Genomic DNA, 72,089 nt, shown 5'->3' on the forward strand with positions numbered 1-72,089 from the left:
TCATAATAATAATAATAATAATAATAATAATAATAATAATAATAATAATGAGTAACAATAATAACAATCGTTTTGTTATTAGATACGGACTGCGAAAATAACATATATGCCTACTTGAAACTTATTATAATCCTGTTAATTACAAAGATAATCCATTGTGTAGGTGCAATTATATTCAAATTAACACAGATAAACTGAATGCTGAACAAACGACAATCGAAGCTCAGTCAACTGTATGTTCGATAGTTGCTTTACTACCAAGCAAGGCTCACTGATTTGTTCTAAGTTTCTAGGCATGTTTTATTATTCGTTGTCCATTTCTTGCCACAGTTCTGCAGCACTGCAGTCTCCAACAACTTCTGTCCTCCCTGTTTTCCTTTTCGTTTTCCTACCAGTGTATGAGGTGACCAAACCCTTGTTTGTTTATTTTATTTCATGTATTTAACAATCAAGAGATACAGCTCAGAGGCCATTTTATACTTGATATCTAACAACAACAACAACAACAACAACAACAATAAGAAGAGTTTGAGAAGGTATCGGCCAGAGCGTATTTAGTACGTACAATCCCGGAATTTGCCTGGTAGGAATGAGAGAAACCCTGGAACACCGCGGTCTGTATGGTCGCCAACAAGAATCAAACCCACGACATCCCGAATGCGAAGCCAACGTTGTACCATTTGAGCTACTTCGCTCGGTGTATACAAAAGACACCAGATAGGCATTTTCTCATATGTTTACTTTTATTCTCCAAGATCATCCTTTTTTCCTATCTTTCGAGTTAGAAACGCGCTGTTGCTCAAACTCAACGATAGAGAAGTTGTGAACCTGTGAACCGAATATTTCTTTTAAAAGTAAGTTTATGGATATTATTTTCCAGGTTAATCGACATCTCCAATCTCAAAGCCCTTCAATAGGTTTTCGGGATGATTTTCCACGAGATTGTGGAATATGATAGGGATTTAGTTGTGATGAACGACATTTTCAGAAAAGCACATAGGCCATTTAACTAAACAGCATTATGGTGAAAGAGATAGAAATTATAGTTTTCCGAAGTCACTTAAATATTGAATTCATTACGCTTTGCGACAGAAACAGAGAGAGAAAAGGGAGAAAGAGAACTAGAATGAGAATTAACCAGTTAAACGATTAGAGTGTTACTGATTGTGTTTTTGTTAACCGCACTGTTCACACAAAGGAACAAACACTATCTATAGTTAACGAATGGCGCAACTTCAAGACATGAGCTGTTGTTTAATGGAATGCAATACGGCATTTTAAATTAACGTTAACAAATCACATCACTGAGCACTGTGAACACCATTATAAATCTGATTTCTTTCCTGGCTAAGTGATTAATGGACGCGTCTTTGGCGTCAAAGACCCGTGTCCGACTCCGGTGGGAGCTCATGAGGTCCGAATTACAGATTAATCAGTAGGTCCATGTCTCATATAGCCTCGCTCCTGAACCGGACGTTAAAATGAAAATCATCAATCAATAAATCAATCAATCAAACGATTATAAATCTCTTACCGTCTGCTCATATGTTACATTTCATCTATTTTTGCTCTGCCAAATTATAGAGCATGGCATATAGTTAGTAGATATCTCAACTGGGGTCATTTCTATTGTGGGGTTTCATACTGTTACAATTTACATTTTAATAGCTGGTTTCTTAGAAGAAGGGTTCTGAATGACAATATTTCATGTTTTCTTCAACAATTCACTGGTTTACTAGTAGAGATGTGCGTCAAGGAGATATCTCTCTTTCATCCGAATTAGACACGGATATTTTCATCTGATTAGATTATTAACTGGACCTGAATGTAGATTATCTAAGTGAAAGACTGGTATCTGTTGTCAGTTTGGAGTATCCAGATTTATTATAACAAGTGTTACACTCATTTTTAGCAATTTTATTAGGAGCAGATTTGTTCACTCGGCCCCAAACAGCCACCTGGCTTAACACTAGGTCTTCCACATACAATTGTGTTCTTTCTGTGTTTTGCACCGGATTTTTCTATCCTTTTTGTAATACGAAACATATCCGCCTTTCCTGTGTTTTGGGGTACGTTATTGTGTAAATTATTTTCTTTATTTTCAGAATTTTATGGTTCATGTTGTGGCTTGCAGCACTTGCATTTTCTGTTTGCACGGCTATTGAGTTGGGAACATCTTATTATGGAAACTCAGTTACTTATGAAATTGATTCCCAGCCGTTCGTTGCAGACGACTTTAACGTAGTAATTTCACTGTGTGTTTGGGAGAAAATTAACTGGACCTCAATGTAAGTCTGCTATTAATTATAATTCAGAAGTATTATTTTTCTTAAAGTTTAACGGTTCTTTCTACACATTAGTTATCTGATGACATTGAATCTTCTTTGTGTACATAAGACAATTTGTTTGCAGACAGGAAGCAAAGAACTAAATGAGTTAATGGTTTTTGAAGAAAATTAAATTATCATAAACTAACACCGTGTGCGTGGGTTTTCTCGGGGTTCTCCCGTTTCCTCCAACTTCCTTCATTCCATTTCATCCATTACTCATGATCACTGTCTCCTTTAGCCTAACCGGCATAAGCGTGGGACGTAAAACTCAAAGATTTCATTTCATTTTCAATTATCATAAAATGGGCGCGGAATTACTTTATACACCTAGTAGACCGATAGATTCTGCTGAAAATAGTAGCATTAACAGGAATCTTAAAATTGTAGAGTATTGTAAAATCACTTACTTACGCAATGATGAGCAACTGTTATTGACATTTTTGCTTACTATCTTCCTATGAAAGTCGGTGTTTCTCAGGTGTATTATCCTGGAAACAATAATCCATTAAAATAGTAGTTGTGCATTTCAAACTTGGTTTCACGTTTTGAAGAGAGTGTAGAAATGTAGTCTTTAGAATAAAGAAAAGATGACACCAACAACCCTCGGAGTTAGAAAAAATATCTAAAGTTACTTTTATAAATGTTAGCTTGTTTATCCTAGCATGCAATCAGTTTACTTCCAAGTCTTAAGATAATAACATCCTAAAGGGAAAGAATAGGTAGAATTAATCTGTTCCGCCAAGAGTAAAAATTATCCGTGTCAGATACAACAATTTCGAGAACATTCCTTTAGTCTTGCCTCTAAGTTCCTTACTATATATCAAGAATGTAGGAAAATCTTTTGAGGAACTTTTGGAAATATTCTCATACTGGAGTGCGAAATTTCATTATAAGTCTTTACAAAAATATATCATGTATTCACATAATGATAGGCTTCATATTTTTGAAAAAAAAAATGCTTTTTGGTTTCAATTTCGCTCCTTCCAATGGTAATAAAGCTAGTGTAATGATTACAGGATAAAGACCGTGGATTAAATATCTATATGTATGAATTGGCTAGCTTTAAAATAATTATACTGAATTGATTCCAATTTCCAACTTACTACGAAATATGGAATTAAAATTCCATCTCATCTTTTCATTCAAACTCAATTCTCGTTTTAGAATTGTATTTGGGTGACCTATATTATTGTCTATCAGGTTAAATATAATATACTTGTAATGCTTTAGGTGTGGTTTCTGAGCCTAAGTGAAATGAATATTCTAATTGTAAGGTATTGTTAGAACACTCGAAAGTACATGGTGCCACTCAAAAGTGCAGATGATCAGTAGTTACTCAGCAATCGTCATGTTACATTGTTAAGTGTGTGCCAAGTACATGCGCGCATTATTTTATGATACATTCGCGTAAATTAATTCTGGTTTTCTTGATAAAATAATTTACGAGATAAGACTTCTAACTCTTCTTGTCCCTTCGTTACTTTAAGGAGAAAAAATGATACAAATCATGAGGGGAAACAATTTGTTTGCTAACACTTTTTCTTTTTTGTGCTATGTTCCTAATCAATAAATAAGTATGTATGGTGCTAGTCTTTTACCTATTTCATTCTCCCCAAGCAATAATGTATTTTTCGAAATAATCGAAAACTCTTATTTTGTTCTGAAAATTAACCTTAAACATAAAGAAAGAAGCTAAGTTAAGTTTGACATACTTTAACTTCTTATGTTAGAAGAAATTCATTTTTAATAACAAAATTAACAGAAATATTTCTTCGGTTTGCATACTTTAGTGAATGAATTTACACAGTGCAATGCCGTGGAAAGTGAAGTCCCGGGGCAAGAGTATAGGACCGCACCCCCGTACATGATTAAGGTCGATAGACCAGCCGCGAACCGCCACCATCGTTGGCACGAAGCGTCAAAAAATTTTCAAAAATAAGCCATGCCTTTTCTTGATTTTGAGCAACCTTTATTACATTTCCTTTCAGTTTATATAGGTGCACATGATATTTTTCTCCCAAGTTTTACGGCCCTCTTGCTTCGGCGCCCAGGGCAGTCGCCCCGCTTACCCCCTTACGATACGGCACAAAAAATGCAGAACCATCATTTATTTAACACAAAATATGATGGATAATGGTAAAATAATGACTGTCTTGTATCATAATTTAAAATTTCTCTTTCGGGCAACACAATTGGGCCTTATTTTGTGTACGCGTATTGCTTTCACCATTGTGCATATTTCTCAGCTATAGTAACAATTGTCTCAGTGACCTTTACAGTTAAAGTTGAAATATTTGTTATAATTACTTTTCCATGTCGCGCCAGAAAATTTTTCCTTCTTTACCCCCCATACATTTAACCTTTTCTCAGTGAATATGTATCCATTACGACAGTTCATATGAGTCTGCTTTGCTTTACGTAAAAAAATTGAATGCATTTTTGTCTCTGGTTTACTCGCAATGTTTAGATGCATCGTTGAACAATTTTCTTGTGATTGATATTCAACAATTCGGAAAGAAATGTTTCATAGGACTTACAAATTTTGATTCCATGATTTCCAGCGTAAGATTTCCGACACCATATACTCTGTTTGCTGGGATTTCTGACTAGAAATACATAATTTTTCGATCGTCCTCAAATAAAACAAGACATTATTCTTTTTCAAAGGTTTCCGACTAATAAGTTGAAACCTGTAGTGTGTCCCCCTGAGGAAATTATATATATACGTGTTTTTTAAAAAAAAAAACATCATTTCCGCTTTTTAATCACTCTAATTAAAAATACTTTAATCTTACGTAAGTGTTTGTATACACTTTATAATAACTTACTATGAAGAGTCGAACAAGAACCTTATCTGATATTCTGAGTGTAAATAAATGAGTGAAACATTTGCAAAGACCATTTCATTAAGTAATTCTACTGAAATATTTATACAATTCTTTCTAGTTTGAATAGTTATTGGTCATCCGAGACATCTATGTTCCTCATTTTTTCTTCAAACATAAATTTAGCGTGAAATTCACAAATTATTAAATCCGCAAAATTCGCTAAAATTATAAGGAGGAATGCTATTTTAGTCTCTTTGTACACGTTTGATCATATAAAAAATTTCAATTAATGTTCTTTTTTATTTTCTCTTTCACATCTACATTGTAATTCATTAGCTTATGTTTTACGTTTTGAGAATTATATACCTCTATAGTCATAAACACAATTGTTTGTATACTTCCGCAAAACATACAAATACCAAAATTTGAATACTTGTTCGTCATGTGACGTGAGTAATGGGAAAATTCCGATATCATGAAAAAGGGGACATTTTCCATGTAAATGAAGTGTCGAAATTTTTCGTCGTTGCAAAATGCTGGTTTTTAGGGTAGTTTCGCACACCATAGAAACGTCATATTTTGTCAGACAGTGAGATAGGAACATAGTTTATGTTAGAAAAAAGAGCATTAAAAGTCGTTTTGGTTTGGCGGTGCAAATTGAAAAAATGTGAAATTTGTAATGGCTGTGTCTAGGACGTTGAAATTCCGAGGTGATGTATATTCTGATGCGTAGTTTGCGAATCCGCTCTTAAACTTAAAAAAAATAGTCATCGTTAGTGTAAGAAAGTGCTAGGAATGTTATAAGGGGGCGTCTAATTCTAGACAACTTGTAGATATGGTGGAATCACGAAATTGCGTTCAAGTGTGTAGATTACAGCATGAGAAAGGGGAGAAATCGTACATGTTGGAAAAGTGGTCATCTTCAATTCAAGATGGCGATTCAAAAGTCTGCAACCATGGAAATTGTAAGTTTTTCTCACGGTAGTACAGTCAGGTATTGCTATAATCTTAAGGATGAAGTGCAGCTTCAATGAAGAAACAAATCATTGGAGAAGTCGTCATTTTGAATGCAAAGATGCCATGTTGTTGAATTTTCTTGATCTGCCTTGTTATGAGCTATGTTAAGCATAATAGGACAAACACGAATAAACGTACGAGCCTAGCTCAGAGGTAACGTGTGGGCTTTCTATGTAGCAGGTTTGTGTTCTATTCACGACTAAACGGTTTTGTATTTTTTCTTATCTCCATTTCTTCGTATTTCTTCGTACCGTTAGTCACTCTAGACACAGGCCTAGGGGCGCAGCCTATGAGGGGCGGAAGCCGGCAGAATTTGTTTTACCAGTAAATTATAGTAACATTAATATTTATAGTTGGTCAATGTGACCCCCAATTTAATTTCGTTGGGAGGATTTATTTTTTAAAATACATTAATGAAATATTGCATTCCAGCCTTTAATATAATAGGTTATAGCATGGCCTTCTGATATGAAAGCAAGGCATAAATGTTTAATATAAGAAGATATTTTCATAATACCTTAACAGTTAGGTTTTGGTAGTATAAATATTAAACAATACTATATGTTCCACATACAAAGAATATTAGTGATAATTTTTACACTATTTTTATCATTATAAACTATTACATAAAAAAGGAAAAATATGAGATTAAGGTAATTTCTCCTGTGTGTGTTTTTTTTAAAAAAAGTATTACTTCTTATGTGCAATAGATAAAACTTACAAATCTTGTGAGCTGTCTTATTTTGAATCTTCTTCACCAACGAATGAGAAAGTGAAGGTATGAATATTTGCATAATATATTACGTTAAAATATACTAAATAATAGACTAAAAAATATTAATCGAATTTTGCCAAGAACGGTATTGCTTCCAACGATTAATTTATTCATATTCACTATCGCCTAAATGGGGAAACAATTTTCTCATCTCAAAACGTATTCATAAAAATTCAAAACAATTTATTTTACTATGCCTTTCTTGGACAAAGGCATGAATAAAAGCGTGCCAATGACGGAAAATTAAAAATCACCTATTACATTGAAACTTTCCTATATTCACGAAACATAAAGGGGCGGCCGAACGCATCGTGCGTAGGGGCAGTGCCATATGTAAATCCGCCCCTTACCAATTTAGTACGTACATATCATTGAAAGTACAATCCAAGCTAATGTTGGAAGCTACGTAGCCAATCGATAAATGTTTGTCAATTTATATCAGTATATTTAAGCAACCTTGGCTTCCTTATAAAACAACAGGCATTCAGACATGCAGAAATATACAATTTAGTTTCGTTTCGTATGTTCAGGCTTAACATCCTTACGCAATGCCGAGGTTATCAAGGAGAAGACTTTCGCTTAACGTTACATCCGAACCGCTACTTCGTTTACACATGAAATAAGGGTTGTGATTCGACCGAGAATTGAATATGGGACACCTTGATTAAAAAGTGAAAAGGAAATAAAACTAATGCAGATGGTTTGATGTATGGAAACGTCACAATGAAGTTCACACGATTCGCATTTTTCGTTCTTTTTATTTTCTTCGGTTTAAACCAGTTGTTTATTTAAAAAAAGAAACAGAAACAACTGCTGTAAACCTTAGAAGTAAATACTTCTTTTAAAAAAATACTCAAATAAGCAGCAAAATTCTATGTACTATTTTTACTTCAAAATATTCCATACCCTCTTTTTGGAACAAAATAAAATTAAAATAAAACATAAGAAAAATACTTAGATTTATATGATACACTTAAAGGCTGCACATCTAGAGCTTTTGGTTTTGTATATTCTTGAAATTCTACAGTTTTATATAAGCGCCATCACGGTTTACTCAGTCCTCAAGTTTTCTGTATTTTTAACAAGAGGGATTCAACATATGAAGGGTGTGAGGGAAGAACATGGCAACCCACAATTTTACTATTTTAAGAAATTAGAAATTTTCTGCTGCACAATCCATTTTGAAAGTCGGAAAGCGGATTTTTCATATAAGACTATACATGAGGGATTAAACGAAGCGGTATGCGTTGCTGTCTATCTGGTGCTGCATAACTCAGCAAATTAAAAATTTGTTAGTTACCATGTCCTTGGCTCCCACCCTTCATATCATTATGGAACTCTCCTCACCCCACCAACACACACAAAAAAGCCTACGGAATATATTTAAGTTAAGATAAATACAACTGCACAACAAACATGACTGAGTGGAGCTTTTGCGCTTCTATCGGGAAGTCCAGGATTCATCTCAGCATTCGACCATTCTGACAAAGCTTTTCTTCATTCCATCTGTGAAGTACAAATAGTGCGTGTACTGTGAGTTGGCCGACTTCATTTCTTATTGTTTTTAAATCGTTATTGTTACTAATTACCAGCAGTGACGGTTTTGCGAAGGTTAGTGGGGCGGTCTTTCGGACTGAAGCCTGTTCCCTAAAATTACGGAATGTCTAAAACAAACGAAACACCTATTAGTTATGCCTTTACTCATAAACTTTAAGCTCCCGTCAAATAAAAATTACGAATGTTTAGAAAAACTAAACATTAGTAAGAAAAAACCCTCCAAAAATACTTTTCTAAATCCTCCACTGATTCTCAGTATAAAATGATCTGGAAGATTGTATCCGGAAGATTATCGCTAAATATATAAAGAAAACGAAATACAGTATTAGTTATGCCTGTACTCATAAACTTAAAGCTCCTCCCAAACTTAAAGCTCCTCGATAAGGACATTTTAGAAAATGAAACAATCAGAGAAACCCGTCCCAAAGTACGTTTCCGCTATTGATTATTTGTATAAATTAGTATTAATGGTTGTATCCGGAAAATTATTGCTAAATCGTTGCACAGCTACAGTATAACATAAATGTGGAAGTAATGTTAGACGGATATATTGAAAAACGTACGTTTTGACGGATATATAGAAAAACGTTTAACTTTTGCGCTAGAAGCTAGAGTACTAAGCTCTTAGAAATGAAACACAGACGACAAACTGAAATGATTCCGAGAAGAAAAAAATGTCGATAACTCAAAAGTTAAAATAAAGTTAAATAGCCTCTAAAATTGCCCTCAAATACTACATTTTTCATGTTAGCTTTAATTCGTAAAACATGTGCTCCATACATCTTGAAGGTGAATTTTAGAGCGAAATATGGCATTTAGGTCATGAAATTCTTATCTAACTATAGAATATACTATAAGAAAGCTATTTAGATAGAAAAATCATAAAAATGAAAAAAGGCAAAATTTCCAAAATTGTCGTTTTTTTTCCAAAAAGCCGGCTTTTATGGTGAAAAAAACCATCGATTCAAAAAAGCCGACTTTTTTGCATCTCTACTCTAACTGGAAACTTAATCCACAGCTTCTGAAATCTGATGATATTAAAGAACTGTTTTGTGAGAAATGCGCTTACTGGTGTCAACAACAGAGATATTTCGGCAGTTTAAATAAGTGGTGGGTTCAATATGCTAAGCATAAAATTAAGTCATTTGTCCAATGGATGCATTCTGAATACCGTCAGAACAGCAAAAATACCGTTGAGTTACTTTACCGTTGAGTTACTTTACATAGTGTTACATGAGTTGTGGCAACAGCCTCCCTCTGCTCACACGTATATGCATATTAATAAAATAAGAGCAAAATTAATTCGATTAGAAAACGACTATTTACAGACTATCACTAAATCATTCGATTCCAAATTATTGTTGTCCAATGAACGAGTTACATTTTTCCACATGATGCGGCAACATAATAGAAGGAGAACTAATTATATGGAACATCTTGTATTAGAAAATGGTCAAGTAGTCACTGCATTACCCGATATTATGTCCAGTTTAACACAGCATTTGAACAACTGTTTGAATCGCATCCAGTTGCTACTCAGATATGCACACTTTCTTTTCAAATATATCTTGTAAATTAACAGTGGCTGACAATGCGCCATTGTTAGCCCCGATCACTAAACAAGAGATTTATGATGTGTTAAATATTACAAAGCATTGTAGCAGTCCTGGAAAGGATGGACTCATTTTTCTCTTCTATAAACAGTATTGGGATGTGGTAGGAGATACTTTCACTGCTGTACTTAATGATATGTTTCAATCTGGTAATGTTATGCAAAATGATGGTATCATTATTTTAGTTTCAAAAAAGGAGCCCAAGCTCATATTTCTAATTTTAGATCTATTACGCTGTTAAATACTGATGTAAAATTATTGTCTAAGGTATATAAAGTACGCATGGAAAAAGTTCTGGAGAAACTTTTAAGTGGTAAGCAGGCAGCGCTATCAAAAGAACGTAATATTTACTATGCTCTGTGTAGCCTACGAGACATCATGGGATATTTTCAAGTGCAACAGCTCCCTGCCTGTGTCACTTCTGTAGATTTCAAACATGCTTTTGATTTTGTCGAGCATAACAATCTTTACGCTGTATTACAATCATTTGGTTTTGATTCACGCTTTATTGATAATATTAAAAATTTATATCTTAATGCTAAATCCCAGCTTCACGTCAATGGTTACTTTAGCTCACCCATATCTATCAAGCGAGGTATTCACCAAGGATGTCCATTAACAATGTTGTTATTTGGCTTAGTTCTTGAACCTTTATTGCAAAATTTGTCCTGTTTTCCAGTCTCACATTTACATGATTTTCAAAATATTGTTTGTTTTGCTTTCGCTGATGATGTCTCAATCAGTTGTATCACTATTGATCAGGTCAGCTATGTGCACAAGTGCTTAAAAAGATATTGTAATGCTAGTGGAGCAAGTATTAATGTCAATAAAACGAAGAGTTAACATTTAATAATTGGGCGACGGTCAATAAAGGGTAAACTATCTGTCATTCAGAAATTGTGACGAAACTAAAAATTTTAGGTGTTAATTTTACGAGTAATCTTGATCCAGACTCTGAGACAGTCTGGACGCCAAAAATCAATAAAATCAGGATAGTTGTTCTCCAAAATCGTCATCGACAGCTGAATTTAATCCAGAGAGTATGGTATGTAAATACTGATATATGTTCTCAATTATGGTATACAGCACAGGTGTGGCCACTTCCGGACATCTGTGCCAAAAAAGTGCAATCGATCATTGGCTGGTTTATTTGCTGCGACTTTTTCTTCCGAGTTTCACAGTTAGTAATGGTGTTACCAGTAGACAATGGTGGCGTTGCTTTAATCAATGTACGACTCAAGCGTAAAATATTTTTATTACGTAGCAGTAAATTGTATCATTTGGACTATAGTCATACACAACAATGGATACAATTTTGGACGCCAACTTAACCTGCTCCAAATCCACCCAATGTTCCTTTCCTTCAACACGCACACTTATATGTATATGAATTCGTCCTAGCCTGGAGTTATCTATCTCAACATGATGATATAAGAGAAATCTGTTCTCGTGGTCTTTATCTGTATTTTTTTTTAAAAAATGAGCTCTACTACAGCTACGATACGAGTACAGCAGAACAATAATAGTTGTAACTGGAATCGCATATAGTTTAATATTCATAGAAAGTTTCTTCCGACATGTGTACGTAGTTTATGGTATAGTGTTGTGCATGATATTCATGCTACTAATCAACGTTTGTTCGACATCCATCGCCTACCACATAATGCGTGTTCCCATTGTGGCCACCCCGACACCATTCTCCACAGATACACCTCCTGCCAGATAGTAATATCTGTGTGGTTAAAACTATGTGCTCTCCTTGCTTTAGTATGTCGGACATCTCCACACCATTTTACACCTGATATTATTACCTTACCCGATTATCATTGGTACCCTCCAACCCGCAATAATGCTGTTACTTGGCTAATAGGACACACCTTATACTATATAGATTCCAGACGCAGTCACATAAGTGTCACGAACTATCATGAATTCTTAAAACGCACCAGGTGGAAAACTTTTGGTATGGTATCTTTCCACAAGAATTTCGCAAACTTTCTAACTGCCTCATTTTAACACGATATGACTAGTGTAATATTTGTAAGATCATATTTGTAGTACCTCTAATTTTCTTTATAATACTGCCTCTATTTTAAAAGTTCTTGTCTACTTTGATAAGCTTAATATGATGCTGTGTTTTGTATTGTTCTTAAAGCAATGTGTATGTGCCAACATTTGTACTTGAATTTACCGTCTATGTCTTATGTCTAAACGACCACTTTCTTTCAGGTATGTAAGTGACCTTGGGAAATAAAGATGTTTAAAAGAAAGAGGTAACCTTTGGGCTTTCTAAGTAGGAGGTTTGTGTTCTATTCCCGACTAAACGGTTTTGTATTTTTTGTTATCTCCATTTCTTCGTATTAGCAAAGTACTTTCTGTTCGTATTGCGGGAACGAAATATTTTCATTATTACATACGTAGAGGGAAAACTTGTATTTATACGGCAACTTTTGACATGGTCCCGAAACGAGGCTGTAAGTTCCTGTGAAGTTTCGAGACGATACTGAAGTATTTAAAATCAAACATATGTATCTTTGGAAATGGAGTATCACCAGTGTGTCTTTCGGAAGCAATGTTCCGGGGGGAATTATTAAGTCGGGCGCACTGCTGGTAATATTCTATTTGTTATTGTATTATAAACGTATTATTTTGATCTCCTTCAGGGGCGCTCTAAGGAGGCAGTGTCCCCCAAAAAGAGTCGGATAAAACATTGGGCATTATTTTCACAATATAGTGTCTAGGAACAACGGTTTGGAAAATAGCCATAATAGATGGTAAAAAATAAAAGCCTTTTGGCAGTTGTGTGGTCGGAAGCGTAAATAGCTATAATATATGAGATACGTGGAAAAGTGCTTCTTTCGATTCAATAGTTTCTCTGGCGGGCAAGGTGCGAATGAAATACCGTGTATAATTGACTCAACCTTATTGACAATCAACATATGTTAACGAAATATAAGTTTGAAGAAAGAAAAAATAAGAAAAATCGACGAGGATCGAACCCAGCTCTCGCCGGCAGTAGTCTGACAGGCTTTCACTGGACTATTAAGTTGCTTAGAAGTTTACATCTTCAAATTTCTACTTAGTACTCACATGGTATTATTTGTCAGGAAAGTAAATGTACACGTATTTTTGGAGTCTGGCATTCCTGCGCTCTATCCATGGAGAGTATGAGAATTAAATCAAGCAAATGTTTACTGTGGGGCAAGAAGAAAAGTTTAATCTGAATAAGACATTGCAGAGGGGCACGCGCTATGGATACGAATAGTGCATTGTGTAATAAATGACGACACTGAAAGCCAGAAACAGCTGCTAAACTTAGAAAAAAAGAGTAAAAATTGTCGACGTGGGAACATAAAACACAAATAGAACAAATGCGCCAACGACTAAACGTCCATCACACCGTGATTTTGGCGTAGTGGTTAAGGTGCTGGCTTACAAATGCAAAGGACGCCAGTTCGAATCCTCGGCAAGGACGTTTTTAAAAAATTTTTGTTAATAATACATACAGCTCATGAGAGATGGTAAAAGTGGTCGGATTTAGTTTTTCGTAGCAATTATTATTGGTACTGTTTAGTACTGATAATACTTTTTGTCTTTATGTATTGCTTTTATTCTTTTCTTCATTTCGAATAAAAATTGAACGTTCCTAAGTAGCTGCAAAAACTAAAAAGAAAAACATGGAAGTGGACCATACTCATGGTGATTAAAAATATAATTTTACAGGCCTTACACCTCCCGACCACGTTTCTACGTTAGCAAGTAAAAGGCTTGTGTTTAGGTTAGGCTGGTCAATAAGTTTTGCAAAGTGACCTGGTTTAGCTGAGACGCACCACAGGTGCGAGAAGAGAGCAAAACACTTTTTCTCTCTCCCTCTCTGTGTCTATTTATCTATATCTATCTATTTATCTATCTATCTATCTATCTATCTATCTATCTATCTATATATATATATATATATATATATATATATATATATATATATATATATATATATATATATATATAACGCTTTTTGTGAATGCCTTAACCACCCTACTTTTCAGCGGATTGAGGCGAAACTTGGCACAAACATTCAAAATGGCGGCCCTTCATATTCTTAAAATGTTCCAAGGGAACCAAATTTCGCCCATAAGTAGGTATTCAGAAAGTTTGAATAACTTTTCCTCTTTTACTGAAATATTTGTGTCCAGGGACCTATTGAAATATTGGACCCGATAAATCGCCTAAAGAAAGTTCACGCCCTTTCGCTACGGTCAGAGACTTCTTTTTTGCAGGAGGAGACTATTTTCATAACGGAGCAAGATGATTATTAGTGATGATATGGAATTGCACGTTGAGAGTGAAGCAAATTTTGAAACGTGTTATTTGAAAAATAATATTATAAATGTGCTTTCCCCTAACACAGAAAACTGTAAATCATGTATTTCGAATTCAGGAAAATGAATGACGAGGAGTGTTATTTGATTTGCGGGTGTTATTTTGGTAACACATTGCATTGCAAAGAAATGTAGGCAACATTAGTTGTAAGTAAAACAACAACAACAACAACAATAATAATAATAATAATAATAATAATAATAATAATAATAATAATAATAATAATAATAATAATAATAATAAATGTTGTTTGTGGCAAGGCAATATCTTCCTCAATTCTTCAAACGTAATGATTGTAACGCCATATCTCCCTTACAAACAAAATATTAGCAATTTATTTCGAGAGAACGGGAAATTGTAGAGTGGTGGGAGCAACGTTGGACAGTATGCACTCATAGTACTCAGAAAAATAAGCGATTTCAATGCAAAATGAACCAAGTGTCATTGTCATGGGTAGTCATGGGCCACGGCAGAGCCCTCTTTAAGCAAAATGTCGATAACTTATATCGAGAGAACAGGAGGTTATAGTGGGATGGGACCAACGTTAGACACCGTGGACCCATAAGGCGCATCGAAAAAAATTAAGGGGGCGCCAGCCAGCCTTACTTATTTCCACGTAATAATATAAAATTATATTGTCAAAATACAAACACGATTTAGCTAGTAATATTTAATATTATTACTATTATTATTATCGACATCGTTTTTCATTACGAGCGCATATTTGACAATGAAGCCAAAGAGAATATCCATCAATCGTAGAAAGAATAAGAATATCCAGTTACTTTAACTGTGAACGACGACGAAAAATACGAAAAGAGACTACTTGTAGCGAAAAGAAACAATACTTTCTCTCAAAGGATAAAAAATCAAGGCAAGATAGATTCGAACTCGCATGGACGGCGCGAAAAGCCAGTTCATTGCCCACTTTTTTTAACTAACTCACCGGACGTGTTTCAGTAACTTACTTATTGCTAATTTTACTTGCTTGACTCGTTTAGCTTGCTTTTTCTAATAACTTATAAAGACAGGGACACGAACACAGAAACATCGAGGACAGATGAAAATCATAGATGCTCTCCCGCCAGGAATCGAGCCCGGGAAACCCTACACAAATATTTATCTACGAGGCATGCGCAGTAGTATATTTCACAATTGTTACTGTTTGGTCAGTAAACGAAGAAAGGGGTATTAAAAAGCAAATTTGTCTCGTCAACAAGATTGACCAGAGTTGACGGAGGCGGAAGCAGATGTGTAGTAATACAACAACTTGGTTAAATTGATAATTGGTTCTTTATTCTGTAGTAGATCGTATCACAAATTTACGGGAGAGCAGAGGGAGACTTACTAACGCTATCATATAGACATAAATGGATGTAAATATGAGTACTAAAACTTGGATTTAACGAAAGCCCTTTAGATATTCAGTGGTTTGCAGGGTTGTACAAGACACAAAAAGATAAGCCACAAAACAATTCTTCATACCTCAGCTTCCAGTAGCTAGATACATGGAATTTCTGGTTAGATAATGAAAGTGCTATTGGATTTTAATACATGACGTATTGCAGGATACAGAATGCTTTGCATTACTTGTTTGTTTGTAGACAGCTACTAGCTTAGGTTCTGAAAGGTTGTGTATAAACTAGGGATAGGCATTTGCGGAATTATTACTTTTCGGACTCCCGAAAGTAAAACGGAATCAATTCTGAAATTTTGAAAATTCCAATTTTGAAATAATTCCGGAATCCGGAAAAATCCGGAATTTAGAAACTTTTCATTTCGTTAAGATTCCGGAAATCGGAAAAATCCGGATTTTTTTCGAAATTCGGAGTTTTTCTCAATTCCGGAATTTCCTAAATTCCGGATTCTTTCCCAGTTCCGAAATTTTTCTGAATTCCGGAGTTTAACTGAATTCCATAATTTTCCCAAATCCAGAAAATGGAAGTTCCGCTTCCGAAAAATTAATTTATTTTGTTTAATATGAATGGTGGCGGAAATAAGTCTTTGACCAGGTAATGGCGACTGCTTTGAAAGAAATGGGGAGTATGAGAATTCAATGTGTCATATTTGTAGTTTCCTGTGGAGAAAAAACAAACTTGTGACCCAGCGGTTAAAGAACAACTCAAGTTATTAATGTAAACTTTGCTGACTTCATAAAAGAAATAGGAAAGACATTTTGAATCGAAGAAATGTAACATACAAGTTTGCAAGCAGAGGCAAAGAAAACCTAACTTAACCAGACTAAAAACGAATCGTTTACCGTGTAGCGATCGCGGTTCAGTGGTCAAGGTGCTTCTGCGAATGCACGTTGCATTTTTCTTTTTTTTACTTTAGGATTTTTGATGGTGATTGATCGGCGATAACATACGTTTTATTGTATTCAGATATTTGAACACTCGGATGTTTCTATACTTGAACTATCATATCTTCAGGAAAATAATAGTAATAATAATAAAATAATAATAATTATTATTATCTCGTAGAAGATTAAAACCTAGGAGCTAATTATCGCTCAGGTCATACCATTACAAGCAGAAACGTTTCATTTGGAAATAATATTTCGGTTTGGTTTAATGTTGCTCACGAGAAGGCTAACTCATAATTTTCGTCTCTCTTTGGAGACGAGGATCGAGACGAGACGAAAAGTATCTTAAACATTTCCCGTCTTGTCTCGATTCTCGAAATAGTGTATGTCAATTGTTTAAGTAACAAGGGGGTCACGGTGGCTCAGTGGTAGAGCGTTCACCTCCTGTACTTGGGGTCCCGGGTTCAAACCCTGCTCCCGCCAAGTGAACTTTGTGTTGGACAAACACCGTGTGCGTGGGTTTTCTGGGGGTTCTCCCGTTTCCTCTCACTGTCTTCATTCCACCATTTCATTCATTTCTCATAATCATCGTCTCCTTTAGCCTAACCGGCATAACCGTGGGACGTAAAACTCAAAATGTTTAAGTAACAATTGCTCTTTAGACTGAATCTCGTAGGCTATTTCGTTACATTGTATTTCAGAGTTCATTGAATTATGATCATTACATGAATATGTTTGGAACGAACCAGTAATGTTCTTGTAATGATATTTCTACCAAAGTGCATGCCGTAGTTAATTTATTCGTTGATCTGGAGACAATTTAGTGCCCATTCATAAACTAAATAACATACAATGGAGTAAAATTACAGAAATGATATCGTATTATACAGTAATTTCGCTGTGCAAGTTCAATAGTATAATAATAGTAATAATAATAATAATAATAATAATAATAATAATAATAATAATAATAATAATAATAATTTTTCATCGGTCCTGCGCGGAAAGTGAGAATTAAATCACTCACATGTGTAGTCAATGTAAGGAGAAAAGCGTAAACTAAATAAGACATTGAAGCGGGTCAGAAGCTGGGATTAAAAGTAGCGCATGTTGTAAATAAAAGACGACTCCGAAAGAGAAATCCAGAAACAGCAGGTAGACGGAGAAAAAAGAGTAGAAATTGTTGAAGTGGAAACATAAAATACAAAATAAGAATAGGGATGAGCACGAGTCGAGTCAAAGATAATTTTCTTGACTTGAGTTTCGAGCCAAGTCGCTGTTTTCGAGGTCGAGTTTCGAGGTGAGTTGAGTTTGATAATGGCTCGCTCGCTGGTTCAACTCGTTTTAACTCGTTTTGAAATAATTGCCTGATTAGACTGTAAAGCGAAAGCCATGGGAAATGTAAGCAGTAATGTGGAATACTTTTAGTGTTGTTCACAACAGGTGTGCGTTTCGTCTCGTAATTTTAGTGCATCTCGTGCGGCAATTTTAGTGTATTTCGTCTCGTCTAGATAACGAGAACACAAGAGGTGTTTTTTTTATTACGAGACAGCCTCAAATGTTGTAATCACCAATATAAGTATATACTGTAGTTATTAAAATCAAGGCTGAGACCTGCACGGTCAAATTCTTGAGCCCAAGCAGAAGACCAACTCGGGTAGTGATATCAACCGGCTCGGCTCGTATCAACTGACTGAACAGCTCGATTCAGCTCTGTTCTGATGTGCCGTCGGCTCGGCCCAATAGAGCCGATGACCTGAGACGGCTCAGTTGGAACAAGCCATCGACTCTGCTCAATTGAGCCGATGGGTCGAGCTTTCTCGGTTGGGATGTGTCACCTACTCAGCTCATGTGAACCGGTTCGAACCAGCTAAGTTGAAACTAGTCCATCGGCACGTTTCGACTCAGCGCAACTTAGCCGATGGCTCAAATCAGCTCGGTTGGGTGAGCTGTTGGCTCGGCTCACTTCGCGGTTCGGTTTGGTAGTCAATGAGCTGAAGCCGAGCCGCTCGAGCCGTTGAGAGTCCTAGACCCGGTCCCAGCTGTTTTGAACATGTTTGGCATAAGACTATAACTTTTAACAATTTTTGGCTCGAGCCCGAATACTTGAAACTTCGGAACTCAAACTCAGCACGTGACCGATGTCCTTGCCTCGTGAAGACTTCTCAATTACCGAGATCAACAGTCAATTACCTTTTACTATCCAGATACAAACCGTATACTTTTAAAGGTTATAGACGGAGTTGATATAATAATAATAATAATAATAATAATAATAATAATAATAATAATAATAATAATAATAATAATAATAATAATAATAATAATAATAATAATAATAATAAATGTTGTTTGTGGCAAGGCAATATCTTCCTCAATTCTTCAAACGTAATGATTGTAACGCCATATCTCCCTTACAAACAAAATATTAGCAATTTATTTCGAGAGAACGGGAAATTGTAGAGTGGTGGGAGCAACGTTGGACAGTATGCACTCATAGTACTCAGAAAAATAAGCGATTTCAATGCAAAATGAACCAAGTGTCATTGTCATTGGTAGTCATGGGCCACGGCAGAGCCCTCTTTAAGCAAAATGTCGATAACTTATATCGAGAGAACAGGAGGTTATAGTGGGATGGGACCAACGTTAGACACCGTGGACCCATAAGGCGCATCGAAAAAAATTAAGGGGGCATCAGCCAGCTTTACTTATTTCCACGTAATAATATAAAATTATATTGTCAAAATACAAACACGATTTAGCTAGTAATATTTAATATTATTACTATTATTATTATCGACATCGTTTTTCATTACGAGCGCATATTTGACAATGAAGCCAAAGATAATATCCATCAATCGTAGAAAGAATAAGAATATCCAGTTACTTTAACTGTGAACGACGACGAAAAATACGAAAAGAGACTACTTGTAGCGAAAAGAAACAATACTTTCTCTCAAAGGATAAAAAATCAAGGCAAGATAGATTCGAACTCGCATGGACGGCGCGAAAAGCCAGTTCATTGCCCACTTTTTTAACTGACTCACCGGACGTGTTTCAGTAACTTACTTATTGCTAATTTTACTTGCTTGACTCGTTTAGCTTGCTTTTTCTAATAACTTATAAAGACAGGGACACGAACACAGAAACATCGAGGACAGATGAAAATCATAGATGCTCTCCCGCCAGGAATCGAGCCCGGGAAACCCTACACAAATATTTATCTACGAGGCATGCGCAGTAGTATATTTCACAATTGTTACTGTTTGGTCAGTAAACGAAGAAAGGGGTATTAAAAAGCAAATTTGTCTCGTCAACAAGATTGACCAGAGTTGACGGAGGCGGAAGCAGATGTGTAGTAATACAACAACTTGGTTAAATTGATAATTGGTTCTTTATTCTGTAGTAGATCGTATCACAAATTTACGGGAGAGCAGAAGGAGACTTACTAACGCTATCATATAGACATAAATGGATGTAAATATGAGTACTAAAACTTGGATTTAACGAAAGCCCTTTAGATATTCAGTGGTTTGCAGGGTTGTACAAGACACGAAAAGATAAGCCACAAAACAATTCTTCATACCTCAGCTTCCAGTAGCTAGATACATGGAATTTCTGGTTAGATAATGAAAGTGCTATTGGATTTTAATACATGACGTATTGCAGGATACAGAATGCTTTGCATTACTTGTTTGTTTGTAGACAGCTACTAGCTTAGGTTCTGAAAGGTTGTGTATAAACTAGGGATAGGCATTTGCGGAATTATTACTTTTCGGACTCCCGAAAGTAAAACGGAATCAATTCTGAAATTTTGAAAATTCCAATTTTGAAATAATTCCGGAATCCGGAAAAATCCGGAATTTAGAAACTTTTCATTTCGTTAAGATTCCGGAAATCGGAAAAATCCGGATTTTTTTCGAAATTCCGGATTCTTTCCCAGTTCCGAAATTTTTCTGAATTCCGGAGTTTAACTGAATTCCATAATTTTCCCAAATCCAGAAAATGGAAGTTCCGCTTCCGAAAAATTAATTTATTTTGTTTAATATGAATGGTGGCGGAAATAAGTCTTTGACCAGGTAATGGTGACTGCTTTGAAAGAAATGGGGAGTATGAGAATTCAATGTGTCATATTTGTAGTTTCCTGTGGAGAAAAAACAAACTTGTGACCCAGCGGTTAAAGAACAACTCAAGTTATTAATGTAAACTTTGCTGACTTCATAAAAGAAATACGAAAGACATTTTGAATCGAAGAAATGTAACATACAAGTTTGCAAGCAGAGACAAAGAAAACCTAACTTAACCAGACTAAAAACGAATCGTTTACCGTGTAACGATCGCGGTTCAGTGGTCAAGGTGCTTCTGCGAATGCACGTTGCATTTTTCTTTTTTTTTTACTTTAGGATTTTTGATGGTGATTGATCGGCGATAACATACGTTTTATTGTATTCAGATATTTGAATACTCGGATGTTTCTATACTTGAACTATCATATCTTCAGGAAAATAATAGTAATAATAATAAAATAATAATAATTATTATTATCTCGTAGAAGATTAAAACCTAGGAGCTAATTATCGCTCAGGTCATACCATTACAAGCAGAAACGTTTCATTTGGAAATAATATTTCGGTTTGGTTTAATGTTGCTCACGAGAAGGCTAACTCATAATTTTCGTCTCTCTTTGGAGATGAGGATCGAGACGAGACGAAAAGTATCTTAAACATTTCCCGTCTTGTCTCGATTCTCGAAATAGTGTATGTCAATTGTTTAAGTAACAAGGGGGTCACGGTGGCTCAGTGGTAGAGCGTTCACCTCCTGTACTTGGGGTCCCGGGTTCAAACCCTGCTCCCGCCAAGTGAACTTTGTGTTGGACAAACACCGTGTGCGTTGGTTTTCTGGGGGTTCTCCCGTTTCCTCTCACTGTCTTCATTCCACCATTTCATTCATTTCTCATAATCATCGTCTCCTTTAGCCTAACCGGCATAACCGTGGGACGTAAAACTCAAAATGTTTAAGTAACAATTGCTCTTTAGACTGAATCTCGTAGGCTATTTCGTTACATTGTATTTCAGAGTTCATTGAATTATGATCATTACATGAATATGTTTGGAACGAACCAGTAATGTTCTTGTAATGATATTTCTACCAAAATGCATGCCGTAGTTAATTTATTCGTTGATCTGGAGACAATTTAGTGCCCATTCATAAACTAAATAACATACAATGGAGTAAAATTACAGAAATGATATCGTATTATACAGTAATTTCGCTGTGCAAGTTCAATAGTATAATAATAGTAATCATAATAATAATAATAATAATAATAATAATAATAATAATAATAATAATAATAATAATAATAATTTTTCATCGGTCCTGCGCGGAAAGTGAGAATTAAATCACTCACATGTGTAGTCAATGTAAGGAGAAAAGCGTAAACTAAATAAGACATTGAAGCGGGTCAGAAGCTGGGATTAAAAGTAGCGCATGTTGTAAATAAAAGACGACTCCGAAAGAGAAATCCAGAAACAGCAGGTAGACGGAGAAAAAAGAGTAGAAATTGTTGAAGTGGAAACATAAAATTCAAAATAAGAATAGGGATGAGCACGAGTCGAGTCAAAGGTAATTTTCTTGACTTGAGTTTCGAACCAAGTCGCTGTTTTCGAGGTCGAGTTTCGAGGTGAGTTGAGTTTGATAATGGCTCGCTCGCTGGTTCAACTCGTTTTAACTCGTTTTGAAATAATTGCCTGATTAGACTGTAAAGCGAAAGCCATGGGAAATGTAAGCAGTAATGTGGAATACTTTTAGTGTTGTTCACAACAGGTGTGCGTTTCGTCTCGTAATTTTAGTGCATCTCGTGCGGCAATTTTAGTGTATTTCGTCTCGTCTAGATAACGAGAACACAAGAGGTGTTTTTTTTATTACGAGACAGCCTCAAATGTTGTAATCACCAATATAAGTATATACTGTAGTTATTAAAATCAAGGCTGAGAACTGCACGGTCAAATTCTTGAGCCCAAGCAGAAGACCAACTCGGGTAGTGATATCAACCGGCTCGGCTCGTATCAACTGACTGAACAGCTCGATTCAGCTCTGTTGGGATGTGCCGTCGGCTCGGCCCAATAGAGCCGATGACCTGAGACGTCTTAGTTGGAACAAGCCATCGACTCTGCTCAATTGAGCCGATGGGTCGAGCTTTCTCGGTTGGGATGTATCACCTACTCAGCTCATGTGAACCGGTTCGAACCAGCTAAGTTGAAACTAGTCCATCGGCACGTTTCGACTCAGCGCAACTTAGCCGATGGCTCAAATCAGCTCGGTTGGGTGAGCTGTTGGCTCGGCTCACTTCGCGGTTCGGTTTGGTAGTGAATGAGCTGTAAGCCGAGCCGCTCGAGCCGTTGAGAGTCCTAAACCCGGTCCCAGCTGTTTTGAACATGTTTGGCATAAGACTATAACTTTTAACAATTTTTGGCTCGAGCCCGAATACTTGAAACTTCGGAACTCAAACTCAGCACGTGACCGATGTCCTTGCCTCGTGAAGACTTCTCAATTACCGATATCAACAGTCAATTAGCTTTTACTATCCAGATACAAACCGTATATTTTTAAAGGTTATAGACGGAGTTGATATAATAATAATAATAATAATAATAATAATAATAATAATAATAATAATAATAATAATAATAATAATAATAATAATAATAGTAATAATAAAAGAAAAAGAAAAAGTTTTAAACTTGCCCTGAAATTTGAAAAAACTTACTTAAAAGATTTCGGGTAAATTGTTCCGTACCTTCAAGACACACCTCTGCAACTACCAAAATTTTAAACTAGAATGTTCCATTGAAGTTTCATGTAGAAAGTGTTCTAACTATTCTATCAGTCCTTGTTTCCATTTTGTACTAATATGCAATAACACACTGAGCAAGGCTATGTGATAGTATGTAAAAAACAGTATCACGTAACAGTTTCAACACAAACTGTGTCTTCATCAGACTTCCACTCCTTCCAAGAGAAGACACAGTTATTGTGTTGAAACTGTTACGTGATACTGTTTTTTTTACATATTATCACATAGGCTTGCTCAGTGTGTTATTGCGTATTAGAAAGTATTCTAATGTATGTTTTAAGGAAAATAGCTGTAATGAATATAACTGAATATCACGCAACAGTAAGGCATATAATAAACTAATTTTTAGGATATGCAGAGGTAAATATAAAAGCTTTGCTACAAAACTAGCCTATGAAATTCAGTCTACAGAGCAATTGTTACTTAAAGAATGGTCATACATTATTTCGAGAATCGATACAAGACGGGAAATGTTTACGATACTTTTCGTCTCGTCTCGATTCTCATCTCCGAAAAGAGACGAAAATTATGAGTTAGCCTTGACCTGTCTTGAATGTAAAATGTTAATTCTCATGTTATTTTGTTTGTTTTAGAAACAAGATGAGAAATTCCTCTTCTCGTGAGTAACATTAAAAAAATCGAAATATTTTTTCCAAATATCATGTTTATGCTTGTAATGGTATGACCTGAGCGATAATTAGCTTCTAGCTTTTAATCTTCTATGAGATAATATTAATTAATATTAGTTTATATTATTCCTGAAGATTTGATAGTTCAAGTATTGAAACATCTTAGTATTCAAATATCTGAATATAATAAAACGTATGTTATCGCTGATCAATCGCCATCAAAAATCCTAAAGTAAAAAAAATGCAACGTGCATTCGCACAAGCACTTTGACCACTGAACTGCGATCGCTACGCGGTAAACGATTCGTCTTTAGTCTGCTTACGTTAGGTTTCTTTGTCTCTCCTTGCAAACTTGTATATTATATTTCTTAGATTCAAAATGTCTTTCGTATTTATTTTTTGAAGTCAGCAAAGTTTACATTAATAACTTGAGTTTTTCTTAAACAGTTGGTTCACAACTTAGTTTTTTCTCCACACGAAACTACAAATATGACACATTGAATTCTCATACTCCCCATTTCTTTCAAAGCAGTCGCCATTACCTGCTCAAAGACCTGGACTATTCATAGTAACCAAAATAAATTAATTTTTCGGAAGCGGAACTTTCACTTTCCGGATTTGGGAAAATTATGGAATTCAGTTAAAATCCCTCATTCATAAGAATTCCGAAACTCGTGAAGAATCCGGAATTTTTTAAATTCCGGAATGTTAACGAAATCAAAAATTTCTAAATTCCGGATTTTTCCGAGTTCTGGAATTATTCAAAAAATTGGCATTTTTCCGAATTCCGGAATTTGTCCGGTTTTACTTTCGGGAGTCCGGAAAGTAATAATTCAGGAATTGGTTATACGGAGTTAATACACAACCTTTCAGAACCTAAGCTAGTAGCTGTCTACAAAATAACAAGTAATGCAAAGCATTTTGTTTCCTGTAATACGTCATTTATTAAAATCTAAGAGCAGTTTCATTATCTAACCAGAAATTCCATGTATCTAGCTACTGGAAGCTGAGGTATGAAGAATTATATTGTGTCTTATCTCTTTGTGTCTTATACAAACCTGCAAACTACTGAACATCTAAACGGCTTTCGTTAAATCCAAGTTGTAGTACTCACAATTACATCTATTTGTGTCTATATAATCAGGTTAGGAAAGCTTAATATATGATAGCGTTAGTAAGTCTTCCTCTGCTCTCGCGTAAAGTTGTGATACGATCTACTACAGAATAAAAACCAATTATCAATTTAAACAAGTTGTTGTATTACGACACATAGCTGCCGCCTCTGTCAACTTTGGTCGATCTTGTTGACGCGACATATTTGCTTTTTAATACCACTTTCCTCGTTTACTGAACTATTCTGAAATATACTACTGTGCATGCCTGGTAGATAAATATTTCTCATGCCAATAGTTTCCGTTTTGTCCAAGGAATGTTCTTTTTATTATTCCCAGCCTGATACTTTTATTACATTATATGAAGAGCATGTAGGTCTAAATACCTCATGTATCGCATAGAATGTAGGTTTAACTCTTCCAGCAAAGAAGAAACATGTGATAATAGTATACAACCCACAGATTATACCTGGCAATACAGTGGTCGTAATCCCTTACGACACAGGGAGTGAGCGGTGCCCTACCCGTTGGTCTAGTGGCTAGCACGTGCGCCTTATTGTATGGTGTCCCGGGTTCGATTCCCGGCGGGAGAGCATCTATGATCTTTAACTGTCCTCGATGTTTCTGTGTTGGTGTCCCTGTCGTTATAAGTTATTAGAAAAATCAAGTTAAACGAGTGATCAAGGAAAATTAGCAATAAGTAAGTTATTGAAACACGTTCGGTGAGTCAGTTAAAAATAGAGGAAAATGAACTGGCTTTTCGCGCTGTCCATGCGAGTTCGAATCTATCTCGGCTTGATATTTTATCGATTTGAGATAAAGTATTGCTCTTTTCGCTACAGATAGTCACTCTTTACGTGTTTTTGCCGTCGTTCACAGTTAAAGTAAATGGATATTCTTATTCTTTCTACGAATGATGGATCTTCCCTTTGGTTTCATGACAAACATACACACGTAATAAAAAGACGCTGCCGATAATAATAATAATAATAATAATAATAATAATAATAATAATAATAATAATAATAATATGAAATATTAGTAGCTAACTGGCGTTTGTATTTCGACAATATAATTTGATATTATTAGGTGGAAATAAGGAAGACTGGCTGGCGCCGGCCCCCCTATTTTTTTCGATGCGCCCTAAGGGTCCACGGTGTCCAATGTTGGTCCCATCCCACTATAATATCCTGTTCTCTCGATATGTTATCGACATTTTGCCTAAAGAGGGCTCTGCCGTGGCCCCATTATTACCCATGACAATGACTCTTCATTCATTTTGCATTGAAATCGCTTATTTTTCTGAGTACTGTGAGTGCATACTGTCCAACGTTGCTCCCATCACTCTACAGTTTCCCGTTCTCTGGATATAAGTTCCTAATATTTTGTTTGTAAGGGTTATTTTGCGTTACAATCATTACGTTTGAAGAATTGAGGAAGATAGTGCCTTGCCACAAACAACACCTATTATTATTATTATTATTATTATTATTATTATTATTATTATTATTATTATTATTATTATTATTATTATTAGTGTTTTACATACTACTAATGTTACCTACCTTTATTTGCAATCCAATGTGTTACCAAAAAGCAAATCAAATAACACTCCTCGCAATTCACGCCACAGAACTCGAAATACATGATTTACAGTTCTCTGTGTTAGAGGGAAGCACATTTATTATAGTATTCTTTCACATAACACGTTTCACGAGTTACTTCACTTTCAACGTGTAATTTCATATCATCACTAATAATCATCTTGTTCCGTTACGATAATAACCCCCCTCATGCAAAAAAAAGTCTGACCGTAGCGAAAGGGCGTGAACCTTCTTTAGGCGACTAATCGGCTCCAATATTTCAATACGTTCCTGCACACAAATATTTCAGTAAAAGAGGAAAAGTTATTCAAACTTTCTGAATACCTATTTATGGCCGAAATTTGGTTCCCTTGGAACTTTTTAAGAGTTTGAAGGGCCGCCATTTTGAACACTTTCATCTGATTATTCTGGTCAACGAACTCATCAGGATATTTCAACAATTAAATGTTTGTGTCAAGTTTTGTCTGAATCCACTGAACATTAAGGTGGTTATGGCATTCACAAATACCGTTATATATATATATATATATATATATATATATATATATATATATATATATATATATATATATATATATATATACAGATAGATAGATAAATAGAACATAGAGGGAGAGAGAAAAAGTGTTTTGCTCCCTTCTCGCACCTGTGGTGCGTCTCAGCTAAAACGGATCCCTTTGCAAAACGTATTGACCAGCCTAACCTAAACACAAGCCATTTACTTCCTAACGTAGAAACGTGGTCGGCAGGTGTGAGGCATGTCGTAATTGTATTTTAGTAACCATGAGTATGGTCCACTTCCATGTTTTTCTTTTTACTTTTTGCAGCTACTTCGGAACGGTCAACTTTTATTCTTCACTAATTGCAAATGGCTTTCACATTCAAAATAAGAGGAATTTCGGTGGCATTTGTTCAGATATTCTTTTCTTTCGAAATGAAGAAAAGAATAAAAGCAATACATAAAGACAAAAAGTATTATCAGTACTAAACATTACCAATAATAATTGCTACGAAAAACTAAATACGACCACTTTTACCATCTCTCATGAGCTGTATTTATTATTAACAAAAAATTTTTAAAAATGTCCATTGCGAGGATTCGAACTGGCGTCCGTTGCATTTGTAAGCCAGCACCTTAACCACTACACCAAAATCACGGTGTAGTGAAGATTTAGTTGTTTGCGTATTTGTTGTATTTGTGTTTTATGTTCCCACTTCGGCAATTTTTACTCTTTTCTCTAAGTTTAACAGCTGTTTCTGGCTTTTTCTTTCAGTGTCGTCCTTTATTTACACTATGCACTATTCGTATTCATAGCGCGTGCCCCTTTGCAATGTTTATTCAGATTAAACTTTTCTTTTTGCCCCTCAGTAAAAATTTGATTGATTTAATTCTCATACTCTACACGGATGGAGCAAAGAAATGCCAGACTCGAAAAATAGGTGTACATTTACTTTCCTGACAGATAATACGTAAGGGGTCAGCATCTATGAAATTATATACCTCTATATTTGGGGTCACACTTAATTGTTTGTATAATTCGGCAAAACATAGAAATTCTAAATTTTGTATACTTGCTCGTCATGTGATGTGAGTAATGGGAAAATTCCGATATCATGGAAAAGGGAACATTTTCCATGTAATGAAGTGACGGAATGTTTCGTCGTTTTGAAACGCTGGTTTTTAGAGTAATTTCGCACACCATAGAAACGTCATATTTTTTCAGGCCGTGAAGATAGGAACATAGTTTATGTTAGCAGAAAGAGCATTAAAATTCGTTTTGGTTTGGCGACGCAAATCGAAAAAAATGTGAAATTTGTAATAGCTGTGTCTAGGACGTTGAAATTCCGAGGAGATTTTTATTCTGATTCGTAGTTTGCGAATCCGCCCTTAAACTTGAAACAAATTGTCGTCTTCAGTGTAAGAAAGTGCTAGGAATGTTATAAGGGGGCGTCTAATTGTAGACAACTTGTAGATATGGTAAAATCACGAAATTGCGTTCAAGTGTGTAGATTACAGCATAAGTAAGGAGAAAAATCGGACATGTTGGAAAAGGCTTCATCTTCGATTCAAGATGGCGGTTCAAAAGTTGTAACCATGAAAATTGTAAGTTGTTCTCACGGTAGGACAGTAATGTTTTGCTATAATCTTAAGGATAAATTGCAGTTTCAATGAAGAAACAAATCATTGGAGAAGTCGCCATCTTGAATGCAAAGATACCATGTTGTTGAATTGGTTTGATCTGCCTTGTTATGGGTTATGTTAAGCATAATATTACATATATAAATTAACGTACGATCATAGCTCATTGATACGTGTGGGCTTTCTAAGTAGGAGGTCTGTGTTCTACTCCGGACTAAACGGTTTTGTATTTTTTGTTATCTCCATTTCTTCGTATTAGCAAAGTACTTTCTGTTGGTATTGCGGGAACGAAATATTTTCATTATTACATACGTAGAGGGAAAACATATATTTATACGGCAACTTTTGAGATGGTCCCGAAACGAGGCAGTAAATTCGTGTGAAGTTTCGAGACGATGCTGAAGTATTTAAAATCAAACGTATGTAACTTTGGATATGGAGCATCACCAGTGTGTCTTTCAGGAGCAATGTTCCGGGAAGGGAATTATTAAGCCCGGGGCACTGCTGGTAATATTCTATTTTTTATTGTATTACAAACGTATTATTTTGATCTCCTCCAGGGACGCTCTAAGGAGGTAGTGTCCCCCAAAAAGAGTAGGATAAAACATTGGGCATCATTTTCACAATATACTGTCTATGAACAACCGGTGTCTAGGAACAACGGTTTGGAAAATAGCCATAATAGATGTTAAAAAATAAAAGCCTTTTGGCAGTTGTGTGGTGGGCAGCGTAAATAGCTATAATATATGAGATACAAAGAAAAGTGCTTCTTTTGATTCAATAGTTTCTCTGGCGGGAAAGGTGCGAATGAAATACCGTGTGTAATGGAATCAGCCTTATCGACAATCAACAAATGTTAACAAAATACAAGTTTGAAGTAAGAAAAAATAAGAAAAAATCGACGAGGATCAAACCCAGGTCTCGCCGGCAATAGTCTGACAGGCTTTCACTGGACTACTTAGTTGCTTTGAAGTTCATATTTTCAAGTTTCTACTTAGTACTCACATGGTACATAAGGGGTCAGCATCTATGGAATTACACCTCTAAAATTGGAGTACTAATGGCATTATGTATGCGTTTCCTACATTACACAATTGTAATACATTGTAATATATTACACCGCAAATGGTAGTGTTTATGAAAATGCTATATATAAATGTTTAAAAATCCTGCAACAAAATTTATAGTGTAAGGTTTATTAAGTAGTAGATTGCAAGACTGTCTGCGCTATTATGTGGTAGAAAATAAGTACTGTTTTTGTCTCTAATACGTATAGATGTGCGCAAGGCGCGCATTAAGACATTTACATGATTGTCAGTGCACACGTAGGAATATAGTTCTTTTTAATAAATTATATATTTGCTGTTCAAAATGAAATTCAGGAAATAATACGCGTTGGATTGACGTATGTGTTGGTGATAAGTATATTCTTTAAAGAGAAGTAATTTCTCCAGAATAGTTTTCGAGAAGTTGAGAAAGTTCATTGCAAGGCGATGACCGGGGGTCTGGCGGCTGAGAATAGAATTCAAAATTTCTGTCTAAGTCTAACAAAAACAAACGTACATATATCAGGATGAATTAAATATATATTCTAGCAATAATTTCATTGTTGCACTTATACTGCAGAAATTATACCTAAAGAACTGCATAGAATATTTTATTGTATAGTTGATACAAGGAAACGGTGTTACATACTGTTTCAATTAATTAAATTTTGTTAAACTGTATGAAAAATTTCACATTTTGACATCTCTGACGGGTCTTTTACATTCAAGCTGTAGTAGCGGGTAGCAAAATGACCATATGCAAACCAATTATTAATTATCTGACGAAAAATAATATAGCCATATGAATAAAACGAGAAGTGTGGATCCCAAGAACTACTTGTTGTATCACAGAAATAGCTGAAATTATTGCTCTGTATAAGAATAAAGAACAATTATAACAATTATATAGGTTATGGAGTACTAATGATAAGACGTGACAGCTTCAGTAAAATGAGTGCTGAAAAGAGTCCTTATTGTTGCAAATGAAATAAATGAGATATGTGTATTCATATAATGATTTGAGAAGTTTTTCTTTGAAATGGATTAACAGATGAATTGTGTTCTCCATGAGCAAGACTTAGTCGGACCGATCGCGAACCGTGGAAAATTTGAAGGACGATGGCAGCTTAACGTACGATACCGTCACGAAATTACACGAATACCGCAATTCTACAACCATGGTGGTAATAAGGCTGCATCCGCCGGTTTTCTTGCTCTGAACGGCTAGCGCCGGTTTGAAACCACAAGTATCGCCATTAAACTAATACATGACTGCTTCTTAACCGCCATTGCAGACTTGAAACCACTACTACCGCCAATGCCGGCTTGAAATCACTACTACCGCCATTATCCCGCCACGTGAGTTCTTCTCTGCCGCCTTTAATCGACTACTCCCAATTTCACCAACAACGTATCGCATTGTATTTATACTCTGAAAGTTGTCTACTATTACATTGCTAATATACAATATAACTGCCGTTTCAGCGTATTTGTACGTTAATTTGACACCATAGATCTTCTTGCTAGTCACAGACGACTAGTTGCCTCCTAAAGTGTACACCCCTTTATATCGGTAAGTGGAGTGAAGGGATGATGGCTATTAGGTACTTGTGGGTCAGTACTCTTACATTAATTAAACTTTACTTCAATATTATATTGTACATAATCGTAAATATATTGGGAGGATATTAAACTTTATTTCAACATTATATTGCAGATAATCATATATGGTGTATATTGGGAGGACATTTACTGACCAACTGAGAATTAAATCATATAAAATGGGAAGCAGTGGACATTATGGCCTTTAACCATAATCACAGTTTGTGTTGAATGGAAGTGAATCGAAATGAGGTGCACTAGAAGCCACAAGAACGGATTTTGTTAGAAATACAGATGTGGGTTATTTTCTGATCCGGGGAACGCTCTGGATCTGATGGAGACAGGGAAAACCCAGTTAGGCAAGAGGACTTCTGTGCATAATTTGTAATAAAGCAAGGCTATGCCGTGTCAGTGATGCAGCCTGTGATGAAAAGATGAGCAGGGCTGTCAGGTCGGAAGAAGAAGTAGTAAAAAGTAAACAGACGCGAAAGAGGGGTAAGTCGGAGAAGGACATTTGAAAGATTTAAAACAAAATTGTGTATTGTATTGTGTGCTGTGCTAGGAAGATGGATACGGAAAGCTAATTTTAGGGCGTACCGTTCTGGAATTTGAAGCATTGTATAGAATGAGGAAGCAGCGGAAGTCGAGGCGATAAAACCGAAGATCGGAACTGGGCAGTTAAAAACTTTGTAAGTTGTTAAGAGTGTGTGTGCTCCACTCCAGGTAGTAGTTGTGATAAGGCGTAAATGGTTGAGGCGATTGTAGGCTTTGGTGCAGATATATTTGAACTGGGCAGCCCATTTAAGATGTAAGTAAAAGAATATATCTAAATAAGTGACCGTGTTTTAAGGCTGAAGGATAACCTTGCCGACATGATCATAGGAGTTGAAAGATTTGCGAGAAACGCGGAAGGGTTTATTCGGAGGAAGATATATGATAGGCTATCTTTTCGCAGCATTGAGTATTAGTCGCCAGCGTCTGTACCATGACAGAAATCTATCAATAGCAAGCTGCATTGTGCGATTTATCTCTTGAATAGTATTAGCTGTTGGAAGAAAGGGTTTGTATCGGCAAATTGGTATGCTTGTATTCCCTGGTAATCGTGGAAAATCGTCCACATATAAGAGGTATAATAATAGAGGTAACAAAGAACGTTGATGTACACCGGAATGAGGAAAAACGGGATTAAAAGGTGGTTGTTGAGAGCTATGCAACTATTAGGCGGCAACAGAGAAAGTGAAAGATTAAACGGATATAACATAAGAGAATGTCTAAAGAAAAGAATTAGTATATAAGACAAAGAAGCCATACTTTATCAAAAGCTTTTTCCAGATAGAATAAGACGAAGCACGAAAGATTAGATGGGGTATACTGTATTGTGATGTTGGTCGTTAGTGCGTAAGTTGGCCATTTATACTGTATGAAGGCCGAAATTCTCCTTGAGAAAGAGGAAGGGGATTATGAGCTGAAAGATGATGTAGACGTGTGGCGAGGATTCGTTCCAGAATTTTGCTGAATAGAAGAATGAACTGAAGAGGCCGGTACGAAGAAACAGCATGGGATGGCTTGTTTGGTTTGTAAAACATCAGAGTGAAGGATGATTTCCAATGAGTCGGTACGAAGGTTCTGCGCATAATAAACGTGTAGATAGCGGGAAGTAAATGAAGAGTTTACGGAAACTCTTTAATATGTCGATAGGAAATGTGGTTAGAACCTTGAGTGGAGTTGCGTTTGCTGTCGACTGTGCTGCGTATATCTTCCACCGTAATACGTGCTGTGAGAGGATTGTTACCAGGCGAATGGTGATTGAGATTGGGTTGGAGATCTGGTGATGAAAGATTTAAGTTATCTGCTGGATGACAGGAAAGTGACGAAAAAGGGTGGATTGAAGTGAAAATTTCTTGAAGGTAATAAGTGAAGGCGTTTGCTTTAGCTGTTCTGTCCGCAAGGGGTTTGTCTCCATCTGAGAGAGGATCAGGTGTGCGAGAAGAACGGCCAACGAGTTTTGTGGAATCTGTTCCAGTACTTTCTGCGATGAGTGGTGCTGGAAAGATCATTTCAGATGATGATCCAGGAAAGGCTTTATAAACAACAAGGTAGTTATGAAGAGTGAGGTGATAACGAGGGTGGACACAGAGAGACTCAAGGTTTCCAGTACGAGTGAGGTTTCGATAATATGCCTGGGAACGTATAATAGCGTAAGATACTGTGAAGGAAGATCTGGTTTGTAAGCTTGTACGGTGCGAAGCGGGATATTCTAGGTAGAGGTTGTGTGGTAGGAAACAGCAATAGTATCGATTGCAACAAAAAGGTTATCTTCTATTTCAGATTCCGGGACAAGTTCTAACTGATGTTGAAGTAACCGTTCCAGTTGGCTTTGTCGAACATGAGGTAAGAACGAGGGTAGGAAGAGTGAGGTGAGAAGCAGAACGTGGGTTTGTGATAGTCAGGAGTGGGGTCTGCATATGATCACTGCCGAGATGATCCAGGACATCTAGCCTACAGTGTATCTGTAGATTAAGAGAAGTGATAACGTCACTCGACGTTGTGTTAGTACAAGGTCGAGTAGGCTTGGATATTGGATGAAAGTAGAAGGTAGCTGCGGAAACCTTGTTGATTACGGAAACCTTGTTGCGACTGTGCAAATTTAGATAATCTACAATTTAGATAGTTATCTGAAATGTATTGAATAAACTGATATGGAAGAGGGTACCAGGAACGTATGTAGATTATCGCAACTGTGATGTTAACTATGAAGTAGTAAGTACATGCTCCGATAAAGGATGTATATGAAGATTAGTGCGGCGTAAAGGAAGACATGGAGAAAACCTATGGCAACCCCACAAGTTGCCCTCATCCTGGTGCCAGGTTATCGTATCGAAATATGCTACAGTGTGACAGATGTTGGTGGGTGCAGGCCGTAAGATGAGTATCGTTCATAACAAAACACGCCAAATGTTTTTCGAAAAGGAGCTGTTCAAATAAGATTTTTTGTTTTGGTAGAGAACGAATGTTAAGGAATAGATAAGAATTGTCCATAATGATCACAAGATATAAGATCTCGGAGAAAGTCCTAAAGTTCTGTTTGCAACGGATCGGAATATAAGTAAACATTCTGTCCAGAGTACGTGGCTGTGAACTTGATGTTAAGTATGGCTTTGGGAGCTGGTTGAACCTGGCAGAGAATATGGTTACGAAGCAACGGATGAATATTTTTTAGAGTAACGGTGGAAAATGATAAGAATCGGGTGATTGGCTGAGAGATTTCCTGAGGAACAGATGCTGTTTGGGTAATATGCTGTTTCTGTGGTACTGTCAATTACGGTTAGAATGGATCCTTCGGTACTGTCAATTACGGTAGGTTTAGCCTTGCGTATATATCCATAGGTAGCAGATCCAGTTTCGTTGCAGGTGGGCCATTTAGGAGTTTGTTTAAGGGTGCCATGAGTGTGAGTGCAGACCCAACATTAAGTTGGTTTGGACTTGCTCCGGTCAGATGATCGTTTACATTTTTCACTTTTCACACTGCATAGGAAGTGGAGCAGGAGAACGAGAAGGGTCGACACGATGACGTTTACGATACATGAAGGACCCATTCAATAACAGAGATTTGATGGTGTTGAGTGAACTCACTAAGACATGATCCATGTGTGTGTTACTTGAGCGTTTATAATACGAATGCATTTCATGATTGAATGTCCATCTAGTGTGAGTTCCTAACTTATTTCTTCATCAGAGAATCATGGGTCAACTCCTCGAATGACAACAAATAATGCAGTTTGTTTTTGGAGTGGCGGCGGTTGCTTGGCCGATTGAGCATTGAGTACAGAAAAAGAAGCGTTTTTACCAAATATTCCATAGGAATAGGTGTTAAGAATTGTGGATGCGAATTTATCATTTGGCGATTTAACAATGATACCTTTCTGGTTGTAGACGACTTGTGTGATACTTGTCCGTGGGATGTGTTAAGTAATGAGATGATACAATTTCTTGAGTTCGAGATACTGAGAATCGAATTTGGTGAGTAGAAACGAATGAACACTTTGATTAACAGAAGTAAATGCAGAAGTTAAAAAGGTCCATGCGATGAGAAGAATCTGATGCAGGGAGGATACGCTACGGTTGTGAAGTGGCTTTGGTTGAGGTGACTGAACCTGATTCTGATGAACATTGCTACGCATGGTGCGTTTAGAGCTCTGCCTTCGCTTGTCGGCAGATGCTGACGGAGTGTAGGGGCCCAAGTAGATATTGAAAGAAGCGGTAGGTATAGAAGCCATTATGATGAGCACAATAAACACAAAGCACCTTTTAATTTGTGGTAAACAGGTAGAGGTCAACCATTCGGATAGTCTATTATGTGAGTAAATGCCCGAGTCTAAACACGTCACCACGAGCTAACCTTTCCTGGGATAATTCTGATAACTATTTTTCACTAAATATTCTAACTGATAACTATTGCTCACTATTTCTGACGAGCAAGTCCTACAATCGAGGAATGGGTTAAAAATGCCGTGTATGTCATTTGGTACGTCACAGCTGATGTCATAGATACCACTATTGACCTGGAAGATCAACGGGAACATAGATATGGCCCTCTGGACATATCGGAAGTAACTAGTAAATGTCAGTAAGAATTTTTAATTGAAGTAATATGCACTAGTGTAATCAACACGAAAATATTCCTGTAAGTCAATGAACCGTATGACAACAGTTACATGAATAGTAGCGGTGCCACCTGTTATTCTTATTTCCTAGCACATACGAAACATATGAGAGCAACAGGTGGCAGAACAGTTCATAGCAAACGTTACACACCTCTCACCATCATTCAGCTTTCATTCACCATCATTCGTCGAGAAATCTCTATAATACCGCCCGGCGGGGAAACGACAATTTCGCTTCCACTTCAGCGCTTTTTCGCACCGGTGCCGGTAGTTATGTTTCCTTCACTTGGTCGGCTATCCACCAAAAGTGACGACAGAAGATGATGGTTGGCGGCATGTTGCACACGGGGTTTTAGCCAGTGAACGTAACCGGAAAAATAGGAACTTAAAAATAGTTACAGACCAAAGCGAACTCTATTCAATAGTACTACGCAAGTAGTGTTCAGGGTGAAAAGTTACCTCCCATTCCCCTTGCACTCAATTTCCCATGCTCCCCTCAAATTTTAAAAAAAACAGCGTTACATTAAAAATTATGATAACACTACGCGCAATAAGAATTCTGCCACCAAAATAATCTACATGTTTCCCGCTTAACTCAGATTAGACTATTTTTCAATTCCAACTATGAACCAACTGAAAATGTAATATTCATTTAAGAGAAATATGAATATTGATGCACTACTATAAACGTATAATCGAAATAGACAACAGAAAACTTGTTTTAATCGAAAAAAGGTAATCAACATATAATTCGTAAGAATTGTAATATGCTTCCATTTACATAAAATATATATTGTTAGGATTGCCAGGAGAATAATGACAGAAAAACTCTGTCCCACACCACATTGTCCAACGATCAATCCTTTTCCAGAGAGGAAGCTTTGAGGCAAGTTCGAAAACATGGCTACCGATAGCATTAATACTCCTGTACGTTGTACACGAGAACATAGAAAATATACTAATAAGTAATAAAATATACTAGAATAAATAAATTAGGAAACTGCCGTGCTAGGGATACAATTATTTACAATAGATAGGTTTGGACTTTACATATAATTATTGCAGGACAGGTAACAAGAAAGCTTCACGAAGATTGCTAAGTCGTGCAAACACTTCTTCTTACAACCTGAAACCATCATAGACACATCTGCCAATACCGACATGAAATAGCTACAAGGTCCTTTCAAACCTCACGGATGATACATTAAAATATTCCACTCCAAACACTAAACTCGAGAAGGATGAGAAAATATACGGTATGGACACTACCTCAGACGTGACCAAACTTAGATACACATATATGTATGCCCTCATAAACAGGGCTATACATTACAACAATTAATAACTAAAGCTTTCAGCAAAAATATCTAATCATGAAAGGATACACAAAAGTGAAGTGAAAGCTTCAGGAAGGTTACTAAGTCGTGCAAAACTTTTGCTTCTACAATGAACTACAGTATGAGCGCGAAATCAGGAAGAAAGCAGAGACCATCAAACTATTTATTCGTCACCTTCAAATTGATACCAGTATTGAAGACATCACAAGAGCACTCCTGAAAAAAAGGTTACTCAATAGTCTATGTTTCACAAATGTGAACTCAGAATTGGAAAGCCAAGTTCTATCACACTATTCTTGATTACATGAAAGAAGATTCTAAAATTACTAGAATCTTAAAAAAAGGCTTTTTGCTACATATTAAAGTTTGCATAGAACCACGACAAAAAGACATTCTTTGCCATACTTCAAATGCCAAAGATTTGGGCATACGCCAAGCAAATGCCTAGCTCTTCCTCAGAGGCTTTAAAGCACCCTCTCTTCTTGAACATACCATCCAACAAGAAGACCTACGACAACCCAGCTAAATGAGCCAACTGTAAAGACGCTATTTTGCTAATTATTGCGGATGTTCGCAAATACAACAAATTCTACAAACAAAATGAAAAACATCAGCAGCAAGCACAATCTCACATTCAGCACCTCTTCAAGACACCACTGCTGCATCCACGTCAAGATCTAAACCTAAAATATAACGCACTATTGCAGCTGCAACACGTTCCTTGATGATAATTCACAGTCTGAATACATCATCCAAACTGTTAACGAACTTCTCCAACTTTTGAAGGATTTAAACCTGACCCACATAGTATACACGCTACAGATCTTCATGTCAATGATAAAAGAGGCCCCAGATTTGCCACCCTCATGGGTTTCTTTTCTGAACCATTCCCATGTAGTCAAGAAACTTTCTCAGCACTTTAGCACTTCATTGCTCGTTTTTAGATGCATTTTTTTGTGTTTAATTGTGTATTGTTCTGTATTTATATTTTGTGATTTTAAATTGTACCCAGTCAAATACATCAATAAATAAGTAAATTGTTACCCCTTTGGAAATGAAACCACAAAAACTGAATACTCACGCACAAAGAGAAGGCGTTACTTTCTGCGCCCCACTTATCTTGAGATGGAAAGGATGTTGCACTTTGAAAAAATCGTACTTGTTTCATTACTTCTGGGTTCTGTGAAGTTTGCAGTGAGCAGATGGACACGGAGAAGTGCTTGCTTTGTGAACAGTCTGAAAGAAGGTTAAAAAAGTAATGTGCGTGACCAAAGTAAGATGTCTCTTATTAAAGCCACTTTGAATAGGGATAATCATCACATCTCGTTTGGAAGAGCAAGTTGTGTCATTTATTGTCCATGCTTCATACAGAAAATGATACGCGTGAGAGAGATTATTAAAATTTGTTATACTAAACAGTTTGAAGATCAAACATCTAAAAGGAAGCTCAAGTATGTAAACTTTAATATTATAACGCAGAGCTCATTGTTCAGAGCCTGTACTTGTAAATCGTACTTTAACTTTGAAATGTACGGAAAATACACGAAACGTTCGCACTATTGAATTTAGAGATATCATTTTGAGAAGAGCTGATGCGAAACACGATCAGTGAACAAGGATTGTTGTCAGTAAAAGAATACTTGGTTGCCTCTGAGATTCATTATCATGTTATCTGCAGCACCCAATTTGGTACAAGTAACGTTCATACCTATGCTGGTAGGCCCATTATATTTTCGTCTGGTGAAGCAAAGGGTATGACCCATCAGGAATTGGGAGGGCTTGGCTGAGAAGTTTGAATGAATGAGCATAGCATTATCATTTGTTTTGTTGTTTGTAGATGTCCATGAATAGTTATAAGTTACTTTCAAAAGAGGTCGCGTGTCACAATTTGTTTTGATCAGTGTACATTTACTTTCATGGAAAGTGTTCTTGATCGCTGGATCTAGTACTATGCGATTTTCTTCTATTCCCTGCAGCAAAGTCGATCCCCATGAAAAATATTTTATTTTGGTTCAATTTAGTTCAATAAGAAAATCATCGACTTACGTTAACTCATATTGAAGAGCTTGCAGCATTAATAACAATAGTAACAGATCCGATTGCACAAAACAGTATATGAATGTCGAAGAGAACTGCTTCCAAAGTAGTGACTAGGAGATTATTCCGTAAGTAACAGAATTCATAAGTGTAGCACGTGATTGTGGTATACCTCTAACAGGAAATCTACTTTAAGAATTAAAGTAAAAATTTCTGTAAATTGACACTTTTGAACTATTTGTAAGCTTTTGCTATGGTATTATACTTTATGAATGTATTTGTCTTTCAGTCGATGCGATACGATCATTCGAAGCTGCTCATATAACGGAATGAAAGGTGATTGCTGTTTATTTTTCAAGAACTCTATACACGGAGAATTTAGCTCCGTATCAGGAAGAATTTCGGATTTCGGGTAGGTTGAATATGATTCCCAGATATAAATTTTATTCCAGCAAATTTTATTCTCTACTTTATTTTGTAAATTAGTGTTTTACTCTCAACCAGTGTAGAATGTCTTAAGAATAAAATGTTTTCATGAAATTCTGGTTCACATTAAACATGGATTATAATATTAGTATCTAAATGCCTGTAATAACCATGTGCTTTGAAAGATTATTTATGGTTTATTTTAATTGATACAATACTTTCGTCACATTACACTCACACACTCACACACACACACACACACATATGTATATATGCAATCCAAGTTTATTTAAGGAAATCTAGATTATATTTGTTTATTACTTTGAGAAATTAGCAATTGCTCAATTTACACTTCCCCAATTTATAAATATACAAGTAAAATTCCTAATTCCCTTAACATTGAACCTTTGGCAACTACGTATTATGAATGAGAGGACGGAAAGAAATGAGAAAATGAACAGGACTTACGAACACAGATGACACTTTGTTGTTTGAAACTCTCAGTTCCTCTTTTCCTATTCATTTGGATACTTTTAGTACAAAACAGTCATTTAGCATTAAAGCATAAAACATTTATAATATAACTTGCCTAAATAGCAGTTTGGTCATTAAGAGACTGATAGATACCTAATTTGGGGAATGTTTCTCCACCACCAGCAACAAACCTGGAATTAGAGTATGATTTTCATTATATTATAAATATTGTAAATGTAGCTCATAGGTATATCCAAATTATAACTCGAAAACCAATATTCATTTTAAGGTGCAGTAGATGAGGATAGATAAAGTGAAAATTAATTTAGATTGTCTGGTGTTGTCACTAGATGTTTCGACGTATTTACTGTACAACGTGTTATCTTTCTCCAATGTATAACACTCCATTCTCTCCTCTCTGTTCTCTAGCTAGTTCTTCCTCACACAACTCTGAACGAAGTACCAAGAGAAACTCCAACCAACTAGTTTTGTTTCCCGAATTGAGGCCTAAACCACACCTCCTGATCTCTTCAACCAAAATATTGTCACTCCATAAAATTAAACCTCATCGTAACACTGTGTTCATAACGTCACAAATACCAAAACCTTTGAAAGTCGAGGACTTCACAAGCTGGGAAATTCACCTCATAATTCTGAGTTCTACTTTCTGAGGAAATCCAAGTGCGAAGTTAAAGCTCAGCAGAAAGGAGGAAGCAGTAAAGAGCAACTTGTCATTAAATGCCATCGTAATTACCTGATAATATCTTTTAGCTGAAGTAATCCATTGAGTAAGCTAGAGGAGTGCTAACTGAGCGGTCGAAATATTTAAAATTTTGTTGTAGGTTAGCAATGTCCTCAAACGCAATATTGCACACGGGCAAGAAATGAAAATGTAGCCATACACAAATTGTAAGTTGGCAGATTGCACAAAGGTAAAGACAACGAACATGGATATTGACTCCTTATAAGGTTAAAGGAATCTGCTATTGCACTTATTTTTTAATGAAACAATAAAGTATACATAAATACTTCTTAGAGCTTGATACTACATAGTTAATGTTTTCAAAGAGAAAAAATAATAATCCCCAGAAGTAGATGTGAATCCAAAAGTCCGTCGATGGAATCGAGCCAAGGACAGCAGACGTGTAGTATCGTATCATTAAAGAAAACATACACATTTTTCGACGGCAAACAATAATCGTCAGAAAATGAAGGGTTCGTAAGGAGGTCGTTTCCTATCATTGCAACTGAGGGAGCGTTCTCTAGTTCTTGTGATAGCTATGTGGGTTAGTTGTGCTTGTGTTTTCGCAAAGATAATACGTCCTGTGTTTCTCGCGCTTGGTGTTGTGTTTGCAAGTGGTGGTTGTATTCTTTTATCTCGAGATATTTTGCTTTGCTTTTTGGATTTCTGAACGTGGATGTACGTCTTGATGTGTTTAGTCCAAGATTACGGCTGAATGTGATTGCTAATATCAAGCTTAACGCACTTCGGATTAGTTTTGCAAGTGTGTCCAAAATCCCCAGTTCGTTGAAAATCCAAAATGCCCAAGGTCTTACAACCTTCCACTTGACTCGGTTTCTCATACAATTAAATCGGTTCATATCCACGATACCAACAAAGAGTGGCCCCGCTCCTAGTAACACACCGACAACTCTGGCTGAACCTAAAACGATAGCCCCCCGCGAGGGAGATTCTGTGGCTCGATCTAGTGACACATCCTCACAAGCTCTTCTTAATTCTAAATGTATGACTTATTATTTTGTTCCCAAAGTAAGCCCAGAAGTTAACAGATAAGGTATTTGATTTATCTGATAAGCCTGAGTGTATTGGGCCGCAGCCACTGACACCCGATATTTCAGCAACTTCTGTTCCTGAAGTTGTTGTTAGTGATCTCTCCGATGTGCTCGACTCGACTTGTAGTAATCCACAGGCTATGCCTACTTCAAGTGTTGATTACGATACTGAACCCTCTATTAGCGAATAACTAAAAAAAACGTTTCAGTCACGAGGTAAATATAGGTGAAGTTCTGAAAATAACCGAGAAGACCTATGATTCGACCAGTAATGTACCGCTACTAGTTTACGACAGATTTCTCAATTAGAAGCTACTGCTTGCACTACTGATGGGGAGATTTTCATCGAGACCTTAGATATCGCGAGTACGCATTGAGAATATGCAAATGGTCTGTTTGGGACTTTTGTTTTTGTTAATATTGCACATTTTTGCTCTTTTGCTTGGGCCTCCTCTGTCTTGTTTGTGTGTCTTCCACTCCCCACCGCGCCCTTCCCTGCAGTTTTCAATATGCTCTTTTTAAATAGGAACGGTCAAACTTCATGGCATCACAGCTTCTACCAAGCAAAGTGATGTTTTGGATTTTATTAAATGCTACTGTCTTCATATCCTGTAAGCCCACAAAATAACCTTGATTCATTTTCAAGGCCTTCATTAACACGATTTTAACAAAACTGTTAAGGCACAGCTCTTACATTTGCACCTATTTAGACTTTGAACAGTTATACAAACATCCTACTAACCACATTATTAATGGAAATGTGTACAATTCCGGTTTCGTATCTCAGATGCAACTGCAGGTTCGCACAGATGGGCCATAAATAAACATAATAATTTCTTTAATTCCGAGATAGCCTCCGCCTTACATGACAGCTTTCGGTTGAATATATGGGGCAGAGATCATACCGGTATATTTTCCTCTCAAGATTTTACTTTATTACAAATTTAATTTATCAAATTTAATTTGTGATGTATGGCATTATTTTCTTCACCATAATCGTGGGCAAAGGTTTTTTTTACGCCAGTGGACCTTCACGGATTGATTCATTTTATATCTCACGGTAATTACTTCCAAATGTGCAAGCTATTGAAAGAATCGCAGTTTGTTTTCCGGATCAAATACGGCCAGTTATGACTATTCAGTTACCATTTCAAAAGGTTCTCAAACCTATTCGCTTATTACATTTTTATCAGCATTCTTTTTGAGCTACAGTTCCAGCAATTGCTATACCGGCGCTGGAGAGAAGTTAATCAGCAACATTTGCGACAGACCAATGCTTTCAAATGGTGGGAACAGCGTGACTAACCAGCATTGAAACAAATCTCTATAAATACAGTAGAGACCGGTCATATCGATTGCGTGAACGATTTAATAACTGCTCTCAGCTTCTGTGCGACTATCATAAGGCATTTCTTTACGGTGAACCTTCCCGAAATTAAACAGGTTGACTTTTTTGTTAACATTACACCACCCAGAAAACCACAGTATTATTGTCCACAGTTCATCTCATCAGTGCCTACTGAGCCTCCAAGTATTCTACACATCAGTGCTGAACGTGGCAGTGGCAAGTAACATATTTTTCATAATGTACTGCATGTTGAAGGTATTTTATGCAAAGGTACTGATATTATTCCATATACGTTGTGCAATATTTTGCCGATTTATATCGCAACCAGGGTGCTTCATGTAAATATGAAAGTGTAAATAAATAAATAAATAAATAAATAAATAAATAAATAAATAAATAAAATAAAGAATAGCAAAGCTAATAAAATTGATCCCTTCCCTACCAATTTTATCATTCATTTGCAGATCTTTTAACTCTTTCTTCTTAACTTTCCAAGTTGACGAAACATTTACGCACAGTATTTTAGTAATCATTTCTAAGCTTCACAAGGACACATGAATCAATCAGTTTCTATATATCAGTCCTGCCTGTTGTCATTAAAAGTCTCTTGCAAAAGCTGTAGCAGCACGTTCAAGTAATACTTTAGTTAGATTCTGTTACCGGAACAATTTGGCTACGATCAGCAGTATCCTACATATCTGACCTTGTCTAATATTTGGGACGCAATAGCTTCTTTTGAAAGTCGTCCGAAATTAAATGCCGGGCTTCTGAATACTGACTTTTCAGAGACTTTAGATAAACTAAGAAATCAGTACTCATTTACAGTTTCCGACAAGCTTCTCGTTGAATTGAGCCTTAACGAAGTCCTTTCCCATTAACCAGGGGTTTATTCATAGGTGCCGTTTGTACCCTATGTTTCATAGCATTCCCTTTATGTCGATTCTGCATAAAATCCCAAATGAAATGAAAGGAGTTTGTGTTCCACCAGCTAGTATTAAACTTCGGATTTACATAGATGATATATGATTTTCTTTCATTCACAGCGAGATATGAATAACATTTTTAATAATCTTCAGATGTTTTGTCAATTGGCCGGTGCGGAATAACATCCCGCCAAAACTAAACTCGTTTTGAGGGATCAGTCTATTTGCACGGTTGCCTCACCTTTCCCTGTACTTAACGCTCACAAAATTCTTGGCATTACTTGGCATAACAATATCAAAACATCTATACAGGCAATATATGGAATTGCTGTTCCTAAAATAATTAACATACCTTGGTAAACACAAAGCTCCAAATCACACACATAATCGAGCGACCTTTTAAAATATATTTGCTTTCAGTTTATTGCACTATATAATGCAGATTTTTTTAGCTTACCGTATCACATGTCAATCCACTTAACAAACATCTCTTTACCTTTTGTGGTACCAAACGACACTACGAGTTGATCGTAGAACTGCGTAGGATGGTTAGGTGGGTGCAAGCAAGTAGGAGGGTTACGTATGAAACACGTGGCTCTTCAAGCCCGTTGTCTTCTATTGCACCGCACGTGCCAAATTTTAATTTCATTTTGTGAGTCTTCATCCTCGTGTCATCTCATGAGTTGTCTTAGGCACGAGACTCAGTGCACCCATTTCTATCCACATCTTGTCCCATCCTTACCCTTACCTCCGTACCGTAATTTTATATATTGCTTATCAGTCACACAGCTACTGATGATATGACTGTCAAGCAATTGTATACGTATTATGTAAATTACCTCTGCACCCTGTGAATGAGTTACTCGATATCCCAATTGTTCTTGGGCACAAATTTGGCATTATATTAATTGCTCTTTTTTACCACCTAGAATGAGAGTGTTATGGTATATTTTAGTGCACAATGTATTTCTTACTCACAAAAAACATGTTATATCGGTCTTCGAGCCAATGCGCAATGTACACGATGTGCACAAGCGGATACACTCATCCATCATCTGCAAATATGTCTATACACCCATCATCTGTGGCGTAGCTATTACATATTATAGCGCGTACACTTCATGTTGATCCACAGTATATAAATAGTAGTCTGTTATCTCTTGCCTGACTTTAGATATTTTCCACGTCCTAAACACAATAACATAGTGTGGTTCACTACTCACACAGCGACTATAATGCTTGAGGAAAATGACCTTGTGACTCAACTACTGTACAGTTTTAGAGTACAGTGTTCTTTGGAAACAATGACTTTATCTACGCTTGCGTCGTTTTGCTCATTACCCGACTGCTGTTTCCTAACATTTTCGGTGTGTGCGTGTGTGTGTGTGTGTGTGTGTGTGCGTTTGTGCGTGCGCATGTATTCGTGTGAATACTTCATTTGATTGCTGTTCACACGCATTGCAGTGGCATCTTTTGTATTTTGTGCTTGCTCTTCTGTTATTATATATACATAAATTGTGTAAGTTGTTGCAATAGAACTAAATGTTTTAAAAAATGCGTGTTATCTATTTTTGTGTTGATACTTTGAAACTGACTCGAAAGCCACTCCATGCTTTTATTTTTGTTTTTTTTATTTGTAATTTTTAGTTATTCTTGCCGCACACTTTTATAATATATATATATAACATGGGTGTGATCGACAAGTTTCAAAATTATCCAAAAATAAGAAAGTGAATAGAGTAAAACGTATTCTGTATATCCCAATGTGATTCCTTCTTTGTGTAAATCACTTCCTGCATTGATCCAAAAGTTTTGGTTAACCTGTAAATAAATGTGGAGCTCATTTGTTCACGAAATCACTATCAGGCATAATACCTCCTTTATCACTACCAGAATGCAGTATTATTATTATTATTATTATTATTATTATTATTATTATTATTATTATTATTATTATTATTATTATTATTATTAACATTATTATTATTATTATTATTATACCTTTGACACGGGAGAACCGAGTTCAATTTCAAGTGGGAGCTTGTGTGGTTCGGGACAACGTTAAGCTGTACGTTCACGTGTCATAAAGACTCGTTGCTGAAAGGGAAGCTACCTCAAAATCAGATAACAATTTTATTATTATTGTTATTATTATTATTAACATTATTATTATTATTATTATTATTATTATTATTATTATTATTATTATTATTATTATTATTATTATTATTATTATTATTATTGAGTAGGGAATATAAAAACGGCTTGATGGTAGTCGATTTGTTAAGACATTTTATTTCCTTCCAGTTTGTTGTTACAGCTATGTACTTTATGTTGTATACATGTATCGGAACCATTTTAGCTAAGTTTTCACGACGATCTCGATTTTTTTCATTAAATCTTTTTAATTGCTCCCAATAACATCACTGTTTGCTGGAGTCATAAGAACAATCTCATATGAGTATTTTGCGAGAGGAGATGGGATGTATTCTCTACTCTCTTCAAATCGGTTTTTGTATCTGGTTCAAAGTAGTGGATGTAAGTCAAAGATTGAATTAGGATTTTTTCTTAAAACTTGGTTATATCTTTTTTATAAAGATAAATGATGTGCTCAATAGTGAGCACTCTTTCACTTTTTTCTATAGGAAACTTTGGCTGAAGACAAAGTAAACAAAAAGTTCAGGCTATACTGTGAGAATATTCAATGTGTCTTAGAGTATGCGCAGGGCGATATTTTAATTTGGAGGGAAACGTACACCTAGAGAGAACACTGAACTTGCTTGGCTACTATGTTCAGCATTCAAATTCATTAGCCTCTCCAGTAAATATTTACTTCATGCTCTGCCTCATCTTTGTATCTTCAAGATTTTATCAGAGGAAGTTGTAACTTCAAATTCAAAATAATTTTAACTGCCACAGCACACCAAAGATATTGATTTTTCAATACTATGTAATGGATAACAGCAATGTTGTCTGGGTAGTATTAATAAGGGTGCACTTCAGTGAAGTTCATTAACGATGAAGCTTTGAACTTTTGAAAAATTACAACTCAATTTCTCACAGTAGCATTAAAAGTTGCACGCTTCGTCAATGACTGACACATATCCAGATATATATTTTTGAGGCTATATCCTTGTGATATTCTCCTAGTAGAGGTACCCAATAAAAGCTCGGGTATCTCTTCCTGTTCCTTCGTTATGCCTATTCACAGGTCCATTCTGTTTGCAGGGTTCGGTGCAAAGTTAAATTTGTAGACAGCGTGGAAATTAAAAAGGGGAAAAGCGAAAACCCCTTTGGCAATATTGGATGTAAGCTATAACCAAAGGGAATTTCCTCCTTATCACCCTTGTAATTTACACACGTTCTACACATATAGCCACAAAGCGATTGTTGTAATGACATTTTTACAATCGACTGTGATAACCACAATATAGCTCGTGAATTGAATCCATTTACAGAATAGGTTATATTTTATTGCTAGATAACATGGGAAAAATTTTACAACTGATTGAACGTTTCTTTTGGTTTATGTATTATAAACATATCTCGAGCTAATATTTTACTTGTAGTTACAATAGCTATTTTATTAGTTAAATAAAAAAATCTTGACTCGAGCGGGAACAGAACCCACGACCCTTTGCACGTGAGTCGTATTTGATTGTCACTCTCCTACACTTAATAAATTGACGCATCGTATCATTTGTGCATGTACTCGGAAACTTTATGATCCTTTCTCTCCGCTATTTCTGGCTAACCCGCTCCCCAGTTTGTAATATTAGCGCTTTGAATGTGCACTACTATCTCGCGAAATATGACACCGGCGCTTATTTATCAATATCTGTTTTCCCTGTTGACCTATTCTTCACACGCTGAATAAATACGAAATAGTAGAATTGACGCTGGATAGATGGCCGAGTCAGCAAAAAATTATCTTGTTTTCCTAGAAATCGATATCATTTCCTGGAATTGGGAAGCAAGTTTCGACAAGCCTTTAGTTGCTATGTTCATAGCCTTTTACGGCTACCACAGAAGCCCGTGGGAAAATTTTGGTTTATTTGAACCCCGTCACCCTTACTCCTCCTGGAAAGCCAAAGAGCATAAGCGATTTAGCCCCTTGGTCCTATTCCCACGAAATGTCTGTAGGTTATGAAATGAAAGCATGATATTCAAATGGTCGAAGCTTCTCAGCAGATTGTATGAAATTGGTCTTAGTTGCTAAGGTAAATATTATATTTCATGATTTTTTTAAACGTGTGATTAGACACAATATATGAGTCTCATAACGAAACACATACCCATGCAAAATCATGTTGCTTAGCCCCTTGGCCTTATTCCCACAAAGTGTCTGTAGATTATGAACCGAAGACGTGATATTCAAATGATCAAAGCTTCTCACGAAATTGACTTAGTTGCTAAGGTAAATATTGTATTTGACGATTTTTTAAGACGTGGGACAAGAAACAATATATGAGTCTCATAACCAAACACATACCTATACACTCCTCCCCAGACCTCCTGCGAATGGATTCCAATGATTGACAAAATTCTAATAGCGGAAGCTTCTCATAGCATATCATATTGTTTAAAAACGTAGGATGTGAAATGTGTTATATGGATATTCACATGATGATGTCTCTTATTTCAAGTAATTAAAATGACTTATGTAGAGAAATTAAAGATCAGATTATGCCAAATGAATTTGCTGCTAAGCCGTGGTGAGATATTGCAATATAACATATTCCCATAGCACAAAAAAACTACGTCAACGAAATTTAGAATTGAAATACAATTGCATATAGATACCTGTGTAAACAAAATGAAACATGACTTTCGGAAGTCTTGATGTGAAAGATATTATCTTATTTATTGAAATCGTAACGAGATATGTTTTCGATTATGGTCGACATGACCGAACTTGTTGAAACATGTTTCTCTAAGGCAAACACGTGTGTGTGTGTGCGTGTGTGTGTATACAGAGAACATTTGTGGTTCAGAGTTAGAAGAGTAAAGTGTATGTCGATTCTCTTCCGCGTAGTGTCTTTGTGCGTGGTTGATCCGTTGGATCCTAAAGCTGAGAATAAGTGTTATCATCAGCCGATTTTATAAAAATAGGTAAGTAAAAATATTATTAAAAATATTACGGTCTATGATTATTCCTGAAAGAATAAAACAATATGTTAGGTCTTCATTTAACTATAAATGTACTTCAGACAGTGTATTTTCTTTGCGTTTCCGTGTTCGATAGAGATGAAATTCTAACGTTAAAAACGCATACATATAAGAAAGTTTGTTTGATGCTTCTGTTCACTGTACGTTGATTTCTAAGAAAATGATAAGATGGAATTCTTGAATGTTTTCTGACTCGCATTGCAATTAGATATCAGCTGACGCAAGACTTGCTGTTTTAATTTTTATAATATGATGCATACCTGTCTGTCTTTCTGTCTGTAAATGAAATCTTTGAGTTTTATGTCCCACAAAAAAGCCAACAAGGTTTGTCTGTCTTTCTCGGGGTCGCTGTGTTCAATGATGATACTCTGAACTGAATAACACATCATCTAAGGGGGTTGATGTTTGGGGGGTCTTCAGGGTTGATATCGAGACACGTAAAAATAATTTAAAATGAAAAATAGTAGTGTCAAATGCATAGTTTTCGGGGTCGCTGTGTTGAATAATAATACTCTGAACTCAATAACACATCATCTAAGGGGTTGATGTTTGGGGGGTCTTCAGGGTTGATATCGAGACACCTAACATTATTAAAAATGAACAATAGTAGTGTCAAATACATAGTTTTCGGGGTCGCTGCGTTCAATGATGATACTCTGAACTCAATAACACATCATCTAAGGGGGTTGATGTTTGGGGGGTCTTCAGGGTTGTATCGAGACACCTAAAAATAATTTAAAATGAACAATAGTAATGTCAAATACATAGTTTTCGGGGTCGCTTTGTTCAATTATGATACTCTGAGCTCAATAACACATCATCTAAGGGGGTTGATGTTGGGGGTCTTCAGGGTTGATATCGAGACACGTAAAAATAATTTAAAATGAACAATAGTAGTGTCAAATACATAGTCTTCGGTACCCGCTGTGTTCAATAATGATACTCTGAGCTCAATAACACATCATCTAAGGGGGTTGATGTTAGGGTCTTCAGGGTTGATATCGAGACACGTAAAAATAATTTAAAATGAACAATAGTAGTGTCAAATTAATAGTTTTTGGGGTCACTGTGTTCAGTGACGATACAATGAACTCAATAACACATCATCTAAGGGGGTTGATGTTTGGGGTGGTCTTCAGGGTTGATATCGAGACACGTAAAATAATTTAAAATGAACAATAGTAGTGTCAAATACATAGTTTTCGGGGTCGCTGTGTTGAATAATAATACTCTGAACTCAATAACACATCATCTAAGCGGGTTGATGTTTAGGGGTTCTTCAGGGTAGATATCGAGACACTTAAAAATAATTTAAAATGAACAATAGTAGTGTCAAATACATAGTTTTCTGGGTCGCTGTGTTCAATGATGATACTCTGTACTCAAATAACACATCATCTAAGGGGGTTGATGTTGGGGGTCTTCAGGGTTCATAGCGAGACACGTAAAAATAATTTAAAATGAACAATAGTAGCGTCAAATACATAGTTTTCGGGGTCGCTATGTTGAATGATGATACTCTGAACTCAATAACACATCATCTAACGGGGTTGATGTTTGGGGGGTCTTCAGGGTTGATATCGAGACACGTAAAAATAATTTAAAATGAACAATAGTAGTGTCAAATACATAGTTTTCTGGGTCGCTGTGTTCAATGATGATACTCTGAACTGAATAACACATCGTCTAAGGGGATTGATGTTGGGGGTCTTCAGGGTTGATATCGAGACACGTAAAAATAATTTATATGAACAATAGTAGTGTCAAATACATAGTTTTCGGGGTCACTGTGTGGAATAATAATATTCTGAAATCAGTAACACGTCATCTAAGGGGGTTGATGTTTGGGGGGTCTTCAGGGTTGATATCGAGACAAGTAAAAATAATTTAAAATGAACAATAGTAGTGTCAAATACATAGTTTTCGGGGTCTTCGTGTTGAATAATAATACTCTGAACTGAATAACACATCATCTAAGGGGGTTGATGTTTGGAAGGTCTTTATTGTTGATATCCAGACACGTAAAAATAATTTAAAATGAACAATTGTTGTGTCAAATACATAGTTTTCGGGGTCGCTGTGTTGAATAATAATACTCTGAACTCAATAATACATCATCTAAGGGGGTTGATGTTTGGGGGGTCTTCAGGGTTGATATCGAGACACGTAAAGATAATTTAAAATGAACAATAGTAGTTTCAAATACATAGTTTTTGGGGTCGCTGTGTTCAATGTTGATACTCTGAACTCAATAACACATCATCTAACTTGGTTTAAAGTTGGGGGTATCCAGGAGAATAAGTATAAAATTCACGTAGAGAACGTTTATACATTAGACAATACACTTGAAGCAAACTGTGAACATACATTTGTTTCACTCCCCCATAGAATACGAAAAAGAAGTTACAATTAATTTTAACTACGTAAAAGGTATGCTATTTTTTCCCTTGAAATTTCTGCTTTTTCCGTATAATGAATTGAAATATATGTGTATATATACTGTTTATATTTATTTGGAATTATAAGTAACCAGTTAATTTCTTTTTTTATTTTGGTTGAATACAAATTAAGATAACTATATCAGACTTTGCTTATCCTTACTGATATTCTTATTCCATTGTTAATAACTTATGTATAGCCCTTTTTTATTTATTCATATATTCTTTTAAAGCGCTTTTATTTATATTCTATTTGAAATAATACTTATATATCCACTATTTACATATACATATTGGAAAATTTTTGTTTTGCATTACATATATACATCCGGGGAGAACAATGGAAAACAAGTGTACTCAGGAGCTATTAAAAGAGATTACTGCATTTATTAACGACATAGAAGAAGAAGAAGAGGAGATTGTAGTAAATAAAGAGACGCAACTCCTTCTAAAAGAAATAGATCGCCGTAATCGGAATAGAAGAAGAAGACGATCATCGTGAAAGGAAGGAAGAAGATGAAATTAAGAAAGGTACACAAAAGGAGGAAGAACTCATAGAAGAAGAAGAAGAAAAAGAAGAAGAGATGATCATCAATACCGAAGAAGAAGAAAGAGATGCAGCTAGTGAAATTCAAATTGTAGAAGAAAAAGAAGAATATGAAGAATTATTAGAAATATTGGAGAGTGCAGGTAATAGAATGATAAGAGAAGAAGAAGAGGAAGCATCAGACCGTATTGTCCAAATTAAAAAATGGTTAGAAGGAGCAAAAGAAGAAGAAGAATACATCGAAGAAAAAAGGAAAGAAGAAGAAGAAGAATTCCTAAATTTAACGTTCTCCCAAATAATAGGAGAGACTTACAATGAGGAAGAGAAGACAGAAGAAGATGATGAGTTCTACGAAACTGAACTAGAAAAAAGGATTACCAATTTATTTCCTAATCCTAAAAAAGAAGAAGAACAACAACAAAAAGTAATATATCCAACAATTATGGAAATATTAGCTGAGGCTAATACAGAACATGCAGAAATAGAGATCGATTTAGACGAAATAGAAAAAAGAATAGACGAGTTGTTATCCGTATTTGCAGCAGAACGGAACTCAAATGTACAAGTAGGATTTGGAAATAACAGCTGTAATGATGAAAACAATAGATTTCATATAATAGAAGAACGCAGAAGATAATACAGAAGATACAATATGGCTGGTACAATGCTAAGATTCCGTCTAGCTCCCGTGCGTGCAGGTGAAAATCCTTTTACTGCAATTGAAACAAATCTACATGCTTAAATAGATTATTTGCTACGTGATGTGGACCAGCATGGTTACGTAGGAATAACAATCACAAATGAGAGAGAAGGACACCGCCCTTTTTGGTTATCGTTCAGAGAAGCAAGAAATCTCTCAGCAGAAGTTATATGGACAAGTTATGAGAAAGTACTGCAAAGTAAGGCGGCTTTTCTTATAAATGAAGATTGTATCGTAAATTTTCATCATGTACGTATGCCAAGAGGACAAGGTGGATTAAAACAACATGTTATGAATACCGAGGAATATGTAAAGGCAAAACGTGGTATTATCACATTTAAGAATAAAGACACAAGATGTTTAGCGCATGCAATCGTCGTTGCCATAGCACTGAAAAAATAAAATTGAAGAAATCAAACTGAATACATCAGATATGTAAAAAATCAAAGTAAATATATCATAGAAAAAAAGCAGGAGATCTGTGTGAAGCTGCCGGTGTAGATCTTAGTCATGGTTGTGGAATTCCTGAAATTCGTAAATTTCAGGAATATTTAAAGGATTATAAAATTACAGTGTATAGGGGCTTTTCAGGAAGTCATGTTATGTTTGAAGCACCACCAATTGATAACGAGAGAACTGCTTTAAATTTACTGTTCATAGATAACCACTACAACATCATTGAAAGATTGTCATCATGTTTTAGCTGTTGTTATTATTGCGAAAGCTGTCATAAGAAATATGAAAACAAGGATGCACATTTGAAACATTGTACAGCTGTATATTACCGATGTCATCAAAAACCACCATGTGACTTTAAAGAAACCCATATTACTTGCAATGATTGTAATCGAGAATTTCATGGCCAGTCATGCTATGACTATCACAAATCAGCGCCGTACCAAATTGAAAGCCTTTATGTTCCATTGTGAAATGTTGTGTCCAGTGTTTGAAAATTTATGTAGTAAAAGAAAAAGGTTCTCACATATGTGGAGAAACTTATTGCAACATTTGCAATGCTATAGTACCACCCAATCCTGAATGTAACATGAAAGTGAATGAAAGAAGGAAATCAAAAAAGCCAATGAAAAAATTAGCATGGAGAAGAAAGCTATGATTGTGTTTTATGATATTGAATGCACACAAGATACGAAAATAGAAGATGAGGACGCAAACATATATGAGCATATACCTAATGTCTTCGTTAGTCAGCATACATGTTACACATGTTATGAAGACAACGTCATGAAAAATAATTGTATCGTGTGTGGAAAACGAGAAAATATATTTGACGGACAAAATGTAATAGAAGACTTTCTAAAACACCTTCAACAGGACGTCCAAACATTAAATCAGTAACATGTGTAGCTCATAACTCTAACGGCCATGATGCACATTTCATCATTAAGACCATGGTTGAGAAGATGAATTGGACTCCAGAAGTAATCATGAATGGAGCGAAAATTCTATCTCTTAAAATAGGGAACTTAACATTCATTGATTCACTAAGCTTTCTTCCTATGTCCTTAAATAAATTAAGTGGTGCATTTGGTCTTCAATCGTGCAAAGGATATTTCCCACACTTTTTCAATCGACGTGAGAACCAAACATATGAAGGTACACTTCCAGACATTAGATATTATGATGCAGATACCATGAAAGTAGACGAAAGACGCAAGTTTCTCCAATGGTATACTGAACATCCAAATGATACATTTAAAATGAAAGAAGAGCTCATTAAATATTGTGTACAGGGTGTTGAAATATTACGTCAAGCATGTATTTCCTTTATGGATACATTTGAATCAGAAACCAATGTAAATTCCTTACTTGAATGCATTACAATCGCCAGTGCATGTAATTTGCTGTATCGTAGAAATTTCTTAAAGGAAAATAAGATTGGTATCATACCAAAGAACGGGTATCGATGGAGAGATGTCCAGTCAATTGAAGCAGTACAATGAATAGCTTGGGAAGAAAAAACAAGAAACATACAAATTACCAATCCTGCACGTAGTAAGGAAAAACGATTTGCATCAGTGAAAGTAGATGGTGTATGGACAGATCACAATACAAGAAGGATACACGTGTAGGAATATGAAGGCGATTTCACACATGGATATATCTACTATTACCCTAACGACAGAGATAAACCCATGTATAACAATGCTACAGATACCATGGAATTTCGATATGAAGCAACAAAGAAGAAAATTCAAAAATTAAAAGATTTTGGCTGTGAAGTGCATGAAGTATGGGGCTGTGAATTTAAAAAACAATTGGCAGGAAATGAAGAGATGTTAGTAATCATCCTTATACAAAGAAACCACCATTAAATCCTCGAGACGCTTTTTATGGAGGTCGTGTGAATGCCATACGTTTGTATCATAAAGCACAAGAATCTGAAGGAAAAACCATTCATACAAAGATGTTATTTCGCTTTATCCATATATCTCTAAGACTAAGAAGTTTCCAATTCTTCGTCCTACTATCTATCTGAGTGGAGATTCAAATATTCCCACCATTGAAGAAGTTGAAAGATTAGTTAAACTAAGTATTCTACCTCCAAAAAATCTCTTACTCCCAGTTCTTCCTTACAAGTCAAATTATAGATTGATGTTTCCACTTTGTCGTACATGTTGTGATGAATTAAACCAGTCATCTTGTAATCACAGCGATGAAGACCGAGTTCTACATGGTACATGGGTAGCAGATGAAGTAAGAAAAGCATTAGAAAAAGGATACAAAATAATACATATTCATGAAATTTGGGCATATGACCGAGTTCTACATGGTACATGGGTAGCAGATGAAGTAAGAAAACCATTAGAAAATGGATACAAAATAATATATATTCATGAAATTTGGGCATATTATTTCAATATGATGAAGAAACAAAAAGTGGCGGCTTATTTGCAGAGTACATAAACACCTTCCTGAAAGCAAAAACGGAAGCTAGTGGATGGCCAGCATGGAGTGAAACAGATGATCTAAGGCAGAAGTACATTCAGCAATTTAATGAAAAGGAAGGAATACCTCTCAATGAAAATAAAATTCAACATAATCCAGCGCTTAGAATTTTAGCTAAATTAATGCTAAATACATTTTGGGGAAAATTTGGACAACGTGAGAACATGGGTCATGTAAGCATTATTAATGATCCAAATTAATTATATGAGAAATTAATATCTCATGATATAGACGTTCATCAAATATTTCCAGTAAATGATGTTATGATATATGTATATTGGCAATACACAGATGAAGTTCCAATTACACTACCAACAGTAAACGTCGTCATAGCCGCGTACACAACAGCACAAGCAAGATTAGAATTGTACAAGTATTTTGATCAACTGCAAGAAAGAGTATTGTATTTTGATAGAGATTCAGTCATTTATACCTAAAAACCTGGTGTAACTACAATCCCAACTGGTGACTTTTTAGGCGATTTAACAAATGAAGTACTCGAGTATGGTAAAGAGGCCTATATTTCAGAATACGTCTCGGCTGGACCCAAGAACTATGGGTTACGTATTTTTGATCCCAGTACGAAGAAGGAGTTTCAAGTATGCAAGATACGGTGCTTTTCATTAAACTATGAATTTTCAAAACACCTAAATTTTGATGTAACGAAGAAAATGATAGTAGGTAATGAAGAGGATGCGGAAGAAGAAGAATCTCGTAACACTAAAGTCAAAATTACCAATGAAAAAAAATTGCCGCAGGAAAGACCATACTATTGTCAGCATGCCCGAAACAAAAATTTATAAGATAAATTATATTAAACGACGTAGAATACCAAATTCATATGATACTCTTCCATATGGCTACACTACTTCCAACAAAAGAAGAAGAGAAATGTAATAAGGCCCTTATAAAAATACATATGATGAAAGAATGATCATACTCTTTAACATGGACACGACGTGGAAACATCCCTTTTCAGGTATTTTTGCCGGACCAAGTGGATGTTGAAAAACTTCCTTTGTAATACGATTCCTGTCCAATTTATCACGCATGGTTAATACATCGTTTCGTCATATTTATTGATACTATGCAGAATGGCAAAATGCATACAGAGAAATTTCGACAAAAGTACAATTTATTGAAGGATTACCTCGAACGAAAGACTTTTTACCTGAAACTGGACCACATCTTATTATTATCGATGGTCAAATGTGTGAAGTGAACCGCAATATAGTTGATTTCTTTACAAAGGGTTCTCATCATAGAAATCTTAGTGTACTATTTATTACACAAAACATATTTCATCAGGGAAAAGGAAGCAGAGATATGAGCTTGAATTGTTCTTATCTCGTATTATTTAAAAATCCAAGAGATAAATCACAAATTAAACATTTAAGTTATCAACTAACTCCTGAGAATCCAAAATTTCTTCAAGAAAGTTTTAACGATGCAACAAACTTACCATATGGATATTTCTTTATTGATTTAAAACAGGATACGTCAGATGAACTTCGTTTTCAAACAAATATCTTTCCTGATGGTATTTATCATTACGTTTATGTTCGAACGAAATAGAAGATGTGTTTATAATGTTTGTTTTAAACTGTGTTTCTTCATTCTGACAATATGTCGCCAAGAGTAAAACACGGAGATCTTCGTACGCTGAGCAAAGCAAATCCTAAATTACGTAAAGCTATACTGGTGAATGCAGACTCTTCAGTGATTCGAAGTATTTCCGAATGTTGTTATAATGTATTAAAAGGGAATGTACCTCATACAAAGACACAGAAAGCAAGATTAAAGCGATACAAGAGGACGCTTCGGTATCTTGTGAAGAAAGGAAACTCCATATTATAGAAGAAGCACTTATTAATGCAGCAGCAGGGTGGATTCCTACCGGCATTATTAGCTCCTATTTTAACTGGTGCATTATCATGTTTACTATTCCGTTAGTACAATGGAACACGCAAATAAGATGATTTTAGTTCCACCTGAAGTTCTGAATCGTATACAAACACCATCATCATCATCATCATCATAAGCCCTGGAGAAAAGTGAATCTAATTTGGATCAAGAAATGCAAGAGATTTTACAGTTATCATCGCTTAGTGATGAAGAAAAGTGGAATCAGTATAATAATATTCTTCAAAAATATTTACATTTAATACGAAAACAAGAAGAATCTGTGACACTTTCAATTACGTCAACTAAATCAGAGAAGGCAGAAGTAGAAGAAGAAATATTATTATCTATACCCAAAATGTTTCGTAAAAGAGCTGAATTACTACTGCAAAGAATGAAACATGATGATAATATCACGTGGGATAATATAGGAACTGTTTACATCAGAGGTGATAAACTAGAAGGATCTCACATTGTAGATTTAATTTCTGATGTGTCGCGACCCCGGAAACACACAAATCCACCGGGATGGGAGAAATTTTGTAATTATTTATCTTCTAATAACACACCAGAAGAACTTATTGGAAATCCAAAACGTTTGTCATATATTTTACGACGAACTAAAGCCTCACCAACAGCATCATCGTCAAGGGAAAAAATACCTCTGAAATCGTTTCCAGAAGACGACGAAGAAGAAGCAAAAGAAGAAGAAGAAAAGGAAAAAGTAGTATCTCCTATAAGGAAAAGGAAACGTGCCTGTAAACGTCCAGTATGGTCAAGGTGGAAACCGTAAACAAACAGTTAAGCAAGATTTACTACAACCCTTCACATCCTGCCTCGTTTTCAACTGTTAAAAATTGTGGATATCTACAAAGAAAATTCCTATACATTGTATAAGATGGTTACTGCAACAAACAACATATACGTTACAAAAACCTGTACGTCGTCGCTTTAAAAGAGATTTCTATGTAGTGAATAACATTGATGATGAGTGGGAAAGTGATATTAATGATCTTCAATCTCTTCATAAATTTAGTGATGGATATCGTTATATTCTTACAGTGATAGATGTGTTCAGTCGATATGCATGGGCTGTGCCATTAAAATCTAAAAGTACAAATGATGTCTTTAAAACATTGCAAATTGTGTTCAAAGACAGAAAACCAATTACATTCCGAACAGATAAAGGAAATGAGTTTACCAATAAAACAATACAGAAGTACTTAGAGGACAACAAAATGAAACATATTACAGCTAAAAATCCTGATAGAAAAGCTAGTATTGTAGAACGTTTTAACAGAACTCTAAAAGAAAAAATGTGGAAGTATTTTAAAAAGTACCAAACGTAGAATTATTAAAATGTATTACCTCTTCTTGTGAAATCATACAATGAAGGTTATTATTCAAGCATAAAGATGTCACCTGCAAATGTTTCACAAAATAACCTATTACAAGTATGGCATAATCAATATGATAATAAAATAAAGAACAAGAATCCAAATTTCTCAAAACATCTTAAGATTGGTGATACAGTACGAATTAGTAAAACTAAACGTACATTTGATAAAGGATATATGCAAAATTGGACTTGGGAAATAATTAAAAGTGAAGAAGATAATACCAAGAGATCCACTTGTTTATGAAATTGAAGATTTAAACAAGGAACCACTGAATGGATTATTTTACAGAGATTAATTACAACCTGTGACGTTATCAAAGACATTTTACATAGATAAAATCATACGTACAAGAAGAAAAGGCAGCATAAAAGAATATCTTGTTCATTGGAAAGGATATTATTCTTCTTTCGATTTCTGCATAGCTGCATCATCCGTAAAGAAGATCGAGAAGTACAATGGAACCTGATGGAGATTTTTACGTTACGCTTCCCAGTAATAGTTCTATGGAATATTTTCCTGACAACACCTTAACATCATACACTACGAAACTTCATCAAAGAATGGAATTCCATGAAAAGTGAGAAGTGGTTATTGTTGAAATTCATTATCCTCATTCAATATTAAATATTCATGAAGAAAATAATAATTTTTTTACAAACCAGCAAAAAGTGACGAATGGAAATTTATAACTATTCCTGTATGTTATTACACTGACATATCAGGATTGATAAAGATAATAAACACATACAACTGATTCACAAATTTACATATTTCTTATGCTCGTGAGAGAAATACCTGTTTTATACGACGTCTTCATAAAGACATAGATGTAGACGTTGCATTATCACCAAGTGTTAGTGCGATGTTGGGGTTCGATCCAAGCGTTGATTTAAAGGATATGAAACAAGGCCCAAGCATTCCAAATTTACGTTTAGGACTTCCATCTACAATGTCTGTGTATTGTGATATAATTCAATCTGTATTTGTTGGAGATACAGTAGCACCATTATTACGTATCATTAATATGAATACTGTGAATCATACATTTGAAAGTAGTGTTATATAAATTTTTAACCCTCCACATTATGTGCCTATAGAGAAGATGCATTTTGAACACATCAAAATAGATATAAGAGATAGTACAGGCTCTCCACTGGTATTCACTTTCGGAACTGTATGCGTTAAACTACATTTTCGACGAGTGCGTCAACATCGACAAATATGAATAATCTATATTTACAATATTATCAAAAACAAGCTCTTTCTGGAACTGGAAACGTTTATGTTGGATCCCCTTATCAAGTTGGACATGGTATTGGAAGTTTCCTTGGAGGATTTTTTCATTGTGTCATGCCACTAGTAAAACAAGGAGCTAAAACAGTAGGAAAGGAATTATTAAAATCTGGAGCAAACGTTATTACTGATGTCATAATCAATAATCAACCTATTAACGAATCCTTTCATCAACGTATGGGTGAAGTGAGATCCGTCTTGCAAGATAAAGCAAAAAATAAACTGAAATCTATGGTAGGATCTGGATATCAACGAAGGAAAAGAAGAATTACACATCATTCCATCTTTAAACCTTCATCATTACACATCATCAAGCGCAAGAAGAAGAAGGGCAAGAGAAAACGTACACAGAAAACAAAGAAAAATCAGTCTTATAAGAAGAGGAAGTTATCACACGATATCTTTGATAAAATCATCACCATCATGGCTTTCTTACATCATCAATCCTGCGAGTGTGTAAAAAGTGAACCAGATATTTTTTCTACAAAACCAACGCAAACCAGTATATTGGATAATCATGTTGTTACATACAAACCAATCAGTTCACTAGCTGATAATGCTCCTACAGAGTTTGTCATCCCAAGAACAAGTGATGAAAACATAGATCTACCACATACTCTTCTTTACATTGAAGCTTAAATCGTTAAGCCTGATGGATCAGCATTTGGTGAAAGTGATAAAGCTGTGGCTCCTATTAATGAATTTTTAAATTCTATGCTCAGTGAAGTGGAAGTGTATTTAAATAACAAACTGATTTCATTTCCATCTCATAATCATCCATATCGATCATATATTGAAAAACTGTTAAATTATGCTGATTCTGCTAAAAATACTCATCTTCAATGTGCATTCTGCTTTCAAGATACTGCTGGACATATGGATGCAACATCCAGTGGTAATAGAGGATTTTAACAACGTTATGAATTAACAAAAGAAAGTGCAAAATTCGACATGCTTGTATATCTTCATTGTAATATTTTTAATCAAGATAAATTTTTAATAAAAGGAGTAGAATTACGTCTCAAGTTAATTCCTGCAAAGCCAAACTTTGGTCTCATCGCTAGTGATTCGTCTGTTGAGGCTAAAGTGAATATTTTAGACACTGCTTTACATATTAAAAAGATTAATGTTAGTCCTACAATAAAACTAGCACATAACAAGCTTCTACAATCAACAATAGCCAAATATCCTCTCACAAGAGTGCAAATGAAGTCATTCGTCATTCCACAGGATCTTCAATCAAAAACAATTGATAATTTATTTATGGGAGTATTACCAACTCGAGTGATTGTGGCGTTTACACAAAATGATGCCTATACAGGAACAATAACTTCAAATCCATTTCATTTCGAACATTTTGACATCAATTTCTTCTCTCTATACATTGATGGAAAACCTATACCTTCAAAACCATTACAACCAAATTTCGAAAACAACCTCTATGTTTCCTCATATCATACCTTATTCTGTGGATCAGGTATTCACTTTTCCAATCATGGCAACAATATTCCTCACCTTGCCTTTCCTCAACGATACACTATCTTTGTTTTCGACATTACTCAAGATGGAGAAGCCAGCGCTGTGCAGCATTGGAACCTTATACGTCACGGCTGTGTTCGTCTGGAAGTTCATTTTACGAAGCCTCTACCAGCACCTATCTCCTGCATTGTGTATGGAGAATTCCAATCTCTCTTAGAAGTGGATCATCAGAGGAACGTCATCTTGGATTTTTAAAGGTACGTTATTTAAATATCATATCATATATGTACATGTCTGCATTTTTATACATGATGTCCTCTGCACTAGATTTATTAAATGCTTTGCAAACAAATTCTTTATTTCACAATTATTTCGTTGGCGTATATGCCGTATATATTCATACTGATGGACGTGCCCACTACTTCGATACATTTGGATTTCCTCAATGCAATATATTCAATTTCTACGTAGAAATTCACTTCTTATACATTTAATAATAAACAAATTCAAAGTGTGAAATCGTCCCTATGTGGTCATTATTCATATTTTTTCCTATGCTTCAAAGCTAAAGGAAATTCCTTAAATTAATTACATTACACCTTCTCATCAACTCCAGAAAAAAATGATCGTCGCTTGCTGTATTTAGTGTTACTGGTAATCATGTCATTCATTCTTCTTCTTCGTTTGTTTTGATTACTTTTTTCATATTATTGCATGTAGTCATTTCTTCTTATTATTTATTATAATGTGTTTGTATATATTATCATTTGTTGTTTTTATTTGTTCATGATAATAGATAAATTAAATTTTAAGTTATGTTTTTTTATTTTTTTTCATTTCAGAGAGTAAAAGATCGTCATCGTGTGTATGAACAACATCATTGTACAGAATGACTTCTATCTACGTTTCATCACCATCATCAACAGCAGTAGTATCATTAATTAAACTGTATATAGTCATCATCAGTGAACAGTATATGGCAGTTGTGAAGTTATCATCACCTGAACAATAAAAAAAATCTAACGTCCTTTTAAAAATGTACTATACTTACCGTCGTTTTAATTGTGTAAATAGTTTCATCAACAATAAACACTTTGTATTCTTTTCCTCTTTGAAAACAAACGTTTTATTTCTTATTTTCTCCGTTTCCTAATAAATATGTTTTATGATCAATTATGTAATTAAATATACATATCATAAAACATATTTTTAAGTCATTGAATTAAAGAACTTCATAGTGTTTTCTTAAAAAAAGATTCTAAAACTGATTTTTAATTCAATGATGTAATCACATACCTACATAATAATAATGAACTCAAATATTTAATCAGTTATTCTTTCGTAAATTAAATCAAGTATGTAAATTCAATATTATTATTATGATAGGACTTTGGTTTTAAAATTTTAATATTAATTATTTTAGTTCCTTTTTTAAAAAAATAAAAAAGTCCTATCATACTTAAGACAAAGTTTTATAATACTAATAATAATAATTTCAAATACTAATTTTTATTTTAACATTCATTTCAAGAATTTGAATTCATTATTATTATTATTATTATTATTATTATTATTATTATTATTATTATTATTATTATTATTATTATACTTACCACTTATAATATATAAATAATAAAACATGTTAGGATTTTTTCTTATAATAATTAGTATACTAATTAAAAATCCTATCATATTGAGGTGTATGAAACGAACACAAAACACACACACAAATAAAACATTTCACTTTTCACTATATATATATATATATATATATATTTATTACATTTGATATTACGTTGTTTAGTATACGTGAAAAAACAAATCAATTTTCTTCTTCTTCTTTATGATGAGACGTTCACTTCATTGATACCCTCCGAAGGTTGAGTATCGGTTTCCCCCACCATTGCTGTTTCGATACACTATCAAATAAATCAGCCAAAATTGAATCTATGAGTTTTTGTTTGCAAAATACTTTCATTTCCAATTTTAATCGTTCACCATCAATGCTCACATCACTGTTCTTATCAAGAGAGACACTTGGAAAACTTATGTTCATACCATTAATAATACTCTGTTCATCTACACAGGTATGGATTCCGGCAAGTCCTCTGCATGTAAGACACTGCGATTGTACTTGATTACGAATAGTATCTGTACACAAGTCAAAATATTCACGTAGAACGACACTACAAACTTTACTGTTTTTCACAGCATGTTCAATACACGGTAATATTTCCGAGAAATGAAGCCAATCACTTGAAGTTAAGTACACAGTGTTTCGAGGAGCATGAAGTGTTCCTTTCTTCTCTAACATCACTAATTTTTCACCCATTAGTTTTCGCACCACCAGTTCGTTTTTTCGACCAAGAGATTTTATAAATGTAATTTCCACTTGAGAATTTAAATAGTCCGTAACAAATAGGGTCAAATGTACAAGTTTCTCCCACTCTGCCAAATTTACCTCCACTCCAAACACAAGTCCTTTGCCAACACGAATCACTGGTTCAAATATATCACTATCCAGTCCAATACAAATTAATTTCATTTTCATTGAATTAAGTCCATATTCAACATTTAACAAGTACTCTTTCTTGGTACCCATAGTTGATGCACAAGCACTCAAAGACATGTTACTCCAGTCGCTGGCCAGCACAGAATAACGACCCTATGCATACAGATGACTGCTCATGCATGAAGAGGAAGGGGGCGAAGAGGAAAATTCATGTTTCATCTTGTTTGTACATGCTACCATACACTTACGACGAGTAAACCAGTTCAGTAAATTCAAGATCGTGCATGTTACGTCCAGATACATTAATCTTCATTCCTTTTTATATTAAACAGACATTCCCACTTGGTAAATACATTAATAATGCACCATTATCTGCTTCCAATTTTTCAGTACAACGTCCTGGTAAAATCACTTTTTCGCCTTCTTCAAATGTCACACATGCCTTCCTACCATTTACCGTTGTAATTATCTCACAGTTTACAATACGAAATGGTACTCCAATCTCCAAATCTCGCATTTTTGTAAAGGGTACCTTTGATGGCTTATTAAGCTTATGTAATAAACTCATTCACGATGACATCTTTAAATTTTGACGTTTCTTCCTTTGCAACAGCTGCTAACAGAATGATCTACACAAGCACATACGTACCGCTTACGCTCTTCGCAGGAGGGGTGGGGGGTGGGGTTTGGGTATTCAAATTATTAGCCAATACACGACAAGAACACGAAAAAGGCATGTTTTGTCTTGTTTCTACATCTGGTAGGCGTCCAAGACTATGAGCATAGTAACAGCGGGTTCTAACAAACCAACACAAAATTTTCCCACGGGCTTCTGTGGTAGCCGTAAAAGGCTATGAACATGGCAACTAAAGGCTTGTCGAAACTTGCCTCCCAATTCCAGGAAATGATATCGATTTCTAGGAAAACAAGATAATTTTTTGCTAACTCGGCCATCTATCCAGCCTCAATTCTACTGAAATAGTTTCCTACATCTATTACAGTTCTTGATCCAAGAAGATCGCAATTGAAATCGGAAGTTATATAAATTTCTAAAGCATCCAATTTTTCTATAAATGTAAGTACGGAAATAGAACTTATTTCTACGATACTTAGTCAACATATCAAGTTTGGTTTAATTCGAATTGATCTGTTGCCATGTAAAAGGTAGCGGTTGCCGTTAAACTATACCAAGCACTATATTGTAATGTTATGGAGTGTGTCTTATTATTATTATTATTATTATTATTATTATTATTATTATTAATAATAATAATAATAATATTTTTATTATTATTATTATTATTATTATTATTATTATTATTATTATTATTATTATTATTATTATTATTATTATTATTATTATTATTATTACTGTCCCTTTGTAAAAGTACCACAAGAATCATGATGATGATTACAGAATTCTCACCTACATCATTGACTTTATAATTTAAATTTCCTCCGAACCCCGCAGATAGAATGGGTTTGTGAATAGGCATGGCAAAGAAACAGGAGAACACCGAGCTGTTAATAAGTACCTCTACTAGAAGGATATCACCTCAAAAATCCATCTTGATATGTGTCAATCTTTGAGAGCCGTGGAACTTCTAATGTCAGTGTGATAATTTGTGTTGCAAATTTCTAAAAGTTCAGATGTTCATTGTTAACGAACTTTGCTGCGGTATACCTTCAATTATATTCTACTGAACAAGAAAACATTGATGATATTCATTACATAGTATTGAATAATCAAAATCTTTGTTGTGCTGTAGAATTTATAATGATATTGTATCAGAAGTTACAACATCCTCTGATGAAGTCTTGAAGATACAAATATGTGGCACAGCATGGAGAAAATATTGACGACACAGGTTCCCAAATTTGAATGCTGAAAACAATTTGGCAGAGAGTTCAGTGTTCTTTCTAGTTGTACTTTTTCCTCGAAGATGAAACATCACCCTACACAAGATCTAAGATATAACAAATAGTGTCCCAGTACGGCCTCAGGTTGTTTTGATTTTTCCTTAGATATAGTTTTCTATAGGAAAACGTGAAAGTGTGCTCAATTTAAGGACATCATTAACCTTTATATAGAGGATACAATCATGTTTTAGAAAAAATCGTAATTCAATATATGGCTTACATACAATATTTTTGTGGTAATGTCAACCGCCTTGGCTCGGCTTGAAATTGGCCATTCGATTAAGTTCGCCTCGGCTCCCGTGAGCCAATGGCTTGAGCCGACTCGGTTGCTATGAGCCATCAGCCCGGTTCGACTAGGTTCAAATGAACCACCGTCTCGAGTCGGCTCGGTGGGGGGTGGGCTATTGGCTCGGTAAATGTAATGTATAAGCAATCTTTGTGAGCTTGGCTCTGTGTTGAAGAATCCGTAAGCAGAGCCTATAAATCACTTGCACAATTAGAGTAGGAACGTTTCATTCAACACATTCAAAAGGATCTAGTTTGATCGCTAGAAGTTCGATCGGATGTCGCTTTCTTCGAAGTGACTGCATGTCTGGTTTTGAGCCTTATTGTATCTGGCTTCTCCTTAATGAAACCTTGGTTCGGCTGTGAAGAGGACTGTTACGGAACAAAGTTCTTGTAAAATCCGAAATAAATTTCCAATTCGATAAACTTCTTGCATAGCTATCTTGAAGAATTAATAGATTTAAGCAATGTTTAGTAATTTTTATCGGTTCAGGTGAGTAGGGAATGGTTTTCATTGGACATTTTTGAAAAACAAATACTAAAAAGAACGATGTGTTTTATTGTTAAAAGTAAAACTTTACAGTTTTTGCTTATAACGCCATGTTTCGCACTCAAAGTGCGCCGCAGGATTTTCATTAGGTAATAGGTTTTCAAGTGACAATTAACGCACATTTTCTTTACTTTTGATGCATTTTGCTGTTCTGTTGGAGATATCAGTAAAATTGTTTAATAAGTATCAATTTGGGTAAAACGGTACGTTGATGTTCTCCCAGGCTTCAGAGCGTAAGAGTGAAGATTCTTTAATCATTGGAAATGAATTTTCTAAAAGGTAGTCTAAAATTTTGAATATATATTGGGTAATTTTGAATACGCCTAATATGGACATAATAAAAACAAAATGTTAAAACATGTAATTGATATATGATAATATTTGACAGAAACGTGAAATATCTTGCATAAAGTTAAATCTTTTGGTTAATTTACGTACTTTTATAATGCTATTTTGTAATCTTTGTATCGTAGAAACATGAAAATTATTAAAATCTATAACAAAAATAATACATTCGGCATAAAGAAAATCACGAAATTTTCTCTTCTTCTCACTAACGTTTACCCCGGCGCAAGAGACCCATATTTCATTCCAGTAGAAGCCCATGTGGTTCTCTACCACCTCAAGGAGTGGATGCTGGTATTACATAGCATCTGTACTGAAATGAATGCCAAACCCTAATACAACACAGTCTGTTTAACCGTCAACGGAAAATTAGAAAGAATAATATTCATCCGACAAACTACATATAATTGTTTAATATTTCTTGCATCAAAGGAGACAGTTAGATAGGACAGGCGGATTTCATATATATATTTGGCAATAATATAAAAATGAACTACTAAGAAACATAAAATTCTCTGTATATTTTAGAGACTTGATGTCCTCAAGTAAAACCTGAAATGGTGCTACTGTGTACAAGGGAAATCATTGTGTAAGAAAATGTACTAATAGCAGTGTCTCTTCTGGATATGGGAAGAATTATTAGGAAGAAGAATTAAACCAACTATTCGAATATTTCAGAAATCGTCCATTTTCCTGGAAGTATGGATTTTTTGAAAACGCAGAATCACGTATTATTAATGAAAAGATCATGTACCGAAAAGCACATTTCGAACTTAAGCTTTCGTAATATTGGATACGATCTGAATACGCAAGGAGAACTTCAAGTATTTTAGAACTTTTTCCCTCTTCTTCTTTAGGAGCGTTTTCCAAGAATTCTGAAACTTGTATTCTCTTACCTTTAATTAATGGTTTATATAGCGAATTTTATAACTTCAACTTCAGCATTGTTATATTAGTATTTTCTGGGTTTATAGATATAATGGAAATTACATTACTATAAAAATTATCTCTTTCCACCTTTAGCAACGGAATATTTAGAAAACTTGAAACACATACATTTCTAAAATTTTAGTTAAGAGTTTGCTTACCGAATTCCACATCTCCAAATGAAACGAATCCTTACATTTAGCACGTTCAAAATAAATAAAAGGGAAAGTTATATTTGTATATAAAAATTCCTCCCTTTGAAATTGATTATTGTGTTCAAACGGTGAGCCATATTTGTAATCAAGAGCTTTAATGATATAGTATACCATTTGCCAAATTACAGGTCGAACTTAAGTGATTTTTACATTGCCTACTTTCTGAACAAAGAAAGAGAAATGCAAATATTATAGAATTTACACTCGTTTTACCGTTAGGAGAAAATTTTGAAAATGCAAGAAGTATTCCCTTATTAGACTTTCAAACTGTCCATTGTATAAATGTCGGAAGTCCTCTAAAACCCCTTTTTCCATCTGCCTGTGACAGATATCAGAGCATAAACGTCACATATATTTATATGCTTTTTTTTTAAATCGACTCAGCTTCCTTAGGCCAGATCTAACCCCTCGGTTAGTAGCTACTGAAACCAGAAGTGGTTGAATTTAGTCATATTCGCTTTTAATATTTATTACAATAAAATAGGAAAGCTAACACGTAACGAGAAGCTGTATTTAGGAAACAATTTATAGTCTCAAGACAATGTACCGTGATATTCCAGAACACTCTACCAATGTCAGAAGTGGTTCAAATTAAGTGTTGCTTCCGGTTTCAACACTGATTTTCACAGGGTAAGAATGCTATGGTATTTCGAGGTGCTGTTTTCTCCAATTGATTCAATGTCAAAAATAAATTACATTTTTTTTCGGTAACCCTCTATTGAAATCGGAAGTTGCTAAAATAAACAATTCCAGTAACATTTCTTGCCGTAGAACAGTATGGTATTATACAGTGAACAGAGGATTTCTGCAAATGATTGGGAATGTCCAGAGAACATTCTATTATAACCTCCAGCACTGTACTAAAGTCGGAAGGTTTTGAAGTTTGTTACTCTTTCCGGTTTCAAAATGATTTCCACAAACCGAAAACGATAAGAAATTTCGAAATGCGTATTTTACAATTTAGCTTTCCCAAAGTATTTTCACCTTCTCCATTATCTCTCTAATCAAACCTGCAATGGTTGAAATTAACCATTTCTGGTTTCAACATTTATCGCAATAGAACAAAAGTGGTAATATATAGTGACAAGCTGTTTTTAAATCGATTCATTATCTCAACACGACATACTGTTACGATTGCAATACCCCACTGAAATCGGAAGTAGTTTTAATTTACTGGACCGCCCAGTTTCAATACTGATTTTGAAAAGCAAACACTGTAAGAGATGTCGAAATGCAGTTTTTTACAATCGATTCAGCTCCCGAAAGTACACTCTTTCCTTAACTCTCTATTGAATCCCCAAGTGATTAAATTAGCAATTTTATGTTTCAACATTTATCGTCATCTAACAATATTAGTAACAGGTACGGACAAGCGGTTTCCTATAAGCGACTCATTGTCTTAAGTGTAATAACATAACAACCAGGGGCGCGGTAGCTCAGTCAGTTGCTCGACAGACGCCGTGCAATTCACCTCGTTGTTTCGCTAGGTGTTCGAGTGGAAGTAGTGAGTGTGTTAACTTGCTTCAACTCAACCTGCATTGTCAAGTGGAGTATTTTCTACTACCAAGTAGTTCGGGTTCTATTTACTCTTTTCATCATATTGCCTAGTGTGAAGTACAGGTTTACCTACTAAGTGTTATCCGTGTGAATACCTTTCGTTTGTCATTTCAAGATGTGAACAAGCCTAACACATTAGTCTTGCATGAATGGATCCGCAATACTTTTCATCTGCTTCCTGATCAAGTTCTCAGGATTGAGTTTGATTATAGTCGCAAACAGTTATATGTTAAGTTATTCTCGCAAGTGCTTTGTGAACAAATTCTGTTTCGAGTGAATGGAAAGGTTAGTTATTCAGATGATTTTGGTACTTATAACATTTTAATCGATTCCAATATTATGACTGTCCGTTTACATTTGGTACCCACCGAGTTGGAAGATCATCATATTTCTCGTGTGCTTTCTCAGTACGGTGAAATCAAGTCAATTGCAGACGAAATGTATTCTACTGGACACATCTATGAAGTAAGGACTGGGAGAAAAATAATACGTATGAGCATTAAGCGCCCCATACCTTCTTATGTGACTATCTGTGGTTTACGTTTGAGGTTAACGTATGGAGGTCAAGTTAAAACCTGGGCCATTTTTGACTCACCAAATCATTTTGTAATGGAATGTACAAAGCGCCGTATTCCTCCAAGCGTACCAGCTTCAGTATCCAGTGTCTCACCATCCAGAGCCCTGCCCATGCCCGGCAATTTAAAGAAAGTGGATACTCTACCGAACGTTCATTCGTTTACTAGTTTTCCTGTGTTAAGTGAGAAACGTCCTCCAACTCTACAGGAGAACCTTACACCTTCAACTGCAACTTCTGCAAATACTTTTGCTAAAGCACTCAATGAAACTGAATCTAGTTGTACGCTTGATGTTCCCCCTAGTTCTACAGCTGCATCTCACACCAGTTCTCCTGTTATTGCCTCCAAGCGGACCCTTGCTTCCAATGCAACGCAGAGTGACTCATCCAGTTCCACTACCATACCCCTAGTAGTTTGGATATTTCACAACAGAGTATTACTTTTTTAGCATCTTCCGCATCGGAGATGGATACGCTACCTGAAATCACGGTAAGTACTCCACCGTTAGTGGGCA

At 35.3% G+C, this 72,089-nt stretch overlaps 1 long non-coding RNA gene across 1 annotated transcript; it reads left to right on the forward strand.

Moving 5' to 3' along the window:
• The first annotated feature begins 2,126 nt into the window (after window positions 1-2,126).
• LOC145684679 (uncharacterized) lies at window positions 2,127-40,369 on the forward strand. Its single transcript, XR_014131359.1, has 2 exons — window positions 2,127-2,288; window positions 40,119-40,369. It is a non-coding gene; the product is annotated as an uncharacterized LOC145684679 (long non-coding RNA).
• Window positions 40,370-72,089: the final 31,720 nt, after the last annotated feature.

This window comes from Thermobia domestica, chromosome 5 (genome assembly GCF_964235325.1).
Source record: "Thermobia domestica chromosome 5, izTheDome1.hap1.1, whole genome shotgun sequence".
In the NCBI taxonomy this organism is placed as follows: Eukaryota; Metazoa; Arthropoda; class Insecta; order Zygentoma; family Lepismatidae; genus Thermobia; species Thermobia domestica.